This window comes from Schistocerca piceifrons, chromosome 7, assembly GCF_021461385.2.
Source record: "Schistocerca piceifrons isolate TAMUIC-IGC-003096 chromosome 7, iqSchPice1.1, whole genome shotgun sequence".
In the NCBI taxonomy this organism is placed as follows: domain Eukaryota; kingdom Metazoa; phylum Arthropoda; class Insecta; order Orthoptera; family Acrididae; genus Schistocerca; species Schistocerca piceifrons.
In genome coordinates this window covers 592145367-592217455 of record NC_060144.1, presented here as the reverse complement: position 1 = coordinate 592217455, position 72089 = coordinate 592145367, and positions in this window count along the sequence as shown.

Sequence of the window (72089 nt, the reverse complement as noted above, 5' to 3'; positions counted from 1 at the left end):
AAACTCACTTAAATCTTGATTACCTACCATTGTAGCAATAGTAACCGATCTAACAGCTGCGCCAGACACTTGTCTTATATAGGCGTTGCCGACCGCAGCGCCGTATTCTGCCTGTTTCCATATCTCTGTATTTGAATACGCAAGCCTAAACCAGTTTCTTTGGCGCTTCAGCTTATATCTCACAGAAGATTATCTCCGCGTCTCCCAGACACTCATTTTCTTTCGCCCCCCTGATGTACACGGGGAGTCAATAGCAACTAATATTTTTACTGTCTTAATTGTTAATACAACACATTCTAAAGATTCCTTGCCAAGCACTGAACTTGCGACCTCGCACTCAATGGGTTCCTTGTAGGTGTATCCCTCCAAGGCGATGGTCTAACTACCTCCCCTAGCGCCATCGTGCACGGCCTTTTGATTGGCCGCGTCAAAGTTCCTGTAGGTATCAAAGCTCCGAAACCAGGGCGAGACGTCGAACAAAGATACCTACAGACACTCAAGCAAGTATCCTAGAGGGACTGTTCAAAGCCGGCACTCTTTAGATATAACCCGGACGAGATCTATACATTGGCTCCCTCGCAGCCACTGTCTACGCTTCCGTCGTTCAGTGTTCTCGTTCGACATCCGCGATTCCAAAAGCTCCTTCGGCTAAGTATTCATCAATGGAAGTGTGCTATCTAAAAAACATGAAATATTCAGACATAGCAAGCCCTACTAAAGCAAGGAACAAGAGCAGTGAGATCGATTAATACCTCGTTGAACTGTGGAGTGTTTCCTACGTTCCTGCAGAAGATAGTCTTGGCCAAAACGGCGAAACATCTCCTATATGCAAGTCTTCATCGTTTCGTGGCCGTTTCCACTGAATGTGTGGGTTGTTAGGCCGCGTCATTTTCCTCTTGAATTTCTTGCACACTATCAGTGTTCGACCCGTCTGCTGGGATCGTCTTCAGGAATTTTTGGTATTTGCTCTTAGCTGAACGTTGTCAAAGACGTGTCACGTTAACTAAATAAAAAGAAGTTGGACAATAAGCACTCTTTCATGCAAGTGAACGTGAGACGTCTTTTGCAGGGTTAACACCAGAAAATCCTGAAGAAGATACCAGCAGAGGCTTCGAAACTTCCTGTAGAAGAAATAGAGGAGGCACTTGACGCAACCTAACAACCTATAAGATTGCAGCCGTTTGCAGTCCCGAAACCTCATCGAACATTCAGTATGCCAGGAAAACTTCAAGAATCATGTCGGTCGGTGTTGCTGTTGTCAGACGTAGCACATCGTTCTCCTATATTAATCATTTCGTACGTACCCTTTAGAGGTAGTGGTGGTACCTGAATCAGATTAGCGATTCCGTGCAGTGTGAACGACGTAAGCAGCAAAAAGTAGTCTTAATACTCCAAGCGGGAGTCCTCTGCTATGGTTTAGCCAGTGGTGTACGAAGAACGACATCATCGGCGCCCCATACCGTCTGAAAAAAAATTCAGCGGGTTATTCTAGCAACTTCCAGAAAGGAGGTCATTCGGGTCAAGGCAAAAGGACCACTGGAGACTTCTCAAAATTCACTAACCGGCTGGGAAGGAGCGAAGTTCGCGCTGAGTAGAAGGAGATCCTGGGACAAGTGTGTGAAGAATTCGTTATGCTGAAGGCACAAACCACACTCTAGCTTTGTCAGTTTCGTACGAGCAGTTACTGTGTCCGTGTCACTTACATCACGTGCTAGCTTCCACACCCACAAGACCGCCATGCCACATTACAGTTCTGACAATGCATCGTTAGATGTAGCATGAAGGTCTGCAGTTCACAGTTTTTATTTACGGACGAAGCGGGATGCACACGTGTGGGGAGAACTATGGTACCCATATGTAATCATATTCAAATCCTCGAGCGATTATGAATGTAAGACAGCAGATTCGTGCTAGTAATAGTGTGTGGACAAGAATTGTAGCTGACAGACTAATAGCGCCGAATATTTAAAAAAAATCTAGCTGACAAACCTGGCATCGTCCATGGACTCATTTTGCCAATTTTCTGTTACAAACGAAAACAAAAAATTAACTGTGTTTGTACTGAAGCATCGAAAAAATATCAGTGCCATGTATTTGTGAAAACACCTTTGAAATTATGAAACAGTCGCATAAAGGAATATCAATAATGTAGAAACGTATAGGTACAGTATCCAAAATGCTGCTTGGCGTGTCTACAACTTGATTTTGCAAACGTCTATACGGCAACGCAATAGACAAAAAGGTACGTGTGACCTGTGGGTGCTCTGCAATTTGGAGTCTTATTTAATTATTAATTACTCCGTGTTTGGAGAGCCCTGCTACCCCGTAGCTGCGTATTCAATTAATTAAAGGTCGCTCCAGTACTTGGTATATGCATTACTTAAGTCCAGGACCACATTTGGGCCATTTTCATGTGGATCTGAAACTCAGGTCGTTAATGTATTATATCATGATATAAATATTTTAAATTGTGTGAGATGGAAAACGAAGTGTACACATGTTCATTATAAGTAAAGAAAGAATAAATAACTGCACTACATAATTTTCTTTGTGTTGTTGAGAAGCAACGTCGAATGATATAAAATGTCTTATGTATTTAAAAGTTATGTGCTCAATGCTATCGTGAGAAAAACATAAGAACTGTAGAATTCTATAGACCAAAATTATTGACATGCATTTAACATATCTAATTCGGCCCCTATTCATGTTGTTCGTGTGGTCTTCGGTCCGAATACTGACTCCAAGCATGCTACTCTATCCTGTGGTAACGTCATCTCAGAATAACTGCTGCAACCTACATCTTTCTGAATCTGCTTCCTGTATTCGTCCTCTTGGCCTCCCCTTACAATTTTTATCCCTTCCCCCCCCCCCCCCCTCCCCAAACACAAAATAAATTTCTTTTCTCCTCATTTCTATTCAGTACCTCTTCGTTAGCTACATCGTCTACCCACCTAATCTTCAGCATTCTTTTGTAGCACCACATGTCGAAAGCCTCTCTTCTCTTTTCGTCTAAATTCTTTATCTTCCACGTTTCACTTACATACATAGCTACACTCCAAATAAACACTTTCAGAAAAAGGCTTCCTAACACTTAAATCTATATTCGATGTTAACAAATTTCCCTTCTTCAGAAATGCTTTTCTTGTCATTGCCAGTCTACACTTTATATCCTCTCTACTTCGGCCATCACCAGGTATCTTTCCATTACCTTTGTTTTGCTTTCCTTGATGTTCATCTTATTCCCTCCTTTTAGAACACTGTCCAATCCGTTCAACTGCTCTTCCAAGTCGTTTGCTGTCTGACAGAATTACACTGACATCAGCAAATGTCAAAGTTTTTATTTCTTGTCACTCAACTTTAACTCCAGTTCCAAATTTTTCTTTGGTCTTCGTTTCTATTTGTTCAATGTACAGACTGAATAACATCCGAAAAAGGCTACAACCCTGTCTCACTGGCTTTTGAGCCTCTGCTTCCTTTTCATATCCCTCGACTCTTATAACTGCCGTCTGGTTTCTATAAAAGTTGTAAATAGCCTTCTGCTCCCTATATTTTACCCCTTATACCTTCAGAATTTTAAAGTGTATTCCAGTCAACATACTCAAAAACTTTCTGTATGTCTACAAAACGTACGTTTGCCTTCCCTTAACCTATCTCCCAAAATAAGTCGTAGGATCAGTATTGCCTCGCGTGTTCCTACAATTTCCCGAAATCCAAACTGACCTTCTCTGAGGTCTGCATCTCCAATTTTTCCATTCTTCTGTAAGGAATTAGTATTTTGCAACCATGACTAATCTATGTGCACTTCCTGTTCTATATCGTTGATTTCGAGTATATCTTTTTTGTGTAGGCAGTCTATTCACTCCTTTCTCCTTTCAGCTTTCCCTTCTTTGTTTAGGACTGGTTTACCATCTGAGCTCTTGAAATACATTCATCTGCTTCTCTTTTCCCCAAAGGTCTCCCTGGTTTTCCCCCAGTGAAAATGCTCCTAAGTCCTTACATTTGCCATGTGCTTAGCAGTTTTTCACTTCCTGTGAATATTATTTCTTAAGCATTTGTATTCCCTTTCGCCTGACTCATGTGCTGCATTTTTAAATTTTCGCCTTTCATCAATATAATTCAATATCTCTTGTATTCTCCAATTATTTCTACTAGGCCTTGTCATTTTACCTATTTGGTACTCTGCTGCTTTCACTATTTCACCTCGTAAGGCTACTCATTCGTCTTCTACTGTTTGCTTTCCCCTGTTCTAGTCAACCGTTGCCCAATGCTTCCTGTGAAACACTCAACAACGTCTGGTTCTTTCAAATTACCAGGGTCCCATCTCCTCAATTTCCTATCTTTTTCAATTTCTTCCGTTTTAATTTACAGTTCGACATCATTAAATTGTGATAAGAGTCCACATCTGTCCCTGCCCCTTATAGCACCAATTCAGCACCATAATGTTTGTTTACGTACTGCCTTCTTTAGCAAACTTCTTGGTGCTGACGACAACACTTTTTCTTCCATATTTTTATTAGTTGTTCTGAACGTATCTGAAGTAAGTCACTGCCCACTGTCTGAGGCTAGTGTCATGCGCCATAAACGCGCGTTTTCTACTCTATTTTACCCTTGGCGGATTAGCCATCAGCGGATATGACATCAGAAGCAGTAATCGGCGATGATTTCACACAGCTGTACAGCGTACCATCGGCTGTAGCCATACGGGTAAAATGCAAGTTATCTGAACTCTTGCTGCTCTTTCTGTTAATTCGTACACTATGCTATTTTCAGACTCACTTCCCTAATTAATAAGACACTTTTTATACCTGTACAGTGCGTTAGATCTGAAGATGGCTAACGTGAAGGCCGAAACTGGCCACAGTTTTTAAATAAATGATTATTGTGATCTCGACTATTTTATTACTTGATAATTTACAATAGGTCTCTGTCACATCCAAACAATGTTATCTTAAGTTATGACGAATTGTGCGTAATGATTTTTGTGAAATATGAAAACTTACTTATTCTGAAGGCTTCAAGAACAAGCGTGAGAATTATAGCACAATCAGCTTAACAGCCTATGTATCCAAGCTGTCGGTAAGAATAATATACAGAAGAATGGAAAAGAAAATTGAGAATGTGTCGCATGACGATCAGTTCGGCTTTAGGGCTGTAGGAACGGTAAAAGCACCAGAGAGGCAATTCTGAAGTTGCGGTTGGCAATAGAAGCAAGACTAAAGAAAAATCAAGATACGTTCATAGGATTTGTCGACTTGGAGAAGGGCGTTCGACAATGACAAATGGTGGAAGATGTTCGAAACTGCGAGGAAAACAGCGGTAAGCTATAGGGAGAGACGATTAACACACAACACGTGCAAGAGCCAAGAGGGAAAAATTAGAGTGGAAGACCAAGAACGAAGCACTAGGATCAAAAAGTATGTAAGACAGGGATGTAGGCTTTCGCCCCTACTGTTCAAGCTGTACATCGAAGAAGCAACGATGGAAATAAAAGAGAGGTTGAAGAGTTGGTTTATAAGTCAAGGTGAAAGGATATTAATGACGCAACTCGCTGATGACGTTGCTGTTCTCAGTGGAAGAGAAGAAGAGCTGCAGGATCTTCTGAATGGAATGAACAGGCTAACCAGTACGGAATATGGACTGATAGTAAAGCGAAGAAAGACGAAAGTGGTGAGAAGTAGCAGAAATTAGAAGAACTAGAAACCTAACAGCAGGATTGACGTTCACAGAGTAGACATGTTTAAGGAATTCTGCTACCTAGGCAGTAAGATAACACATGATCGACGGAGAAAAGAGCACATCAAAATCAGAGTAGCAATGACAAGAAGGGCATTCCTGGCCAAGAAAAATCTAGTAGTATGAACCATTAGTCTTAATTTGGGGAAGAAATTTCTGAGAATGTACGTTTGGAGCACGGTAATGTATGGTAGTGAAACACTGACTGTTGGGAAACCTGAACAGAAGAAAATCGAACCATTTGACATGTGAGGTATAGGCGAGTGTTGAAAATTGGGTAGACTGATAAGGCAGGGAATGAGGAAGTTCTGCGGAGAATCGGAGAGGAAAGGAATATGTGGAAAACACTGACAGGAAGAAGTGATTGTGTGATAGAAGGCGTCAGGGAGTAACTTCCATGCTACAAGAGGGAGCTATAGAGAGAATACATCCAGAAAATAATTGCTATTCTGAGATGATGAGATTGTCACAGGAGGGGAATTCCTGGCAGGCAGCATCAAACCAATCAGGAGACTGATGACAAAAAAAGGAGATAACTGTTACTGGACGTCCCTCGTGTCTTCGCTGTCAGACGTTGCCCAGTACTAAAATGAAATGGAGGGAACTGAGTTACACTACTGACCATCAAAACTGTAACACCAAGAAGAAATACAGATGATAAACGGGTATTCGATGGACAGATGTATTACACTAGAACTGATATGTGATTACATTGTCACGCAATTTGGGTGCATAGATCCTGAGAAATCAGTACCCAGAACAACCACCTCTGGCCGTAATAACGGCCTTGATACGCCTGGGCACTGAGTCAAACAGAGCTGGGATGGCGTGTACAATTACAGCTACCCATGCAACGTCAACACAATACCACAGTTCATCAAGAGTAGTGACTGGCGTATTGTGACGAGCCAGTTGCTCGGCCACCATTGACCAGACGTTTTCAATTGGCGAGACATCTGGAGAATGTTCTGGCCAGGAGAGCAGTCGAACATTTTCTGTATCCAGAAAGGCCCGTACAGGACCTGCAACATGCGGTCGTGCATTATCCTGCTGAAATGTAGGGTTTCGCAGGGATCGAATGAAGGGTAGAGCCACGGGTCGTAACACATCTGAAATGTAACGTCCACTTTTCATAGTGACGCCAATGCGAACAAGAGGTGACCGAGACGTGTAACCAATGGCACCCCATACCATCACGCCGGGTGATACGCCACAATGGCGATGACTAATACACGCTTCCAATGTGCGTTCACCGCGATGTCGCCAAACACGGATACGACCATCATGATGCTGTAAACAGACCCTGGATTCATCCGAAAAAATGACGTTTTGCCATTCCTGGAGCCAGGTTCGTCGTTGAGTACACCATCGCAGTCGCTCCTGTCTGTGATGCAGCCTGAAGGGTAACCGCAGCCATGGTCTCCGAGCTGATTGTCCATGCTGCTGCGGACGTCGTCGAACTGTTAGTGCAGATGGTTGTTGTCTTGCAGACGTCCCCATCTGGTTACTCAGTGGTAATGACGTGGCTGCACGATCCGTTACAGCCATGCGGATGAGATGCCTGTCATCTCGACTGCTAGTGATACGAGGCCGTTGGGATCCAGCACGGCATTCCGTATTACCCTCCTGAACCCACCGATTCCATATTCTGCCAACAGTCATTGGATCTCGACCAACGCGAGCAGCAATGTCGCGATACGATAAACCGCAATCGCGATAGGCTACAATCCGACCTTTGTCAAAGTCGGAAACGTGTTGATACGCATTTCTCCTCCCTACACGAGGCATCACAACAAAGTTTCACCAGGCAACGCCGGTCAACTGCTGTTTGTGTATAAGAAATCTGTTGGAAACTTTCCTCATGTCAGCACGTTGTAGGTGTCGCCACCGGCGCCAACCTTGTGTGAATGCTCTGAAAAGCTAATCATTTGCATATCACAGCATCTTCCTCATCTCAGTTAAATTTCGCGTCTGTAGCACGTCATCTACGTGGTGTAGCAATTTTAATGGCCAGTAGTGCAGAAGACGTCATGGAGTAACTTCCATGCTACAAGAGGGAGCTGTAGAGAGTAAAACCTGAAGAGGAAGACAGAAATTGGAATACATCCAGAAAATAATTGAAACATAGGTTCTGAGATGAAGAGATCGTCACAGGAGAGGAATTTGTGGCGGCCAGCATCAAACCAATCAGAAGACTGATGACAAAAAAAAAGAGAAAAACGTTACTGGACGTCCCTCGTGTCTTCGCCGTCAGACGTAGCTCAGTATTAAAATGAAATGGAGGGAACAGAGTCACTTGCTGCTAGGTTTGTGCCTGCCTGTCACTCCTGCCCCCCCCCCCCCTCGGCCAGGCGGCGGCCAGCGCCGCCCCCCGGCCTCCACAGCGCCGCCCCCGGGCTCTCCGTAAACAACGGCCGCCGGAGCGCCAGCGCAGGCAGACGGAGTGCTCTCTGCGGTCCCAACCGCCGGCGCATGGTCGCATGCGCGCTCGCGGCTTCTGCCCGGACGGCCGCTGTTTCGCCCCAGGACAGGCCATTATCAGCTGTAACGAGCAGCGCGGCAGCGCCGGACTCCGCCATAATAGAAGGGCCCAGCCGTAAATCCTATCGGCGCGCAGCTTCACTCGCAGACCCTGCGCCGTTCCCTCCCCCGAGACCTCAGCGGCGATCCGAGACAAACTCAATTTATCCTCTTCCCGAGACGCGTAATTCGTGACCGGCTATAACCGTGAATGTATCGTTCCTCTAGAAATTGGCTGTTCGAATGAAAAAGAAAGAAAACGTAAGAAGGATTTAAATTCGGTGCAAAATAAAAAAAAAACTTCTTCTGCCCAGATCCGTAAAGATTCTTTCGTCTCAAATGTTCCTGTAACGTACAACTTGACGGAACGAGATGTAGTAACTGCCACGTGACTTTCGTACTGTTTTCAGAAAGATGAGGAAAACCTGTAACTTCTGTATTATTATACGAGGGCTGTCCAGAAAGTAAGTTCCGATTGATCGCGAAATGGAAACCACAATGAAAATCAGAAATGCTTTATTTCTAACAGTTAGCTACATCTTCCAGCTATTTCTCTATGTAGTCGCTCTTCTGACTTAGACATTTGTCGTAGCGTTGTACCAACTTTCCAATACCCTCGTCATAGAAGACAGCCGCCAGTGCATTCCGCCAATTCTCTACGCTGGCCTACAGCTCGTTTTCTGTGCCAAAATGTCGTCTTCATAGCCAGCTGTTCATGTGAGCAAAAATGATACCCAGAGCGAGTCAATTACGAGCTGTAATGTGGGTAATCAAACATTTCCAATTGAAAACGATGCAGGAGCATTTTCATTGCCCCTGCAGAATGCGGCTGAGAATTGTCTTGAAGAAGAAACCTCACGATAGTTATCTAATGTTGGCTGCATAGCTTCAGGCGAAATTTCTCACCAGGTCCTCGTACTTGGCGGGAGACACTAATTTCTAAACATCTTTACGCGCCCACTGTGAGCTCAGAAATGAAAAGAGCGACGTGATGCTATGTAGGGTCATACTAGAGACAGAGCCCAACACACCTGTGCAAAACTATATAGGATTTTCATAGTCATTTCCATTTCGCGACCGATCGGAAGCTACTTTCTGGACACCCCTCGTGCTTAAGAAGTTCATATTTGGTGAGTTAATTGCCGTTAGCGATCTCTGTAAGCATCGAGCCACTGTTGCTCAGTATTCCGTCTATACTGCACGATGTCAGTTGCGAAATTCAGATTGAAGGGAACAGTGAAAAAAAAGTGTTGCAGCATTCTTTAGAACGAGTACACCTATTGTAATTAATAACATAAGCCTGTGTTCTTTAACTGAACTCTTCAGGTTAGCCTTTACCGTGGCTGTTATTGACATCACATGAAACAAAAAAATTTACTGTTATCAGTCACTGCTTATTTACCTCCTCGACGCGTTTCATAGGTTTAAGCCTCCATCATCAGGTGCATTTACATTTGTTAGTATGAAATATGTGTGTGATGTGTTACGATTTTTGGAGGAACTTACGGCACAGTCTCCAATGGTCACAGGTTCCTTTCTCTGTCCTAACACATCACATGTATACTGTTATATTTTGTACACAATTATGGCGTATGGAAAAGTCATATTTGCTTACAAAAAATGGCAGTATACATGTGATGTGTTACGACAGTAAAAGGAACCTATGACCACTGGAGACCGAGCCACACGTTCCTCCAAAAATCGTAACACAACACACACAATTGTCATACTAACAAATGTAAACCAGCCTGATGATGGAGGTTTAAACGTTTGAAACGCATCGTGGAGATAAATGAACAGTGACTGGTAACAGTAAACTTGTTGTTTCATTTGATGCAGTCTTCCATCATCTGAATTACCAGTGTGGAACCGTAAGTCGTTATTCAAGTTTAAGCTTCAGAGCAGAGACGTTGTAAAATGTAGACTGGCAGTTGCAAGAAAAGCATTTCTGAAGAAGAGAAATTTGTTAAGGTCGAAAATATATATAGTGATTCTCACTGACGTTTAAAAACCCCCGAAGCAACCTAGATGACGCTGGGACGAGTAATTTAGCACAAGAAACATGGGGGCGCAAATACCGGGTAATACCCCAAAAGTGGACGCCTAATTTCAGACATGTGACGTCGCCAGATGATGCACCTCGCCGCTCGTCTGTCACAGCTGATCACACCAAAACAAGTATTCATGACGGTGTGCCTCCGGGCTTGCATGCACGACTTCAGCGCTTTGAGCTCGGGGTTTGAATCTTGCGTCTGACGGGCAGTGTTTGTGTATCTGATTTCCTTTTTTTTACATTTCGTTGGACAGTTATGTGTTTACATTGACATAAAATTTATTATTCTATTTACCGCTCTCGTAGTCACCGCTGGTTAAGGTTGCAAAGAACAGTTCAACAGAAACCTACCGTATTGCAACACAAGTAAATAAGTAGAAGTTTCCCAACTGCATCTCAGTTGGAAGGGTGACTGTGTGGAGAAGTAGCTGGCAGGTGTAGCTAAACAACGTCAAAAATAAATCATTTTTCATTTTGACTATGGTTTCCATTTCGTGAAAGACCGGACCTACTTTTTTTTAAAAAAAAAGGAAAAGAAAAAAAGAGAGGGAATCCTTGTACATTGTACTACAACAGACCTCGTGGTTGAAGTTCCAGCTAATGACGACGTCGATTATGGGATAATCGTGGACGTCATTGTGTGAATGCTCCCCCAGACTACAACTGCCGTGCTTTACGGACTATAAGGCGCTATGAACTATAAGACGCACGTTAATTTTTAAACATTTTTTTAGAATTACTTTTTTACCATTTTCATTATTATAGTGCAAATCCTGATAAAAAAAAATATTCTTAGTTTATAAAGCCGAACTGATCTTTAAAATCTCGGAAAATTGTCATCTGAACTTTTTCTTCTTCGTTGTTGTCGTCATCGTTGTCGTCTTCTTATGTAAGACGGTCTCCATATCCACCGGGGGCGTTACTTATGCCGCACTTCTTGCAAGACTTAGCAATAATGTCTTCTTTCACTCTAGACCACGACTGCTTTATCCTCTGACACATTTGTTTGACTGCAGGTCGTTTTACAGGTCCCTTCGGCGTGAATTCGTGTTGGATTTCATCCATCATGCATTTGTTCCATTCCTTTCTCATATACACTTTAAGTGGTTTATTTATCGAGACGTCAAGGGTTTCAATTGAGAAGTAAGTCCTCCCGGAATAACAGCAAGCTCTGTGTTTCACTGTCTCAATTGCTCTTTCAGAGAATTTTTCAAATGACTGGTAAACTAATTTAGAGCAAGAAGAGAGCTATTCTTCAATAGACCACATTTCCCTCTCTCACACACACTGTTAATCCATAATTTCATTTCAGCCTCGTCCATCCAACTCTTGTCATCCACGTGAAAAGATAACACCTCTCGATATTTCAGGTTTTGGCATTGTTTTGCGCATGCAAATGATAACTGGACTAAGTTTACTACCGTCAGCACGACATGAAAACACAACAGTGTAGTGCATTTCTTGATGTCCACTTGTTTTTATAGTTACAGTTTTAGCAACTTTCATGGGAACAGTTCTGTTACTCGGCACATCTAATGCCATATTCGCAGTTTGCCTAACTGGTAGTTGAACACTAGTTTTCTTTCGATGTTGAATAATAAATAGCTGATCCGAAACTTCAACTACTTTCTCTGATAATGAACTAATTTCCTCCATGTGTCTTTCTGAACCAATTTTCAGAGTATCTACTGTCTCCTTTAAGTTTTCCTGAGTTTTTGCAAGTTGTGTAACCGAATCGGTAGATGCAACTGAGTCAATTTTAGCTTGCAAGGTCTCATGATTTTCATGAACAATAGTTTGCAGTTCTTTTATGGCTGCTTCGTGATTCTGTAATGTATTTTCATGCCGCGAAAAAATAGGTTGAAAATGCTCACAAATTTGTGTTTTTACGTCATTACAGACTTTTTGACATTTCGATTCAATGTTATGTAACTCGCTAGTTAAATCTTCACGTGTTTGTTCAAGCGTGGCGTCTAACTTCCGAAGATTTTGTTCCATTGTGTCTAACTTTTGAAGTTTTTGCTGTGTTTGTCTCTGATTTTGTTCCACTGTGTCTAACTTTCGAAGATTTTGTTCCATTGTGTCTAACTTTTGAAGCTTTTGCTGTGTTTGTCCCATTTGTTGTATTAATTGTAATAACAATGCACTGGTGTCTGACACATGTTCCTCAGTGATTTTCAGCAGTGAATTTGCACCGGCAACATTCACATTTTGACAAGCAGAAAATGTGTCTTGACTTATTTGAGAAAACGGTGAGGACTCAAAACCTGAATCTACAGTATTTGTAAGATTGTGTCCTGTCATTTCGGATTCCTGAGGCGAGCTATTGCCGACCGATCGATCGATAATGCTTCCCTGTTCACTACCTGTTTCACTGTCTACACCATTATTTGACGCCCGCTCCATTTCCCTATGCACTATTACCAAATTACTACTTTGAATGCCTGTTAATTCATTACACAGCGGTGCTGGTAAGCTACGCTCGTCGTCACCATTATTTCTCAGTTTACTTTGGAGCCTAGTGTTACTTTTTCACACGCTATTATTGTCACAATATTTCACACGATAACACAGAAAAGCACAATTTGAAGAGCAAAAATAAGAAAACACATTAACATAGCGCTGAAAATAATATCTAGTTAATTGCAAGCGCAGTTGCGAAATACTTGGTGCAAATCTACATGCATGCCACAACTGTTTTACTATACAAGAATGAAAAACTACAACTACAAAGGAAATTCTCTCTACAATTACGCGCTAGCTATAAACAATAGCTACACTAATTACACAAATTACAAGAAAAAATCAGAAGTTTCCAGTGAGGTATCCTCGGCTAAGGGTCGACATATGAAACGTCCCCTTTGAAAAATTATACACGACTGTGCTTAACTGACACACAATATTTTTTAGCGCAACGTAATCTGACTTTCAATAATCCCTACAAGAGAATGGCCCTGACTAAATTAACCGATACGTTTCACAAATCACTTACCTCACAAAAATCTTCGTTACTCAAACTACTGCAATACAGCGAGCGCCACTACTGCCAGCTAAATAAAAGATTCAAACTACTGAAGGCACTAGCTAATGATAGGCATAGTTAGCAAAGGAAAGATTTTGATAAAGGACAAAGAATGTATTTACCTTAATAGTCATAATGTATATAGCAGTTCATGACATCCATTCTTACAAATGTACTGTTTCTAATGGACACACCTCCAGATTATCCATTCTCAAAAATCCGCCATCTCACTTCCCCACATCCACCACTGCTGGCGGCTCACCTCCAACTGCGCAACGCTACGCGCTGTTCACATCCAGCTGCCGCTGCCCAACACTACAATGGCAGACAACAATGCAAACTAGCCACAGACTGCACACAGCACAGCCAGTGATTTTCATACAGAGCGCTACGTAACGTTGCCAATAAGAAAACATAAACAGCCTACTTACAATAGGAACAAATAATTGTAACTCATCATCAATAGCCGGCCGCTGTGGCCTATCGGTTCTAGGCGCTTCAGTCCGGAACTGAGCTGCTGCTACGGTCGCAGGTTCGAATCCTGCCTCGAGCATGGATGTGTGTGATGTCCTTAGGTTAGTTAGGTTCAAGTATTTCTAAATCTAGCGGACTGATGACCTGAGATATTAAGGCCCATAGTGCTTAGAGCCATTTTTTTTTCATCATCAGTAAGTATAGCGTGTGTTGATGAACTACTTAGGATCCTCAATGGGCGGGATTTCATGTAATAACACATTTTGCTTGTGGGGTGGGTTGATTTTGGGGAAGGAAGTCGGACGCGCCCATTCAAAGGAACCATCTCGGCATTTGCCTGAAACGATTCAGGAAATCACGGAAAACCTAATAAAGGATTGAACCGTTGTCCTCCCGAATGCGAGTCCAGTGTGCCAAGCACAGCGCCACCTCACACCAGCTGTGCAGTACTTCTGCTTTTGCCAAAACTTGAACGTCATTTGTGTTACATTTACACAATACGTTTCACAATTCCAATTACAGGTTCCTAGGGCTTGTAGAGTGGCTTTAGCAGTTAACGTTTTGACAAGGAACTCAGATGTCCTGAAATGTAAACTATTGATATCAAATAAGTTTGGACATTGAATAACTTTCAAATCTTCCGATTTGTATTCGAAAGATTTTGGAGATTGACTCTGTCCATCATATCCCATTTTTGTCCAACTACAACAAAGGCCTATGTAAAACTGGTGCGTTCCCATCTAAGAGGGTTGAATGTGGTGCTCCGCGGATTTGTACCAGGGTTTGTGGACCGTGTGTATGCAAACATACCTTACAGTTACACCTTGTGCAGCGAACAGAGAGTCGCCACATGGATCAGCTACGGAACTGTCTCTGCTGTGCGCATCAGTCAAGCGGGAGATTGAGGGGTTCCGATCTTCAAATTAACTTTAAACCCAGATGGTACGTATATGTATGTATACAGGGTGGTCCATTGATAGTGACCGGACCAAATATCTCACGAAATAAGCGTCAAACGAAAAAACTACATAAAACGAAACTAGTATAGCTTAAGGGTGAAACCAGATGGCGCTATGGTTGGCCCGCTATATGGCGCTGCCATAGGTCAAACGGGTATCAACTGCGTTTTTTTTAAGTGGGAACCCCCATTTTTATTACATATTCGTGTAGTACGTAAAGATATATGAATGTTTTAGTTGGACCACTTTTTTCGCTTTGTGAGAGATGGCGCTGTAATAGTCACAAACGTATAAGTACGTGGTATCACGTAACATTCCACCAGTGCGGACGGTATTTGTTTCGTGATACATTACCCGTGTTAAAATGAACCGTCTACCAATTGTGTAAAAGGTCGATATTGTTTCGATGTATGGCTATTGAGATCAAAATGCTCAACAGGCGTGTGCTATGTATGCTGCTCGGTATCCTGGACGACACCATCCAAGTGTTCTGACCGTTCGCCGGATAGTTACGTTATTTAAGGAAACAGCAAGTGTTCAGCCACATGTGAAACGTCAACCACGACCTGCAACAAACGATGATGCCCAAGTAGGCGTTTTAGCTGCTGTCGCGGCTAATCCGCACATCAGTAGCACACAAATTTCGCGAGAATCGGGAATTTCAAAAACGTCGGTGTTGAGAATGCTACATCAACATCGATTGCACCCGTACCATATTTCTGTTAAGCAGAAATTGCATGGCGACGACTTTGAACGTCGTGTACAGTTCTGCCACTGGGCACAAGAGAAATTACGGGACGATGACAGATTTTTTGCACGCGTTCTATTCAGCGACGAAGCTTCATTCACCAACAGCGGTAACGTAAACCGGGATAATGTGCACTATTGGGCAACGGAAAATCCGCAATGGCTGCGACAAGTGGAACATCACGGATCTTGGTGGCTTAATGTATGGTGCGGCATTATGTGAGGATCGATAATTGGCCACAGTTTATCGATGGAAATCTAAATGGTACAATGCAAGCTGATTTCCTACGTAATGTTCTACCGACGTTACTACAAGATGTTTCACTGCATGACATAATGGCGATGTACTTCCAACATGATGGATGTCCGGCACATAGCTTGCTTGCGGTTGAAGCGGTATTGAATAGCATATTTCATGACAGGTGGATTGGTCGTCGAAGCGCCGTACCATGGCCCGCACGTTCACCGGATCTGACGTCCCCGGATTTCTTTCTGTGGGGAAAGTCGAAGGATATTTGCTATCGTGATCCACCGACAACGCCTGACAACATGCGCCAGCTCATTGTCAATGCATGTGCGAACATTACGGATCGCGAACTACTCGCATTTGAGAGGAATTTCGTTACACGTATTGCCAAATGCATTGAGGCTGACGGACATCATTTTGAGCATTTATTGCATTAATGTGGTATTTACAAGTAATCACGCTATAACAGCATGCGTTCTCAGAAATGATAAGTTCACAAAGATACATGTATCACATTGGAACAACCGAAATAAAATGTTCAAACGTACCTATGTTCTGTATTTTAATTTAAGAAACCTACTGTTACCAACTGTTCGTCTAAAATTGTTAGCCATATGTTTGAGACTATTACAGCGCCATCTGTCACAAAGCGAAAAAATTGGTCCAACTAAAACATTCATATTTCTTTACGTACTACACGAATATGTAATAAAAAATGGAGGTTCCTATTTTAAAAAACGCAGTTGATATCCGTTTGACCTATGGCAGCGCCATCTAGTAGGCCAACCATAGCGCCATCTGGTCTCCCCATTCAAGCTAGACGAGTTTCGTTGTTTGTAGTTTTTTCATTTGACGCTTATTTCGTGATATATATATATATATATATATATATATATATATATATATATATATGTATATACAGGGTGAGTTACCTCTGGATATATTTCGTAAACCACATCAAATACTGACGAACCGATTCCACAGACCGAACGTGAGGAGAGGGCCTAGTGTAATTGTTTAATACAAACCATACAAAACTGCACAGAAGTATGTTTTTTAACACAAACCTAAGTTTTTTTTAAATGGATCCACGTTAGTTTTGTTAGCACATCTGAACATATAAACAAATACGTAATCAGTGCCGTTTGTTGCATTGCAAAATGTGAATTACATCCGGAGATATTGACGTTTGAAACCTCCGACGTTCAGTTGCGTGTTGTAACAAACACGGGCCACGGTCGGCGTGGAGGACGCATAAATTGGCCAGCCCGTTCTCCTGATCTTACACCTCTGGACTTCTTTCTGTGGGCTACGTTAAAGGAGAATGTGTACCGTGATGTGCCTACAACCCCAGAGGATATGAAACAACGCATTGTGGCAGCCTGCGGCGACATTACACCAGATGTACTGCGGCGTGTACGACATTCATTACGCCAGAGAATGCAATTGTGTGCAGCAAATGATGGCCACCACATTGAACATCTATTGGCCTGACATGTCGGGACACACTCTATTCCACTCCGTAATTGGAAACGGAAACCACGTGTGTACGTGTACCTCACCCCTCATGGTAATGCACATGTGCGTCAGTGAAAAAGACCAATAAAAAGGTGTTAGCATGTGGACGTAATGTGCTGTTCCAGTCTCCTCTGTACTTAAGGTCCATCACCGTTCCCTTTGGATCCCTACGTAATTCGGTGCTCTCCGATACACACGATCTAACAGCGGAAGAGTGGTACTCAAGCGTCAACTTTAGGTTACAATATCTCCGGATGTAATTAACATTTTACAATGCAACAAACGGCACTGATTACGTATTTGTTTATATGTTCAGATGTGCTAACAAAACTAACGGGGTTACATTTAAAAAAACCTAGGTTTGTGTTAAATAACATACTTCCGTGCATTTTTTTATGGTTTGTATTGACCAGTTACACTAGCCCCTCTCCTCACGTTCGGTCTGTGGAATCGATTCGTCAGTATTTGATGTGGTTTACGAAATATATCCAGCGGTAATGTTAGGTGACTCACCCTATATATATATATATATATATATATATATATATATGTGTGTGTGTGTGTGTGTGTGTGTGTGTGTGTATTACCGTGAACGACCCGGAGGTGCGGTGTACTCGTGTTGGAAGGCGTTATCAGCACCTGACAGGATCTGAAAGGGGCCTTATTGCACGTTCTCCAGTATATGATGTAATGGCTGTAAGTGCAGATATTTTTGTATGTGGTACTGGGGCATGTACGCACATCAGTATGTTGGTTGATTTTGCTCTGCGTTGAACTGTGTTCCCGCAAAGAGATCACAAACCTTACGACCTGATGTTTTCTGCATGATCGTAACTGCACTACTAAGTGGCCTACACTTGTCAGTAAGGACTAACCGTTTTGCGTCCCGGCATCCTCACTTCAACACATGACCTGCAGCCCAGGGATAAAATAAGCACAAATGGCTTGCTTTTGCCACATGCACTTGAAGGTACTAACCAAGCTAAAAACATACGACTAGTAATAGCTATAATTATTAGTCTGCAAACGAAGTAAATACCGAAGTAATGATGAAACTTCCCGGCAGACTGAAACTGTGTGCTGTGTCTGGCATAGAAGTTTAGCCCGCCAGGAAGTTTCGTATCTGCGCACACTCCGCTGCAGAGTGAAAATTTCATTCTGATGTAATGTAGTTCGGTACACCGTCCTCGGTCACCAACAGAAATATCTGCACTAATACCCGTTACACCCTGTGTATTCGTAAGGATCCAAGAGACATGGTCCGATGTCAGTGCGTTTTGTACACAACCGTACCATCAGCGAGTGTGTAAATAATTAGAAATGCAGTTGTAAAGCAGAGTGCATTTGCGTTGTTTGTGTTCCCACCAGACCTGATAGGCGTCAGAGGTAGTGGTGCTGAGCACTAGTGTTACACAGCGCTGTCAGCAGCTGACAGAAGCTGAAAGAGGTCTTGTTGTGGGTCTCCATTTAGCTGCCTGACGAATCGTGCAGTATCCAGATTTGTGGACCATTCTTACGTGACAGTGGCGCGATGTTGGCCTGCATGGGCATGTTGGGGTAGGCGTGAATGTCGTGAGGGCTCCGGTAGACCCCGTGTGGTCGCTCAATGGAGGATCGCCGTATTTTGTACCAAGTACGCTGTAACCCCTTCGTATCTCTGCCTCCATCAGAGACAAGTAATGGATTCCCTGCAACATTGGTTGGCGACTAACAGCAGCGGGCTGGGGAATTACCTAACCTTGCACAGGCTGCCTTTAACCCTGCAACACGAACGGCTGCGTTACGAGTAGTGCTGTGACAGAATCACGCACTGCTGATCAACTGTGTCGCATTCCGCTCGGTGATGAAACGCTACTCTGACCTAACCCAGATGATCATCGTCGGCGAATATGGTGATGACCCAGTGAGAGGTCTGATTCTTCTAATGTTTTGGAGAGGCACAGCTGTGTTACTCTTGGTATCCTGGAGTGGGGAGCCAGCGTGTATGTCTTCACGTCAGAGCTAGTAATGAATGTGCGGACTCTTTCACGGCGCAGCGGTATGCATCGGGTATCCTGCGTCCTCATGTGTTACATTTAATGCGACAGTATTTTGGGGCCGTTTTCCAACAGGACAATGCTCTTCCTCAGGTGGCACCTCTCTCAATGAACCGTCTGCGTGATGTTGAGGTACTCCCATGGCCAGGTATGTTTCGGATAGCATACGTTGGGAAGCAGCTCGGATGTCAAATCCGTCCAGTGCCAGTATACAGATATCAGTGACCATTTACAACCGCTAGCTTGCCTCAAGAGAGCATACAATGGTTTTATGACACCCTTCTCAGCTGAATTAGTGCATACGACCAGGCCAGAGACGTTGCGACGTCTTACTGGCAAGTGAACTCATACGGCCCAGTTCTTTCTAAATTCCTCTGAAATAGCATCGAATACCTTCTCAATCCATGAAAGTTCATTTCCTTTAGTCCTCTATTGGGGATGGTTGACTTTTGTGTACATTTGTAGAACAATTCCAGATATCAAATGGTTCAAATGGTCCAAAAATGTTTCAAATGGCTCTGAGCACAATGGGGCTCAACTTCTGAGGTCATTAGTCCCCTAGAACTTAGAACTACTTAAACCAAACTAACCTAAGACATCACACACATCCATGCCCGAGGCAGAATTCGAACCTGCGACCGTAGCAGTCGCGCGGTTCCGGACTGAAGCGCCTAGAACCGTTCGGCCATCCAGACATCAGAATGAACTTCTCCGCAGTTGATACTATGCTGATGGTGCTCTGAACTCTGGTATCCATCGAGGTACTGAAACAAATAATTTTTCTGTATTTTTTGTTTTTTAATGGAATCGCATACTTTTCACGACCCCGTTCATTAGCCGTTGCGAAGAACGTTACAGTCATACAGAGCTCGTTAATGTAGACTTTGAAACCTTCCGCAAAAGGATACGAGAAACGTGCTAAAAGTTAAAATCAATGCGACCAGAGACGGCTACTGCGGTGTGAACACCAGCATGCCCGACTGCCCTGTCAGGCTTCGTCGTTACATGCAGCGAGACAGCCCTTAGCCGCTAAGATAAAACCTCGCTTCCTATACGACATGGATGCTGGGTTAGCTACGATTTTTGTATATGGAACCGCAGCATACGCTAGCTTCTGGCGCAACAGATGGATTTTAGGAACCCTATTTCCAGGTTTTTGTGGAAACAACTGCAGTTTCGTCAGCAGTTTTCCATTCAGACCTTCCTCGTTGCTGCTTACTTGTCAAACACTAAACAGAAACGTCGGTTGTTTAAACTTCATAATGATAAACAGCCCCATTCACGGAATAAATGAAACAACTGTATTAACATTCTCACACTTGAAAAAAAGTACAACTCGACAAACCTGTCTTCGCCCGGAGGTTTCTAAAAGCTTTATAAAGGTGAAACACCTACTATAGGATAAATGTGTCTATCGGTGCTACTCGAAATCGTAACTACACTGAATGCACTTAAAATGACTTAAACATTTATTCAGAAAAATTTACAACATGATGCCCAAAAAATAAATACATTTCTTAACGACAGTTGTTTTACACGTTACTGAATCATGTACTCAGATTGTTTAACATGGACTGCGAGGCACATCTGCAGTCCCCGTTCGAGAAATGGCTGAACAGTTGGAAGTACAATGGATTACATGTCGTAGGGTGCTGTGGCGATTCAGCGGCGCATGTAGTAGTTGGGGCTTCTTTTCAGAGCTGTCCATAGGAAGAAATCAAAAGGAGCCAAATCACGGGACCTGGCTGACCGCTGTAGTCTAGCACCCCTTGCTATCCAAGAGTCAGGAAACTTTTTATTCCACAATTGTGCTGCAATACGGAATGAGTGAGCTGGACTGCCGTCTCTTTCGAACTACATACACTGTCGCTTTCTAGTGGTGGGTGTTCTAGGAAAACAGGTAGAATCTTCGTAATAAAATGCGGTGAAGTAACTTCCCACAAATGAAATACCTATGATACCGCACCGTACGTTTACGTTCAAGGCAGTAGGTGTTGTGCCTGGAGAAGCCAGCGTCAATTTTCAGTTCTCCAGTAGCGCGTTTTACGTGAAATTATTGTACATTGCTGTGGAACATAAGCAATGCTTCGTCGCTAAAAGGAACACGCTGGAAAAATTTTGCGTCTTCTCTCCATCTCCCAGGAGCTCCAGAAAAACGAACAAAATTCTACACAACGTCGAAAGTATGACGTGGTTATAGATGATACGGGTGCAATTTACTTCGAAGCAAGAAGCGAATGACACTCGTCTGGCTGATCCCACATTCATTGCCAATGTGTCTCGTATCACCATGCGGACTGATAAGCGACGTAGCCGAAACAGCTTCTCCATTCGTCCTTGTCCTCTGTTTACATTGACTGATGCGCTGCTGGTGATATTAGGCTTGTTATCTCTAGACCTAGCAGTAAGAAACAGAGGGAAAATTCGTTCAAAAAGAGCGAACATGGTAAGGTAAACGTGATACTCTGCATAAGAGCCGTATCGAATAAGGAAATAAAACATGCATTGATAGAGAATGGCAAGAAATATGGGACAGGGCAGAAATAGGAAGGAGAACCTATCAGTTCCTTCCTTACACATGAGAACGAACAAGAATGATTCCTTCCTTACACATGAGAACGAACAAGAATGACCTACTTCCTTCCGACCAAGGCAGCTCGTAACACCGAAAATGCAGATAAAATACCTTCTGCACCATCCAAAATTTTCGCCGTTTAATATTCGTCGATAATTTGCACTGTCCCTTTGATTCTGAAGCTGTAAGCTGTCTTACAGAAACTACACTACAGGCCATTAAAATTGGTACACCATGAAGAAATGCAGATGATAAACGGGTATTCATTGGACAAATACATTATACTAGAACTGACATGTGATTACATTTTCACGCAATTTGGGTGCGTAGATCCTGAGAAATCAGTACCCAGAACAACCACCTCTGGCCGTAATAAACGCCTTGATACGCCTGGGCATTGAGTCAAACAGAGGTTGCATGGCGTGTACAGGTACAGCTGCCCATGCAGCTTCAACACGATACTACAGTTCATCAAGACTAGTGACTGGCGTATTGTGACGAGCCAGTTACTCGGCCACCATTGACCAGACGATTTCAGTTGGTGAGAGATCTGGAGAATGTTCTGGCCAGGAGAGCAGTCGAACATGTTCTGTATCCAGAAAGTCCCATACAGGACAGGACCTGCAACATGCGGTCGTGCATTGTCCTGCTGAAATGTAGGGTTTCGCAGGGATCGAATGAAAGGTAGAGCCACTGGTCGTAACACATCTGAAATCTAACGTCGACTGTTCAAAGTGCCGTCAATGCGAACAAGAGGTGACCGAGACGTGTAACCAATGGCACCCCATACCATCACACCGGGTGATACGCCAGTATGGCGATGACGACTACACGCTTCCAATATGCGTTCACCGCCATGTCGTCAAACACGGATGCGACCATCGTGATGCTGTAAACAGAACCTGGATTCATCCGAAAAAATGACGTTTTGCCATTCGTGCACCCAGTTTCATCGCTGAGTACACCATCTCAGGCGCTCCTGTCTGTGATGCAGCGTCCAGGGTAACCGCAGCCATGGTCTCCAAGCTGATAGTCCATGCTGCTGCAAACGTCGTCGGCCTATTAGTGCAGATGGTTGTTGTCTTGAAAACGTCCCCATCTGTTGACTCAGGGATCGAGACGTGGCTGCACGATCCGTTACAGCCATGTGGATAAGATGCCTGTCATCTCGACTGCTAGTGATACGAGGCCGTTGGGATCCAGCACGGCGTTCCCTATGACCCTCCTGAACCCATCGATTCCATATTCTGCTAACACTCATTGGATCTCGACCAACGCGAGCAGCAGTGTCGCGATACGATAAACCGCAATAGCGATAGGCTACAATCCGACCTTTATCAAAGTCGGAAACGTGATGGTATGCATTTCTCCTCCTTACACGAGGCATCACAACAACGTTTCACTAGGCAACGCCAGTCAACTGCTGTTTGTGTATGAGAAATCGGTTGGAAACTTTCTTCATGTCAGCACGTTGTAGGTGCCGCCACCGGCGCCAGCCTTGTGTGAATGCTCTGAAAAGCTAATTATTGGCATATCGCAGCATCTTCTTCCTGTCGGTTAAATTTCGCGTCTGTAGAACGTCATCTTCGTAGTGTAGCAATTTTAATGGCCAGTAGTGTACAATGAAGATATAGTAAATTTCTGGGTAATAGCCGAAGGAATTTTATTGAAATGTATAGATAGCAACGACGAAATGGCAGCAGCTGTGCCGTTGTTTATCTTTGCGTGTGTAGAGTGTCGCGTTGCGAGCAGACAGGAGGCAGAGCACCTTAAGCTAAGAAAGAGAGCGGAAGTGCTTGTTGGGCGCTTGCGCCGACGCGGAGTGCAGCTAAGCTCGCGCCAGTGTAGACGCGCCTGATTTGTTAAGCCGCGAGTGCTGAGCGCACGGTAGGAGTGGACAAGTGGAGGAAGCTGCAATTCCAACTGTTGTCCGTGGCTCTGGAGACGACCAGGGTTCTTCTCAGCGAGCAGCAGCAGCAGCAACAACAACAACGGCAGCTCAGCATTGTCGTCGGCTACATTCTTCATCGTTTGCGCAGCTACAACATCGTAAGACCGTTAAATGACAAACATAGTAATGTAGAGGCTTTGCCAAGCAATATTTCTTTCACACATTATGAACAACTTGAATTACAACTTGCAATAGTTAAAACTTGTAGCGTACCTGTGTTGTCATCATCCTCAGACATTATTACCAAGCAGGGTCCCTTTCCTTTCCATGCAATCACCAAGTATCGTAAGAATATGAAAAGTGATTAAATATTTACTGCCAGTTAGTGTGTTTAAAATACGGTTTCAGTCTAAATTTTCTGCCACAATAACTGTTCATTCTTATATTGCATTACAGAGGCTACTTAAAGTAAATTAAAACTTCACTGGCAATACTAATAAAAAAGATACAGCACAAATTAAGAGTGCTCAATTTCATTTGTTCTGTATTTAGCTTAGCGAGTGACTTTCGCTGGTTTGATATGCATTTTATCGTAGTTATTTTAGAGGTAAAACCAACTGCTCATTTGCTTAAAGTAAATTCAGTTCCATCATTCAACAATCAAAACTAAATTGCTTGCCTTTTTCTGAATTTTGCATTACGTCACACTGAGGTTACTGAGAGTTTTCTTTTTACATAACAAAGTTTAAGTTATCCTATAATTTTTATTTTTCCAGTAATTACATTTAACGTTACTCTCAAAATTTACTATTTCAGAGTGAGTAACTGCTAACTCAGTGCTTTCTGATACATTTATTTTCTCGTGAACTGTTGCGCTGTGGAAAAGCGTGGCAACCTTCTATTGCCACGCCAGTGATCGTTTTCTTAAAATTCTTTGCCATTGACTTTTCTCAAGATTCTAAAGATTCATTGCCCCATCGGTCTGACGACCGTTTAATTATCCTTTTTTTAGTTAATCATTGTTTTCTTTTTGTCATCAATTATTTCCGCAGTAAACATTACGTTGTACCCTTTTTCCCCCTGTGCGGTTCGTGAGCGATTGCACTATATTCCACACATTTCAAAATTGTCATCTAAATTTAGCTTAAATTTAGAATAGATTCTTACTTCAGAAGACTCTGTTGTATATTTTTCTCCAACTAACCGGCGTTATTTTCTTTCGGGAACGATATCCATACTAACTGTAAAATTTCATTAGACACATTCGATCCCGGTCAGTTATATCTCAATCCAGTAGGCCGATTAGGAAGGGGCAGGTTACAAGGTGTGCACTACTTATCCTGATGTGGTCAGTATCCTAGTTACTTGCTAAAGATACGATAGCGCTCCACAGACACATGGGAATGTGGAACATTCTGTACCCCGTATCACATGGTCTCGTTTTTCGAAATGTAACAGTTTATACTACATCTCCTTGAGTACCTCTATCGGTTCTCCCTTCTATTTCAGTCTCGTATTGTTCGTGGAAAGAAAGATTGTCGGTATGCCACTGTGTGGGCTCTAATCTCTCTCATTTTATCCTAATGGTCTCTTCGCGAGATATACGTAGGAGGGAGCAATATACTGCTCGACTCCTCGGTGAAGGTATCTTCTCGAAACTTCAACAAAAGCCTGTACCGAGCTACTGAGCGTCTCTCTTGCAGTCTTCCACTGGAGTCTATCTATCATCTCCGTAACGCTACCGTGTTTAGTAAGTGATCCTTCTATCAACCCTATCTGGTACGGATCCCACACCGGTGAGCAGTATTCATGCAGTGGGCAAACAAGTGTGCTGTAACCTACTTCCTTTGTTTTCAGACTGCATTTCCTTAGGATTCTTCCAATGAATCTCAGTCTGGCATCTGCTTTACCGACGATTAATTTTATATGGTCATTCCATTTTAAATCACTCCTAATGCTAACTCCCAGATACTTTATGGAATTAACTGCTTCCAGTTGTTAATCTGCTATATTGTAGCTAAATGATAAAGGATCTTTCTTTCTATGTAATCGCAGAACATTACACTTGTCTACATTGCGATTCAATTGCCATTCCCTGCACTATGCGTCAATTCGTTGCAGATCCTCCTGCATTTCAATACAATTTTCCATTGTTACAACCTCTCGATATACTACAGCACCATCCGCAAAAAGCCTCAGTGAACTTCCGCTGTTATCCACAAGGTCATTTATATATATTGTAAATAGCAACGGTCCTACGACACTCCCCTGCGGCACACCTGAAATCAGTCTTACTTCGGAAGACCTCTCTCCATTGAGAATGACATGCTGCGTTCTGTTATCTAGGAACTCTTCAATCCAATCACGAAATTGGTCTGCTAGTCCATATACCCTTACTTTGTTCATTAAACGACTGTGGGGAACTGTATCGAACGCCTTGCGGAAGTCAAGAAACACGGCATCTACCTGTGAACCCGTGTCTATGGCCCTCTGAGTCTCGTGGACGAATAGCGCGAGCTGGGTTTCACACGATCGTCTTTTTCGAAACCCATGCGACGGTCGCCACTGACTCCAGTATGAAATATTGTCCTGGTTAGTACAAACGCATTATGAATGTAAACTTTTCGATTAAGTCCTCCATTTAATTGGCCTCAAGTTTCATATACGGCCACTGGTTGTGGAATGTGATGCATGCATGATTGGGCATCGCCATGGTTTGCTGCTGACGTAAGACGGACACCTATGGTGTCATTGCGATCCAAGATGTGTAGGTCGAGCAAGCCTGTAACTCTTCCCTGAGTACCACTTCGCCTACGTCAGCACTCTAGACTTCTTGTCTGGGGTCACCTCACAGCCGAATCGTACATCACGTCCATTGATACGGTTGAAGAATTGGAACAGTAAATGATAGAGTCTTGTTAAGTTTACAGTGAGCGCCAAATTATAACAAACGGCTTGTAACTGAGATGCACTGGTCCCACAGACAAAAGGAACCGCTATGTATTTGTTGTTGGTCCGTGGAAATCCTTCCTTGAAACGCAATTAATGGACTCCGTGGTCATGCTAGGAGAACCCTGTTTGCCACCGTACTGCCGAAGAGTTATGGCTGACAAAGAGGACTCGCCGCCAGCCGAAGTTCTGCGTTAGGAAAACAAAATGGTTCGCTAAACCTGTGTCTCTGTGAGATGTGTAACGAGGTAAGAGGTGTGCTACCACCATCAGGTAACCCGAAGGTTCTTTGAAGGGGTAAGTTCGTCTGTGACATGCCTCGGATTGTCATCCTACCGGTCGAGGCCGCGAGGACGCTTGTTGGAGGCGTGTGTGACCACAACTGGCCCCAAATGAAATATTTTAGGGACTTTTGGCAGTTTTCAGCACGCGGTTGGCAACCAGGAATCAGGGCTCAAGAGGAGGAAAATACACAAAAGGAATCGTCCATTGGCTGGGACTGACATATCGTCAGCCAGTGATAAGATGTTGATAATACCATTCAGAACTCTGGAAGCACAAGAGGCTGAAGATGAGTATCAATACCTGAGGCATCTTCCGGTTTGGTAATGAGATTCAGTGATCACATTCTGTGGACTTTTTCGACGTAGACACTCCATGTCGACTGAGACTTTGTGATTACTCTTTCGTGTTGGATCTTCATTTCAAGGCTTGGTAGTCAGGACTGCATTGCCCTTGGTGCAGATCGGATCCAGTAATGATTTCAGTCTACACCATATTGTTCTGATTCCTACTCCGATCTTTGTCGGATTTCTCATCCCAGTATTGACCCTGCTGCCAACGACTCATTGTCATGAGCACCACCATCCGGTTCAGATTCAGTTCCTAGGGTTCCACCTCTGTAACTCGGTCACATGTGAAACTTCGCCGCAGGCGGTAATGCGATTACCTGAACAACGAACACCACCCGTGTAGAGCTGGCTAGCGGACGGCACCGCTGATCCTCTTGGCATGGGAACAAAGGCCACTTATTCTCCGACAGCTGTAAATCATCCGCGACGCAGCGCGGTCTCTCAGGCCTGAAGGACAGTACAACAGCCGGAGACACCTGTAGCCGCTGATCGACGCCTGCTGACAGTCAGCTCCGCACAGCCGGCGCCCGATTCGAGACATCGGTGAGATGTAGTTGACAACCCAGGCCCTCAGAGAACCTTTTTGTCCCCTCTGTGTCCGTCGCCGATTTACAGCTGTCAGCAAGAGTGCATGGACCAGTCGTCTGCTGCAGAGGGCCAACGGTCGTTGAGGAAACACTGTTTGTAGCTCCTTGGTTCATCTCGGCAGTCAGTTGCTACGCTGTTGCACGTCTGTTTCCCCACACACATCTCCGCAGCCGTCGTTCGCCCCTCGGCGCCAGTTTTGGAGTGAGCCGTTATGCCATGCACAGACTACTGTAATCAAGGCGGCAAGAGAACAAATTGTAACGTGCGCGTGGGGCACACAATACTCGCTAAAGCCTGCACTATGGTAAGTGAGCGGAATTCACCTTATGAGAAAGGATTTTCTTATAGATATCGACCGCGTGTACCTGAATGGTAGCAAATCAGACATACACCCACTCTGTAATAACAATGATCCGTCAAGTAAGTTCAAAATGCAATTACACGTCAAGATGGACCAAAAGCAACACTGAAGATGCTACCAATTTGATAATAATACGGTCGCCAGCCCAATAAGGCATTAACTGAGTTTCTCCCCTGTACAAGTTGGTGTATATTCATGCAAAGCAACACGTAGTAACACTGCATAATATAGTAAAATTTTAGAGCCTGAAAATCTATTGAACTGATAGTTTTACGTTATGTACTGATATGGAAAACCCATGAATACATAACACTACACTATAGTGTATACTACAAAACTTTAAACTGTCTATTAATCTGATTAAAATCGGGCATAGGTTACCCTAGAAATAGCACTTTCGAGACACACACAAAATGTCAATTTTGATAAAGATAAAACACTAATAAATTTTGGCTTTTATATTGACTTTAACTTTTACGGGTCAAACCAATTTAGAACACTTCAGAATTCAAATGCATAAAAAGAAAGGGGGGGGGGGACCCTGAAACTGTTATGGTCGATGTATTAACAAAATTGATTACTGAATTTATTATGCGTTCAAGATTTCCAGTATATGAGTTACTACCGTTTTTATCTTATTTACTTCTCATTTAAATAACTTTATATCTCTCTCGAAATAATTAAACTTCATTACTATATCAATATTAAAGTTATCTTTCCACTTCGTTAGACCTTCGATATTCTTTTACTGGTTCATTAACAAAACAGTTCTTTAAACACCATTCTAACATAGTTACGTCTGCAAGTAACTATTATTAACACAAATTTTAATTTTTCATTTTGGGACACTCGGATTGCACAACATTTGGAAAGGACCCTGTCTAGTTAGTTGTGAGGATAATTAAATGAGGGGAAAGTTCTGGTAAAATTTAGTTTATTATTAAACAGTTCACTCTATGGTCCATACGAATACAGCACTAAAAGTTTCAACCTGCTTGTATCGATGCGGCGGTTGGCGGGCGGCGAGATGGCGAGGCACAGAGCACAAATACAACCACAGCTATGGCTCTTAACGTATCGGCACTTTAATTCTTCATAGCGTCGCTATACTTTTCCATTTAGTGCCTATAGAATTTTGCCATGCTGTGCGGGGCTCAGTGAAACTACGTCTTCCAGGAGAGCCTCCTCGCTCCAGAAGGTGTTGCTCAAACCACTGGCAAACTCCAACTACTACTGCTGAGGCCGTTGTGCCGTGCAGCGCCCGCGCGCATTTTCCCGCGCTCGCCTGCCATCCACCTTTTACCGCTCCCTTACAGACAGGGTATTCACCCGAGGTTTTGCATTCTACATATCCTAACACATTGCCTACGTATGGACCACACGCACAGTTACAATTTTAAACATCTTACAACAGTCTCAACATTTGTTACATTTCAATTCTATTGCAATATTGCTTGACATTTAACATAAACATTACTATTCACATTGAAACTTGTTTACAGTTTTCTTAACACAATGACATGAAACAAAAAAGAAATGAAATCAGAACATCAATTACACTAGTTTATCGAAAAATCAGATGGAAAAAAAATTTACTTATATGTACAATAGTACAACGTCGTTGTTGTTAAAAGTTTACGAACTAAGCGGTTCGCAAATGCTTCCAATCTTGGCCTGACAGGCAATCGTCATGCCAGTCTGGAAGTCAGATAAAATAACCGCTCAGTTTCCCCATTACGACAACGACTGCACTGTTATCCGCATTCCTCCGACACGCTTTATATACCATCGATTGTTAGTGCTGCCACCGGCCGTCTTTGAATGGTTACTGCACGTCGACGTCGAACATAGGCGGTGGTCGTTGGTAGACTAATATGACTGGAGCGTGTGGCATTTTATATGTTGATAAGGTGGTTGGTTGGTTGATTTGGGGGAGAGGACCAAACAGCGAAGTCATCGGTCCCATTGGGTTAGGGAAAGATGGAGAAGATGGGCCATGGTAGAAAATTTAGCCCAACCACGCATGGACTTCATTGACAAGTTTACATTTGAAATGTATTTACTAGAATGTTTTGGTTTTTACTATCGTACAGTTCTACCTGTGTTCATTTTCACTCTTCATTGTGATACACTGTGTATATATATATATATATATATATATATATATATATATATATATATATATATATATATATATATATATATATATATGTGTGTGTGTGTGTGTGTGTGTGTGTGTGTGTGTGTGTGTGTGTGTGTAAAGATATTCTGTATGTAATTATCCTATTGACAGATATTAAAAAGGTAGTAATTCGACAAACTTCGAAGTATAAGTTGTTCACGTGAGTCCAGTCCATGATCCTAGGAAGCTCTTGTTGGACGAGTATGCTCCACCAAACGAAGATATTTTTTGGGCTTAGAATGTTACCTTTTGCTACTGTCTTCCTTTTGCTCTGACTGTAATCACAACGAATTTCACTTTTCCTATGACTGAATATTCCTCAATAGCACACTATTTATTGACAAGAATGTTATCCCTTATACTACTAAGCGCCGGCTGCTGTGACCGAGCGGTTCTAGGCACTTCAGTCTGGAACCGCGCTGCTGCTACACTCGTAGTTTCGAATCCTGCCTCGGGCATGGATGTGTGTGATGTCCTTAGGTTGCTTAGGTTTAAGTAGTTCTAAGTCTAGGGGACCGGTGACCTCAGCAGTTAAGTCCCATAATGCTTAGAGCCAACTGAACCATTTTACTACTAAGCGAGAAATTCGCACTATGTGAATCCCCAGTGAGACTGTTTTCGATTTGAAAATGTACAGGGCATTAAGACAAGGTGGAAGATCAGTCGCATTACTTCACCTGCAAGGTACACCGCAGAAGTGAAGCACTTAGAAGAAGTTGTCAGACGTCAGTGTGAGTCCATACGCTTACACACCATCCGCCATATTTAAGTGTTTAGAGTAGGAATTCTCTGTGACAGGTCGAACGACGATCGAAGTGCATTAGCGATGTTCGTTGTTAGTGTTGTTGTGATGCCTGGCAGGGTATATAAGAGGCATGAATTGCTTCAGATAAGTTATCACTAAAAAGGACACAGAGAGACCACGTACTCGTCTCAGACCGCGCTGTGAGCAGGTGACAGTTTGAAAAGGGTCTCATTTCAGGCCTCCATTTGCCCGGCTGGTCGCACCGTGGATATCGAGACTTGTGGGGCGTTCGGGTGTGACAGTGGTCCAATGTCGGAGTGCCTGGAAAGTGAAGTCAGGCATGTCCGCATGTCGTGGTCGTGCGGTAGCGTTCTCGCTTCCCACGTCCGGGTTCCCGGGTTCGATTCCCGGCGGGGTCAGGGATTTTCTCTGCCTCGTGATGACTGGGTGTTGTGTGCTGTCCTTAGGTTAGTTAGGTTTAAGTAGTTCTAAGTTCTAGGGGACTGATGACCATAGATGTTAAGTCACATAGTGCTCAGAGCCATTTGAACCAATTTTTGAAGTCAGGCATACTCGTCGTCAAGCTTGCAGTCGTCCACATGTGACCACCACAAGGTAGCATCGCGTTATTGTGCAGCAAGCACATCGTAACACCTTCACATCTGCGCCGGCTATCAAAGAACATGCAATGAACGTCCTGTAACGTTCGGCATTATCCCACAACCTTTGACTGGAGACTAGCAGCAACCGGACCGAGAAATTACCGTCCGGAGCACAGACTGCTCCTTACACTAGAACAGCGGTGGCATGACCGAAAATTAAGGACTGCTCATGAATGGCATCGCACTGTGTCCAGCTATGAGCCACAGTTTGGCACTACCCCGATGTTCACCGGCGAATACGGCGGCGACCTGGCAAGAGGTCCTATTCTTCGAATGTAGTGAGGAGGTCAGTGGTGTTGCCCTTGCTGGTATGGGAAGCCAACGGCTGAGGCCTTACTGTGACGGTAGTAGCCGTCAGCACGCACGCGACCATTTGGAACTCTCGTTACTGGTCGCAGAAGAAACACGTGGGCCGCCGTGACGAGTAACGCAGCTGGCGCGCCGACTATAGCCCGTTGGTGCGTCAGTGTTGGAAGTGCGTTGTGGCTCTCAGTAGTCAGCGAGCGAAGTGTCGGCATCGCCTGCAGGAACCGAGCTCGCGCGGGACAGCGTGGCGTGGGATGAGACTGCGCCGTGTGGATTTCAACGGCTGGATTCTCGGTCATCGGGCGTTATTTGCTCGATACCAGTCCGAGCGAGTTTCTACGAGGGAAAATACCGAATAACAGGAGCACATCCGTATATCCTCTGGTCCTAGGTCTCGATGGTTCATTCTGTGATCAGAGTGGGTGTCGTGTGGACATCGGTTCAGTCGCAAACTATTGGTGCCTTGACCTGCTGTGAACCTTGTAGAGCTGTTAACCTGTGAGACGTGCTTTTAGCTGAGTTTCGCAGCCAAGGGGCAGTTTCCATGAAAGGGTTCTTGTTCTTGTGATTGATTAAATACGCAAAGTATGTCTTGTGCACAAAGGGCAGTCCAATAGAGGGTTTTAGTTCCTTGTTCATGTGTGGCACTGCTTCTTAATTGCAGGGGAGTAGATTCTGTGAATTGCTTATTGCATTGTTGAATAGCATAACTTAACGTCATTTATGTACCGCAAGTCCTTGTGGTCTCCCCTTTGGCAGTAAATGATCATTTGTGTTATCTGTTGTGGGCCGTTGATATTTTATGTTGGCTATTATTAACACAAACGTCATTCCGGCGTACTTGTAAGTGTAGCAAAAATAAAAAATAGTTCAAATGGCTCTGAGCACAATTGGACTTAACATCTGAGGTCATCAGTCCCCTAGAACTTAGAACTACTTAAAGCTAGCTAATCTAAGGACATCATCCATGCCCGAGGCAGGATTCGAACCTGCGACCCTAGCGGTCGCGCGGTTCCAGACTGTAGCGCCTAGAACCGCTCGGCCACCTCGGCCGGCTGTAAGTGTAGCCTTTGTTCTTAAAACTGTGGTTAAGCGCAGGTTAACTTTTGATATGAATATTTAAGTTTATTTTAATTGTACCTGAAGCTGGAGCTCGACCAGCGCTTGTGTCTTGGAACTGTACCTTACGTAGGTCGATAAACTTGGCCGGATATGTTGTTTTATCATTCAAAGACATTAACTTCAGAGTGCTATAGCTGGAGATTGACCAACCTGAAACTGTGTGACTTGTGTTACGAAAATTCTAAATTTGTAACGCTAATATCCTATTTTCATATTTGCCATTCTTTACTTTTGTTAAGAGAATGTTCTGATATTTTGTGGGATAACTGAATAGGAACTGAATAGACGCCCTCTTGAATGGTGATTTCGGTTACTTGGAGAAATAAATGGTTTCGAACAGTGCATGCGGGTATAAATGCACCTCTACCACTCACCAATCGCAGTTCTCACTATACGTGTGTCACAGTTGGTAGCGATTCAGGGAACTCTGATGCCAAAACGGCACGTCACTGACAACCAGCATATCGATGTGTTGTCACGCGACACTTTCGTGGAACAATCTTCCAAGACATTGCTCGTCTACACTCACGGCACCTGTCGCTGTGAACAGTCAGAATATCGTTGAGACACTTCCGTGGTCAGCAAAATCCACAGATCTGGCTCCGCTAGAACGTGTGTGGGACCAGCTCGGATATCAAGTGCGTCCCAGCGACAGTGTCCAGGATATAGTGGAGTAATTACAGTAGTTGTGTACTAGCTTGTCTCGGGAGAGGATGACACCCTTTCTAAACGGAACAATGCATGTATCCAGGCCAGAGGGGCTGCAACCTCATAATCGTAAGTGGGGTCTTACTGCCAAGTGCTTTGTAAATTTAACTCGATTTTATAATCACTGAAACAACATCTTGCACCCGCTCAACCCGAGAACTTTCATTTCATTTTCTCCTCACCATCTCGATGCTTCACTTTTTTGGTCAGAACTTGTACGTCATCCTTAGCTCTTACTCATTCGTCAACGTAAGATGAACTACACAGCTAGTAAATGCACCCCGCAGCACGATGAAGACACCATTTCCAGACTCGAGGAGAGGGGAGGGTTGCAAAGACGCTCGTCCCCGGCCATATGACTGAGTTACAGCGACCAGGAACAGTGAATTTTCCCTCGCATAGACATGACAGGAAAACCTCATCCAGGGCTGGCAGAAAAAAATAGAAGCCGCGATTGGTGCATCGTCACGATCACCTGATACGCAGAGGTAAAGGATGCGTAATCGAGTCAAACACTCGGCTGACAAAAGTCACGGGATGCCTCCTAACATCGGGGCGCGCCTCCTTTTGGCCGGCGTAGCGCAGCAGCTCGACGTGGCGTGGACTCAACAAGTGCGTTGCAGAAATATTAAGCCATGCTTTCCCTATAGCCGTCAGAAACAGTGAAAGTGTTGCAGTGGAGGATCTTGTGCACAAAATGACCTCTCCATTATGTCACATAAATGTTCTATGGCATTCATGCTGGACAGTCTGGGTGGCCATTTAATTCGCTCGAATTGTCCAGAATGTTCTTCAAAACCAATCACAAACAATTGTGGCCCGGTCATACGGCGCATTGTCATACATAAAATTCCATCGTTGTTTGGCAACACGAAGTCAACGAATGGCTGAAAATGGTCTCCAAGTAGGCGTAGATAACCAGAGGACCCTGCGTATTCCATGTAAACACTGCCGACACCACCACCTCGCACAGTGCCTTGTTGACAACTTCAGTCCGTGGCTTCGTGGGGTCTGCGCCACACTCGAACCCTAACATCAGCTCTTGAGCGAGGTTTCTGCGGCTGCCACCTCATCCCAGTCTCCATCATTCACGGTAATTCCTGTCTCTTTCATTAAGACCTCTCGCTGCCATTGCTTCGTTGACGTCGTCTTTCCAGCATCTCGCAGGTCTATTGCGCTTTCTTCTTTGATGTGGAGTCCATTGCCACACACGTTTTGGCCGTCTTGTGTCTGTCAAACGCTCTAAGTGACCATACCAGAGTAAGCGCTTCCTTTCTAAGTAGTCTAGGATTGTGCTTTCCACATTCATAACGTCTCTGATACTTTCTAATATGATCAAGCCCGGAATATATACAACTCCGTCTCCAGAAATCCATCTCGACAGCCAGCAGGCGCTCTTTCTGCCTCTGAGTTAGTTCGCACAACTCTGCGCCATATGTTGTGATAGTTTCAATTATTGTGTGGTAGGTGGTATGTTTTTATTCCAGAGAATACCATTTAGTTGTTTTATGTCTCGTTTTCCCTGGCCAATTTTATTGTTTGTATCACCCATACTTCTACCATTGCACGACGGTATCACTCCCAGGTACTTAAAATTATGACACCCTTTAACAGGATCAGCACCGAGTTATAAGTTCTTAACAGTATTTTCTCCCACCGTCAGATATTGTGTTTTAGACACGTTTATGACAAGACCCAATTTTTCATATTCTTCTTTCAATTTGCAGAGCACGTAATTTGGATCTTTCTCATCTCCAGCTACTAACACTTGGTCGTCAGCAAAAAATAAAGCGAACGAGATCTCATCGTCTATACGGATACCCATTCCTCCGCATGTTCTTTTCCAGGACTTTAGTGCCTCCTCCAGGTAGAGTGTAGGGGCAAGTGTGCGTCCCTGGCGTAGTCCCTCTGCCACCTCAAACTCTTGAGATAGTCGATTTCTCACTTTAACCATTGTCGTACATCCTCGGTAGAGAAATCTGACAGCTTTCACATAGTTCGCTGGCACGCCATTATCAATTAGACTTGTCCATAGCTTTTTCTGTGGAAATGTGTCATAAGCTTTCTGGAGATCTACAAAGACAAAGTGGGCCATAAGGCCCCTTTCCGTCCTTCTCTCCACTAGGTTTTTGAGGGTAAATGCTATATCTGTACAGGGGCGACCAGATCTGAATCCATTTTCTTCTTCATATTGGGTTATTTCTTCTTCTATCCTCTTCTTTAGGATACGGCCATGTACTCTCGCCATGGATGGCATCACACTAATACTACGATAGTTCGCACAATTTCTTCTGTTGCCCTTCTTAAATATTGATGAAACTGTTGCCTCTTTCCGCTCTTTTGGGGCTTCTCCATCTACATACATACTCCGCAATCCACCATACGGTGCGTGGCGAAGGGTATCTCGTACCACAACTAGCATCTTCTCTCCCTGTTCCACTCCCAAACAGAACGAGGGAACAATGACTGCCTATATGCCTCTATACGAGCCCTAATCTCTCTTATCTTTGTGGTCTTTCCGTGAAATATAAGTTGGAGGCAGTAAAATTGTATTGCAGTCAGCCTCAAGTGCTGGTTCTCTAAATTTACTTAGTAGCGATTCACGAAAAGAACGCCTCCTTTCCTGAAGCATTTCCGTAACACTCGCGTGGTTATCAAACCTACCAGTAACAAATCTAGCAGCCCGCCTCTTAATTGCTTCTATGTCCTCCCTCAATCCGACCTGATAGGGATCCCAAATACTTGAGCAGTACTCAAGAATAGGTCGTTTTAGTGTTTTACAAGCGGTCTCCTTTACATATGAACCACATCTTCCCAAAATTCTACCAATGAACCGAAGACGACTATCCGCTTTCCTCGCAACTGCCATTACATGCTTGTCCCGCTTCATATCGCTCTGCAATGTTACGCCCAAATATTTAATCGACGTGACTGCGTCAAGCGCTGCACTACTAATGGAGTATTCAAACATTACGGGATTCTTTTTCCTATTCATCTGCATTAATTTACATTTATCTATATTTAGAGTTAGCTGCCATTCTGTACACCAATCACAAATCCTGTCCAAGTCATCTTGTATCCTCCTACAGTCACTCAACGACGACACCTTCCCGTACACCACAGCATCATCAGCAAACAGCCGCACATTGCTACGCACCCTATCTAGAAGATCATTTATGTAGATAGAAAACAACAGCGGACCTACCACACTTCCCTGGGTCACTCCACATGATACCCTCACCTCCGATGAACACTCACCATCGGGGACAACGTACTGGGCTCTATTACTTAAGAAGTCTTCGAGACACTCACATATTTGGGAACCAATCCCATATGCTCGTACCTTTGTTAGGAGTCTGCAGTGGGGCACAGAGTCAAACGCTTTCCGGAAGTCAAGGAATATGGGATCCGTCTGGTACCCTTCATCCATGGTTCGCAATATATCATGTGAAAAAAGGGCGAGTTGCGTTTCTCAGGAGCGATGCTTTCTAAAGCCGTGCTGGTGCATGGACAGCAACTTCTCTGTCGCAAGGAAATTCATTACATTCGAACTGAGAATATGTTCGCGAATCCTGCAACAAACCGATGTTAAGGATATTGGTCTGTAATTTTGAGGATCCATCCTTCTACCCTTCTTATATACAGGCGTCACCTGCGCTTTTTTCCAGTCACTCGGGACTTTACGTTGGGCAAGAGATTCGCGATAAATGCAAGCTAAGTAAGGAGCCAATGCAGTAGAGTACTCTCTGTAAAACCGAATTGGAATCCCATCAGGACCTGGCGATTTATTTATTTCGAACCCATTCAGTTGCTTCAGAACCCCAGGGTTGTCTATCACTATGTCATCCATACGGGAATCTGTACGAGACTCAAACGGGGTATGTTTGTACGATCCTCCTGCGGGAAAGATTTCTCAAATGCTAAATTTAAAATTTCAGCTCTCGTTTCGCTGTCTTCCGTTGCCAGGCCAGACTGATCAGTGAGCGACTGGATGGAAGCCTTCGACCCGCTTACCGATTTTACGTAAGACCAGAATTTCCTTGGGTTTTCAGTAAGATCTTTTGCTAAGGCATGACGGTGGTAGTGGTTGTATTCTTCGCGCATCGCTCTTTTTACAGCAGCACGAATCTCTACTAACTTTTGCCTGTCCTCATTCTCCCGATCTTTCTTGTACCGCGAGTGCAACTGTCTTCGTCTCCTCTAAGGCATTTGTCAAAAATCATTGCCAATATCTCAAAGAGTTTTGATTGTGCTGCTTTAACCAGTTTTATATAAATTAATACTGGACCTGGCGACTTTCTGTTTCTCATGGCATTAATTGCATTTTGGACTTTCTTCGGGGTTATCGGTGGTATATTATCATTACTGATTCCAGTGTCTGGTGGGTTCTCAGTGTACGCCACTCTGTTCTGAATTAGTTGTCCTTGGTAGTGTTCTACCCATTCCTGCATGCTAATGAGATTTATATCTGTTTTATCATTATTCTGTGTTCTCATTGTTTTAATACCTTCCAGGTATTCTCCACGCTTTTTCCTATCTCTTCACCGGTTTTCTACCAGACTTCGTTTTTTGCCTTAATTATTGTTTTCTGAGCATCTTTCCTCATCTCTCTCTGTATTATCACCAATTATTGTCTGATCTTGAGTTCAACAATTTATTATAAATTTTCTTCTTACTCTCTATCATCTCTTGCATCGAGCGGTTCCACGATTCATCACATATTCTATTACTCTTTTGGATTTCTTCTTCTTCCAGTGCTTCATAAGCTGCGTTATTCATGGCTTCTTTAACCATCTCATACATCTTATCTGCAGAGGTCTCTTCAACGGCAGCAAGTTTTTCTGCTGGCCTTTGCTGGGCCAAGAAATGGGTAGGACTATGATCAAGGCTTTGTACATTATATTGAATATTATTGTCTTCCTCTGTCTCGGTTTCCACTTGAACTTCTGTGTCTTTGATAAACTTGAATACTATCTTAGACATCATCAAAAAATGTTATGGTCCGCACTCTGCACCTCTCATAGCCCTCACGCCTTGCACTGCTAGCTCTGTTGTTTGCTTTATTGTGACATAGTCTACAACGGACTTGAGGTCAACGCTTGGTTTCTGAGTGGAACACGCACATTAACCCGGTCCAGGGTGCTGAGAGCCCCCTTCTCCAAGCGCACTTGGGTAATTATCAGCAGGCACGTCCACGTCGCGGGGGTGGGTCCGGCTTTCGAGCTGGTGGCAAAGTTCTGTTGGGGACCCAGTATCGCGGGGTATAACACGTTACCCATGCCCAGGGCTACGAATGAAGACCACATCGCCAAGGAAGGCGAAGAAGATGGACTTGGCGTAAGTGGCACCTCATTCCCAGAGGAACTCAAGGGAGGGATAGACAGAGACCCCGAGCCCAGAAAGGCAATCGTCAAGTGGAAGAAAAGCACTATGAAAAATCACCTGGTCTTCCAAGTAGGGGGCTTAGGCGTTGGACCTGCACTCCAGCCTAGCGAAAGAAATCACATGCAAAACCTTTCAGTTTAGCCTCGGAACGGAATGGATCAGCTCTTACCAAATTAAATTGGGACTCATTTGATCCAGTCGTCCTGGGTCGAACCGACATGGTAGCCAGCCCAGGAGAGTTGCTGCCGAAGATATCGTACTGTCAGCAAAGACACTCGCGTCCATCATTTACTGCCGTAGTCCACTAACACCAAATTTCGCTGCACTGCTCTCCCGGAAAACTTCGTCGTACGTTCCACACTGGTTTCTGCGGTTATTTCACGCAGTGTTGCTTGTCTGTAAGCACTGACAAATCTAAACAGACGCACCTTCTATCAGCCGTTATGTGAAGGTCGTCGGCCACTGCGTTGACATGGTGAGACGTAATGTGGTATCTTCGGCACACTCTTGAAACTGTGGATCTCGGAACACTGAATTTCCTAACGATTTCGGAAATGGAATGTCCCGTGCGTCTAGCTCCAACTATCATTCTGCGTTCACTGTCAGTTAATCCCAGTCGTGCGGGTATAATCTGTTCTGGCGTAACCGCAAACGCCGGAACGAAGACGCGAAACGATAGACCAGAGAAGGGAGTGAAGAATCGGCGGCCAGTGGTCGCGGAATCGTACCGCGCCCCGCCAGGACCAACCCCCTACAACAGCTGCATATAAACGCAGCTCCTGCTAGTCTCTGCTGCACATGATCTGCCCGAGTCTGCAACGTGATTAGTGCTACGCTGTCAGTATCAAGCGTTTCCTTGGACTCTGTGTACATCAAGAACGGCATTGTTTTTAAGTCAACTCTCGCTTTTGCTGTAAAAGAAGTTAAGTATTGTTAGTTTGCTTTCTGGAAATAAAACTACTAAAGCTAATTGTTTGAAATGGTTTCTTAATTCCCCTGATTTCTCCCGAGCAATTAATTTTTTTTTTCAAAATTACACCTCATTCTGGCCTATTTGACGTCCCTTTTGTCCATTTCCCTTTCTTCGTTTTTCTGTAAAAATTCGGACAAAATCCCACTACGTAGTTTATACGTAGTTACACTTCAACATCTGGCGAAAACAGTGCCAAGTGTGTATGTCACCTTTGAGTGTGGCGAAACTTTCAAAAAGTTACTTGGCCTCTATAACAACGTGTAACTTATATTCTGAAGTCCCCTCTTAGTCAGAGGCAGACTGGTATTGTCAACAAAAATTATCGTTATTGGGGAACTACATAATTTCTATGTAAACGCAGAGTAGGTTGCCTGAAAACCTAATGTTGAACAATTTTTGCAAGTTCATCGGCACTCGATTCACCGAGCAGTAGCGTGGGCGAATTTCTTGTAGTTATGTTGGGCATCACAGGACGTCGTGCCTAGATTTTACCCCTGGTGATTGGGCCAGGTGTGCGATAACTTCGAGGAGCGACTGTATCCTAGATTTTAAAGTTGTAAGTAGACTGTTTAGGTTTTTATGTTGGTAACGCCACGTAGCGCTCTATATGAAAATCACTGACTGTACTAAGTGAAGTCTGTGGCTGGTTTGCATCGTTGGAATATTTGCTACTGTAGTGTTGGGCAGTTGGATGTGAACACCGCGCAGCGTTGCGCAGTTAGAGGTGAGCCGCCAGCAGTGGTGGATGTGGGGAGAGAGATGGCGGAGTTTTGAGAACGGATGATCTGGACGTGTGTCCATCAGAGACAGTAAATTTGTACTATTGGATATCATGAACTGTTCATGATATCCAATAGAACAAATTTACTATACATATATATATATATATATATATATATATATGATGACTTTTGAACATTATTAAGGTAAATACACTGTTTGTTCTCTATCAAAATCTTTCATTTGCTAACTATGCCTATCAGTAGTTAGAATATTTTAGTCAGCTGGCAGTATTGGCGCACGCTGTATTGCAGTAATTTGAGTAACGAAGATTTTTGTGAGGTAAATGATTCATGAAAGGTATAGGTTATTGTTAGTCAGGGCCACTCTTTTGTAGGGATTATTGAAAGTCAGATTGCGTTGCGCTAAAAAAATATTGTGTGTCAGTTTAGTGATGATCAGAATAAGTAAAGAGCGAAATGTTTGAGTACGTTCAGTTTTGCTCAGCTGTTTGGAAATCAAATAACGTAAGAGGTTTATCAGCACAGTAATTCATTAATTTTTCAAAGGGGATGTTTCAAAGTTAACAGCATTCTGGAAATGATTTTGTTTCGACATCTCATTAAAGCGATGGTTTAAGATTTTGTGCCATGTAAATGCCGACTTAACGAATTTGTATATCGTAGAACGACATTAAATTGTCGATAACTCAACTCGTGTCGTGCGACATTTGGTGTCTGGAACAAGGACGTGACGTAGATTAATAATTTTACACCAGCCAAAAACCTCGCTCTGTCAGACAACTATCGACCCTTTCATATGTCCTCCACAAATCCATATAATTTCCATTACTATCACAACTAAGTTTTCAATTTCAGCCTGCCGCCAGATTCACTGATTTCTTTTACTGTTTGCGTTAGTAATACCCAACACCCACGTTCCCATTGCTTGATGACTTACCACCAATTCTGAATGTATCACAGGTACAAACTCATTATCTCACTGTCAGTCTAATAATTCACACATTGTAAACATTGTGCTCCAGAGAGATTGATAAATTAGTTTGTAGAACTTGTTCTCCACTATCCTCACGCAGAGTTAGAGGAAGAGTAGCCCCGATACATATCTTATTCAGTTCACTAACATAGTTTGAAACAATTTCTTGTTTCCTAGTGCATATTTTTTATGTACCGTAGGGATTGACAAATTCTTTCTCGAAATTTATGAAACCCAGACAAAGTCGTAATTAATTCAGGAACTGTGCTCAATGAATTAGGGAAAACGGCGACAGTCTTGTAAACATTCTAGTTCATGTTTCAGATTCTGATTCCTGCCTAGCAAAACCTTTGATACGGCATATAGTTTCCTGAAACTGGAACCAACAAAAATCATCTAAAGATCACTTGCTAAGAAGTCTAAGCCGGTAATAATAACGCAGACATCAAAAATACTACAGTAAGTCAATGACTGCATATTGGCGAAGAAATGAAATTTTAAGTGTGCTTGTAAGCACCACGTTTTATTCCGCTGTGCACGATTCCTAAATTTTTAGCTGTTGAACTGACAATGACCGCTGATGCTCAGCGACCAAGAATACCCTCTTCCAACCCCATAACGGAACTCGAATGCGAGACCTCCACGTAACTAGGCAGCGATATTTCGGTATTCTTTGCAATCTGCAGGGACAGTAACACATCCATCGATGTATGCAGCATAGTTGTAATGACAGTGAAACAGCAGCACTGGTGCCATTTGCCTCATCCTTCTCTGTCACATGTCTCAAGCTGTTTTTAACGGAAACGAGCGAGTGTGCTTCGAGGGCTAAATAGACTGGAGGGTATCTCAACCCAGAACAGCAGGCAGCGATCTCGGGCAGATTTTTTTTCCCCCTCCGCCGCACGTCTGTTTGTTGCTGCAGAAGGTTAGGCTAGACTAATGTCAGCGAGGTGGCGGGAAGCTAAACAAGCAGCGCACGAGAACGGCGACTGCTTGCTCTAAAAGCAAAGCGAGAGAGCGCTTTAAGCACCGTCCCCCACCCTCCAGACACAGCCTGCGCAAAGACCACAGTCCTCCTCCCGGCCCTCGATTAGAGCTCTCGATTTGAGCCTTTAAGTGACACTGGTGATTATAGGTATTACTGGTCTTAAATGCTGTTTATTACTTTATTCGCTATAAACAATCGATTGTATTGGACTTAGTACTAGGTGGTTATATCTGTAGTGCATCTACTGGCGGAGGTCCATTGTGGGCTGTAATTATCGTATGGCAGCGAAACTTGGTAAAAACGCTAATACCTTAATGTGAAATCGATTCGTGCAAGAAAAAAGTAGTTCCATTTGTGGCCAACAGGTGCAAATCTGGCGTTGTACACCGTTTGTACAATGGTATGGCAGCCAGGTTCTCATTTGACAGGAGTGACCGTGCACTGTTAGTGACACCGTTGCATATGGACGGCCGCCATTACAGCGTAGCACTGAGAGAGTGATGCCGATGAAAGGCCTCAAGACGGGTCCGATGTGATTAAATGGTTTAAACGAGACCGTAATGAATTTAGAGAACACGGGTGAGCTCGGCGTGCCACCGGAAAGAGGAAGGCGTGCTGTCCTGATTTACGTTACTGAAGTGGTCTCTGCTGCTGTAACTGACCATGCAGCACGTCCCCCGAGTAGTGCTAGTGCTTGCACAGTGTCACCAGAATTGTCCATAAAATGCTCAACACTACCGAAACTTTACACTGGTACCTGCACAAGATCTACACGGTGCAACAACTGAAAACCTCGCGATCCGCAGCAACGATCTGAATGTGGTCTTAGGTTTCTAGTACGGATTGAAGTTAAGACATGTGGCCGGGCAGCACTCTATGGAGTGACGAGGCACATTTTACAATACATGCCGTAGGGAATACACAGAACTACCGAATTTGGGTTGTACACGAAGAGCCATTGCACTTGACGTATGTGACTGTATGTCGTCATTTCACAAGCAACTCTACTCTCGGTTCGCCATTCTTTGGAGAGAATACACTCAATGGGCCATTCAGGTGTACCGTGACATCTACATTCTATCGAGACCTCCTTGTACAGCATGCGACTCCTGCTTTGGAAGAGCGCAACAGGGTGGAAAACATTGTTACCATACAAGTGGGGCAACACCACATGTCGCTCGCTCAGTGAAAGATCTGCTTAATGCTACATTCCACGTACGTGTTGCCTCCAGAGGTTTGCCAGACACATTGCATGCGAGATCACCTGATTTGAATCGCCGGCCGCAGTGGCTGTGCGGTTCAAGGCACTTCAGTCCGGAACCGCGTGACTGCTACGGTAGCAGGTTCGAATCCTGCCTCGGGCATGGATGTGTGTGCTGTCCTTAGGTTTAAGTAGTTCTAAGTTCTAGGGGACTGATGACCTCAGATGTTAAGTCCCATAGTGCTCAGAGCCATTTGAACCATTTTTGATTTGAATCCTTGTTACGTTCGGCTGTCAGTGTTTAACAAAAACACGTTCGGTCTCTACCTATTTGAAGACCACTGTACAGGAACACACTGCTCAGATTCGACCGGAACTGCTGCCAGCAACTGATTATCGAGTTGTTTTGCGGATACAGCATCTCGTCGATGTCTCCGGTACTCATACTCAACAAACTGCGCAAGAGGCGATTGAAATAAAGACAACATTATGCCTTTCTCACTTGTTTGACCTTTTCTGCCTATATGCAGTTCCTAATCCATCGCATACGAAAACATTTCTATACGTTTTCCTTGCATTGACAGCGCCGGATTTCGACCTGGAGGCCAAAATTTGAACCAATCTTTTCCAGGGTAAATCGATCTCGCATTAACGCATTAGTATCTACGAAGTTTCGCTGCCATGCGATATTTACAGCACACACTGGACCTCCGTGTGTAGCTGCACGTTAACGACTGGAATATTCACGATAGTTTCTTTCATAGGTATGAATGCCATTTTTATGTTTCTAAGTCGGTAGGCTTGAAAGATAGGCGAACAACTGAGCAGTTGCATTAACATTTACTGATGGTCTTTGAGACAGTCTGCTACAGGGCTAGTCTTGTATTGAGCTAGCATTTTTCACCTATGGATTTACTCTTCTGATAAAAACGATTTGAAGTTCAATACACAGTAACATTTCCTACATTTTAAAGCATAAAATCAATACCAGAGTCGTTTCTACGTATATTTACAACTACTTTTCTTACGAGCCGTACATATAAGCAAACAGATTGTCGGGGATCCACTTCGTAGTTAAATACAGTTTCACTGATTCTATACTGTAAAATGCTTCTTCTAACAAAATATGAAAATAAGAGATAATAACGTTTCAGAAATTATCTCTAAAATACACTCTAAGACAGAAAAAAATTTCCCACCACGAAGGAATTATCCCAATGACAAGAAAACCGGTTCATGCGACGTAAATGTACTGACAAAGAAATGATTACAATTTCTGAAAAATTGGACTATTTATTCAAGACAAAGAACTTCACAAATTGAGCATGTCAGTAACTCGCTGGTCCTCCACTGGTCCTTTTGTAGGTACTTATTCGGCTTGGCAATGATTGATAGATTTATTGGATGTCCTTCTGGGGGATATCGGGCCAAATTCTGTCCAACAGGCGCGATAGATTCTCAAAATCCAAAGATAATGGGAGTAGCCTGCCCATAATGCTCCAAGCGTTCTCAGATGAGGAGAGGTCCCGTGACCCTGCTGGCCAAAGGGCAACAAAAAGAGGCGTAGAATATCGCCGACGTATCGGTGTGCTGTAAGGGTCCTGCTGATGGCAACCAAATGCGTCGTGCTGTGAAATGAAATGGGACCCCAGTCCATCATTCCTCGTTGTCGGGCCGTACCGTGGGCGTCAGGTTGGTATCCCTCCGATGTCCAGGGCGTCTCCAGACATGTCTTCACTGGCTCAGTTCGAGGTGAGACTCATCACTCAAGATAATTCTACTCCGGGCAACGAGATTCCAGCACTGCAAACGGATTTGTTGTCTCAATCAATAAGCGCCAGGGACCCCTTGAGCTCAGCCTCCTTTTTGTGAACCGCCCATTAATGGTCGCGCTGACTAAAGAAACAGTTGCGTGTCGTATCGATGATAATGATGACTCTGGAGCCCTTGGTGCCCCTCTCGTGTTCTGCCGTGTCTCTAGAATTTTCGCCTTCTTCTTGACGCTTCCCATGCCCGGGTTCCCGGGTTCGATTCCCGGCGGGGTCAGGGATTTTCTCTGCCTCGTGATGACTGGGTGTTGTGTGATGTCCTTAGGTTAGTTAGGTTTAAGTAGCTCTAAGTTCTAGGGGACTGATGACCATAGCTGTTAAGTCCCATAGTGCTCAGAGCCATTTGAACCATTTTTTTCTTGACGCTGTTTTCGACCGACATCAACCCATTCCTGTCAACATTGCCGAATAGTGGTATCGCTCCTGTTAAAATGTCGGATGATTCAACAATTACCCCACCCGGCTTCTTTGAGCCCACGTACATGTCCTGTCTCAATTTTGGACACCTGTGTATATTGTTCACGCGCTTATCTGCGAGGCAGAGATACTGCCCAACTCAATACAAAAATGGCTCTGAGCAATATGGGACTTAACATCTGTGGTCATTAGTCCCCTAGAACTTAGAACTACTTAAACCTAACTAACCTAAGGACATCACACACATCCATGCCCGAGGCAGGATTCGAACCTGCGACCGTAGCAGTCGCGCGGTTCCGGACTGAAGTGCCTTGAACCGCTAGACCACCGCGGACGGCAACTCAATACAGGGAATGAAATTTGCAAAGACTTTATGCCCTGGTAACGACGTGTCCCTTGTTGACTATCCCTGCCAGCTGCGGTAAAATTGCGTTGCAGCGCCGCACATTGATCCATCCGCCGCCGAGGTTCACAATTTCGTGGCTTCCGCCGACACCTGTATGAATAACGATTTGTCACTAATTTGTATAAGTCCTTCCTGATGTGTCTTTCCTTCTCTTATAGTGTATTAGCTGCAGAGATAACATAAATTATTTCCGTTGATAGTCACATGTAAGGCAATTACTGAAAATATTCAACGTGACGAAAAAAGTTCAAGCTAACGTCTGAATTATTTACTCAGTTCTAGTTGCTTCTGATAGAGAGATCAGACTGACATTCATGAATATTTCTTTTAGAGCCCTAAGAATGACTTCATGGCGCTCGCGTCCAGAAAGACGACGATTCAAACCCGTGTCCGACCGACGCGATTTAGAGTTTCTGTCGTTTCCCAAAATCGCTTCAGGCAAATGCCGGGATGGTTCATTTGAAAGGGCACGGCCCGTTTCCGTCCCCATCCCTGCCTAATCCGGTGGGACCGATGACACCGCTGTTTGGTCCCCTCTATCAAATCAAGCAACCAACCAACTTCATGGCAGAGGATGTTCAGTGGTCGTGCAATGAAGTATTGGGAACGGAACACAGAAGAACACGCAGAAGATTCAGAACTTGGATAACACTGTGATACAGGTGATGTAGCTACTATTTCTACGGTTTCAAATATTGTTCAAGGAAATGATAGTACTCTGGATAACAAAGTGCGTCGTGAACTAGTGGGTGAAACGTGCAGTAGAGATGCAGCAGGTAGGGTAGACTATTAGCGTGTGCATCAAGAAGCGTACCAATGAAAGTTGTGGAACTACCTCTGATACTGACGCGGCAAGGAATGAGGAATTATGTACATGGTCTCAAGTTGATTGTGAACCTCAGTCCTTTGGAAAACGTCTTACTCCTAAGGGCATAAGTTTAATAACAGATAAGATTGCTTGCCTCCTGCAGATTTTTCCCTAATTTTCAACATTCGACTGTAGGGGATCACAGCTCAAATGCTTCCATTCTCTTCTTTGCCGGTTTTCCCACAGTCCATGTCCCCTACACCATCTACATCATACTCCGCAAGCCATCTAATGCGGTGTTCCAAACGTAAATTCTCAATAATTTTTTCCTCAGATATGTTTGATACTGGTAGACTACTCTTGGCCAGGAGTGCCCTTTTTGCCGTTGCTACTCTGCTTTGGTGTCCTCCTTGCCCCGCCCATCACTGTTAATTTTGCTCCTTATTGATCAACAATCCCGATGTTAAGTTCTCATTTTGCTACTTCTCATTACTTTCGTCGTTCTTCGATTTACTACCGATTGGACTGTTCATTCCATTCAGCAGATCATGTAATTATCCCTAACATTCACTGAGGATAGCAATATCACCACCGAACCGTATCACTGATATCCTTTCACGATAAATTTTAATCCCACTCTTTAACCTTTATTTTATTTCCAGCATTGGTTCTTCGGTGTAGAGATTGAACAGTAGGATCGACAGATTACATCGCTGTTTTATACCCTTTTTAATCCGGGCACTGCGTTTTAGGTTTTCCACTCTCTTCTACGGATCGGAGCGTGGAATGTCAGATCCCTTAATCGGGCAGGTAGGTTAGAAAATTTAAAAAGGGAAATGGATAGGTTGAAGTTAGATATAGTGGGAATTAGTGAAGTTCGGTGGCAGGAGGAACAAGACTTCTGGTCAGGTGACTACAGGGTTATAAACACAAACTCAAATAGGGGTAATGCAGGAGTAGGTTTAATAATGAATAGGAAAATAGGAATGCGGGTAAGCTACTACAAACAGCATAGTGAACGCATTATTGTGGCCAAGATAGATACGAAGCCCACGCCTACTACAGTAGTACAAGTTTATATGCCAACTAGCTCTGCAGATGACGAAGAAATTGAAGAAATGTATGATGAAATAAAAGAAATTATTCAGATTGTGAAGGGAAACGAAAATTTAATAGTCATGGGTGACTGGAATTCGAGTGTAGGAAAAGGGAGAGAAGGAAACATAGTAGGTGAATATGGATTGGGGGACAGAAATGAAAGAGGAAGCCGCCTGGTCGAATTTTGCACAGAGCACAACATAATCATAACTAACACTTGGTTTAAGAATCATGAAAGAAGGTTGTATACATGGAAGAACCCTGGAGATACTAAAAGGTATCAGATAGATTATATAATGGTAAGACAGAGATTTAGGAACCAGGTTTTAAATTGTAAGACATTTCCAGGGGCAGATGTGGACTCTGACCACAATGTATTGGTTATGACCTGTAGATTAAAACTGAAGAAACTGCAAAAAGGTGGGAATTTAAGGAGATGGGACCTGGATAAACTGAAAGAACCAGAGGTTGTACAGAGATTCAGGGAGACCATAAGGGAGCAATTGACAGGAATGGGGGAAATAAATACAGTAGAAGAAGAATGGGTAGCTTTGAGGGATGAAGTAGTGAAGGCAGCAGAGGATCAAGTAGGTAAAAAGACGAGAGCTAGTAGAAATCCTTGGGTAACAGAAGAAATATTGAATTTAATTGATGAAAGGAGAAAATATAAAAATGCAGTAAGTGAAACAGGCAAAAAGGAATACAAACGTCTCAAAAATGAGATCGACAGGAAGTGCAAAATGGCTAAGCAGGGATGGCTAGAGGACAAATGTAAGGATGGAGAGGCCTATCTCACTAGGGGTAAGATAGATACCGCCTACAGGAAAATTAAAGAGACCTTTGGAGATAAGAGAACGACTTGTATGAATATCAAGAGCTCAGATGGAAACCCAATTCTAAGCAAAGAAGGGAAGGCAGAAAGGTGGAAGGAGTATATAGAGGGTCTATACAAGGGCGATGTACTTGAGGACAATATTATGGAAATGGAAGAGGATGTAGATGAAGATGAAATGGGAGATATGATACTGCGTGAAGAGTTTGACAGAGCACTGAAAGACCTGAGTCGAAACAAGGCCCCCGGAGTAGACAATATTCCATTGGAACTACTGACGGCCGTGGGAGAGCCAGTCCTGACAAAACTCTACCATCTGGTGAGCAAGATGTATGAAACAGGCGAAATACCCTCAGACTTCAAGAAGAATATAATAATTCCAATCCCAAAGAAAGCAGGTGTTGACAGATGTGAAAATTACCGAACTATCAGCTTAATAAGTCACAGCTGCAAAATACTAACACGAATTCTTTACAGACGAATGGAAAAACTAGTAGATGCCAACCTCGGGGAAGATCAGTTTGGATTCTGTAGAAACACTGGAACACGTGAGGCAATACTGACCTTACGACTTATCTTAGAAGAAAGATTAAGGAAAGGCAAACCTACGTTTCTAGCATTTGTAGACTTAGAGAAAGCTTTTGACAATGTTGACTGGAATACTCTCTTTCAAATTCTAAAGGTGGCAGGGGTAAAATACAGGGAGCGAAAGGCTATTTACAATTTGTACAGAAACCAGATGGCAGTTATAAGAGTCGAGGGACATGAAAGGGAAGCAGTGGTTGGGAAGGGAGTAAGACAGGGTTGTAGCCTGTCCCCGATGTTGTTCAATCTGTATATTGAGCAAGCAGTAAAGGAAACAAAAGAAAAATTCGGAGTAGGTATTAAAATTCATGGAGAAGAAATAAAAACTTTGAGGTTCGCCGATGACATTGTAATTCTGTCAGAGACAGCAAAGGACTAGGAAGAGCAGTTGAATGGAATGGACAGTGTCTTGAAAGGAGGATATAAGATGAACATCAACAAAAGCAAAACAAGGATAATGGAATGTAGTCTAATTAAGTCGGGTGATGCTGAGGGAATTAGATTAGGAAATGAGGCACTTAAAGTAGTAAAGGAGTTTTGCTATTTGGGGAGCAAAATAACTGATGATGGTCGAAGTAGAGAGGATATAAAATGTAGGCTGGCAATGGCAAGGAAAGCGTTTCTGAAGAAGAGAAATTTGTTAACATCCAGTATTGATTTAAGTGTCAGGAAGTCATTTCTGAAAGTATTCGTATGGAGTGTAGCCATGTATGGAAGTGAAACATGGACGATAAATAGTTTGGACAAGAAGAGAATAGAAGCTTTCGAAATGTGGTGCTACAGAAGAATGCTGAAGATTAGATGGGTAGATCACATAACTAATGAGGAAGTATTGAATAGGATTGGGGAGAAGAGAAGTTTGTGGCACAACTTGACCAGAAGAAGGGATCGGTTGGTAGGACATGTTCTGAGGCATCAAGGGATCACCAATTTAGTATTGGAGGGCAGCGTGGAGGGTAAAAATCGTAGAGGGAGACCAAGAGATGAATACACTAAGCAGATTCAGAAGGATGTAGGTTGCAGTAGGTACTGGGAGATGAAAAAGCTTGCACAGGATAGAGTAGCATGGAGAGCTGCATCAAACCAGTCTCAGGACTGAAGACCACAACAACAACAACAACTCTCTTTATTCCCGCTTGGCTCTTGATTCTTTTTGGTCTTGCTTTCATTATCAACAACTGTTACTATGTCTTAACAGAGTCAACAACAAGGCAACTTGGCACCAGCCTGACACCTGCGGGTCCAGTGTTCTCAAACACAAAAGCGCGAGGTGGTCTCCCGACTCATCCCACTTCAGAGATTTCTATCTTTGTACTGCTTCGGGCCTAGCGTTTCTCAGAATACTGGTTTCCTGCAGAGGACAGGGCGGTGCGATGCTGCTGTCCCTTATTATCTGTTTGTAGCGTCAGTGAAAGGCCCACGAAACAATGGCTCTCCAGCGTTCAGGAAACAACAAAGGTGGAGCCATTTTGGCAGAGTTTCGCCCACACGCCACATACTCTGCTGAACTTTCTGTTAACACTGCTCGTTCCTCTGTCGGCGTTTGTCCTTTGAAGAGGCCTGCGATCCCTCCTAATGGCCTGATGCTGGCTGTCTCTTAGACTACACTTAGACTATCTCCAGAAGAGGAATTTGACACAGAAACACAGCAGTTAAATGTTCAGATAGTGACGTTGACTTAAATCTCGTGTCTCAATTGTGGTTAATTTCGATTCATCGGAATTGAATTACGATAGGTGACAGTTTTGACAAAACGGTCGCGTAACACATTGGAATAGTGTGTATGTGCCAATCGGTTGTGTCGAATCATGACAGTAGCATGAGCGGACGTGTGTTTGTGATAGAATTGCGGAAAGGAGCTACCATGCTGCGACGTGCTCGTAACGACCTCGAGAATGAAATTGCCCGTTTTATAGTTTCACCTATATAGACTGTGCAAGGAGTCTACAAGGAAAGATGTACTACTCGCAGACCTCTAACGTGGGGTAAGAACAGTGGTCGAACAAATATGTTATGCTACATGGGAATGAGACGAGTGTGACCTCTTGTCAACGACTATCGGTTTCAAACATGACAGGAATTGCTGCTGTCAGTGAATGCGGGTCCATCTCAACCAAATTCCAAGCGGACATTTCGAAGGGAACTGCACGATATGGAGCACACTGCAAAAAAACAATACACACACCGGCATTTAAGTCTGCACGTCTTCAGTGGACATATCAACCTGAAACTGTTCGGTAGTGACTATGGGTGTGCAGTATGGTCTGACGAGTAGCGAGTAGGCCTCATTTCAAATAGTACGGGGTATCGAATGCACAGACTCAGCAATGAGTTGCTTATCCATCAGTGTGTGGATAGAACAGTACCATTAGTAGGTGGTTCTCTGGTGTTATGAGGTTTTCTCGCGTATCTCGAGCCTACTCATTCAGATTACCGTTAACGTGAACCAGGATGCTTCTTTCCACACTGTCGGTGACACACTTATTGCCCGATATAGTTAATCTTCATGACGAGTTTACTCTGGAAATTCCCGTCTTCCTATATGACAAGAGTCGCACCCACCTTATGACGCTTCGGGTGCTCCGCGAAAATATCAAATCTTACTCTATATGCTACTATATAGACACAAGTTATTACTATGTTGTTAGGAAGAATCTCGAGAAGTTCTTGATCGATTTACTTCAAATTTTTACACGATACTCTGATGAATATTCGGACTGACATAGGATACATATTTTTAATATAAATCGAAGTGTATATGTACTGTAAAAAGAGGAAACGTTGCCAAGAGAAACCTCTCAAAGTCCTTGGCTGATTTAATTCAAATTTTTACACAAAACGCTATATGTGTGTGTGTGTGTGTGTGTGAGTGTGTGTGTGTGTGTGTGTGTGTGTGTGTGTGTAGGGAAAACGTTGCTTATAAAAGTATGGAAATATTCTTGAACGAATTGTTTCAAATTTTTACATCATAGTCTAATTCAGATACGGACAGGTATATATTCTTTTAAACAATATTATACAGGATTTCTTTTATAACGGACTGCGAAAAAGAAAATGCGGCGCTGAAAAAAAGTGTGGTTTTCTTTTCTATTTCGCATTCAGTTTCAACTACGATAGTAGAACATTTAAACATCAGACAAATTGAAACTTCCTGGCAGATTAAAACTGTGTGCCGGACCGAGACTCGAACTCGGCATCTCTGCCTTTTGCGGACAAGTGCTGTACCATCATTTTTTATTAAATCTCATTTTCTTCTGTATTTTTTGTTCTTTATGTTCGGGCTGGACGTCTCATGACACCCGTTCAGTTTGATCGTTGATCCGTTCACTCAGTTTTTTAATTACAGAGGGTAGCTAACCCTCTGATCGAACATACTCAACTACCGTTCCGGCATCATCTGAGCTACCTAAGCACCATTCACGACCTGTCCTCACAGTGTTAATTCCACCAGTACCCCGTACCCTACCTCCCCGAGTTCGAGTCTCGGTCCGGCACACAATTTTAATCTGCCAGGAAGTTTGATATCAGCGCACACTCCGCTGCAGAGTGAACAATTTCGTTAGACAAATTGTTTCTCTCAAATATATTCTTTCAGCTTATATACAGCCTGAAACGGGCGTAAGTTCAAATATTTTTCATACGTGGTACATTAATACGTACACACATCAGTGTGTAGGTTGATTTTTTCTGGGTCCACTGGTCTTCCCACAAACACATTACGAACTTTACGACCTGATGTTTTCTGCATGGCCGTAATGCACCCTGAAGTGGACTACTCATGTCAGTACAGACTAATAACTTTGCGTTCAGACCTCCACACTTTAGCACCTGACTTGGGTTTTGCAGAGGGAAATGAGCATTAATGGACTGCTTCTGACACATGCACTTCTAGGTACTACCAAACGAAAAACATATGGCTTGTAACAGGTCTAATTATTGGTCTTCAAATGACGTAAATATATTCGGTACACTGTCCTCGGTCTGCAGTAGAAATACCTGCACTTGTACCTTTTACACTCTATATAATTTAACAAAAATTGTGTATACAACTACGTACTGTTTTGCTTTCTTTCTTGCAATCTGTTTTAACAGAAAACAGGGGAAGTTGTATTTATGGTTTACTGGCTTATAATTAGAATACTACTACGGAATCTGAAATCCGATCCATTTGTCGATCAAAACTCTGCTAAATGCTGTCATTGAAGTTACTATCCTCACAGACCAGCAGCAAGAGAGCTTCCTCATATCCCGTACACCAGAGATCCCAACCAGTTTACCCAAATCATTTTAAGTGACCTCCATTCACAGTCATTGTTTCGTAGGCAGTAATAATGAACAAGGCTCAAGATAGGAGGAGGAGAAGACGAGGAGATTGATGAACATAAAGAGGGGAGGGAGGAAATGGACAGTAAGAGGGGGGGGGGGGACGAGAAGGAGATGTAGGGGTGAATAGGAAGAGGATATGCACGATGGGAGGGTTAGGAAGAAGAACATTAGGACGTATATCCGACTGCCATATATATTTATCAATGACGAAGCATACAGTTATTTATTGCACAATACCTAAACATTGTACAGATGTCATAGATGTTGCATTTTGAAGAGAATCTCTGAAAGTTTTTTTATTTTTTTTTTTTACAAACATTCGATATGCGAACCATGAGTGACCCGGCAGACGTCAATACAGTAATCTAATTCTTGCCATACCCATCCCAACATGGCATCGTCCACTGTGGCAGTCGCTTGCCGTACTCTCTCCCGCAGCTCAGCTACATAACGTGGTAGAGGCGGTACATACACCAGATCTTCGATGTGTCCCCATAGAAAAAAATCACACGGAGTGAGATCTGGTAAGCGGGGAGACCATTTCATGAAACAGCTGTCCCCTTCTGTAGGACGGCCGACCCATCGATGCGGCAGCTCCGTGTTCAGGTACACACGAACTTCACGATGGAAATGAGGTGGAGCCCCATCCCGCTGAAAGATGAACGGAGAGTCCGATTGCATTTGAGGCATCAGCCATTGCTGCAATATGTGCAAGTAGGAACATCCAATGACAGTACTCTCGGCGAAGAAGAATGGCCCGTACGGTTTTCGACGTGACAAGACACAGAAAACATTTACCTTTGGGAAATAACGCTCAAATTCAGTGCATTCGTGTGGATGCGTTGTACTCCAGGTTCGACAGTTATGCCTCTTCCCCTGCCCATTAGGGTGAAAAGTGGCTTCGTCAGCTAAAAATTAAGCTATTAACAATGCCATCCCCATCTTCATTCAATTGTTGCAACTGCGAAAAAACTCGAAACGCTTGTCTTTGTCGTCGATATTGAGCTCCTGCACTAGCTCCAATTTGAATGATTTCACAGACAGATTATATCGCAGTACGTTCCACACTGTCATTGGAGCCATTTCGAGTTCACGGGATGCTCGACGCACCGATGTCTTTGGACTCCTTTTGAATGTCTCTCGTACGCGCTCCACATTCACTTCACTCAGACTGCGAAGTCCGCATCTCTTTACGGGGCACAGGCAACCCGTCGTAACGAATTTGTTGTGCCAGTGGTAAATGGCACTACTTGTTAGTGGCTTCTTACCGTACTTGGTTCTGAACATCCGTTGAACAGCTTGTTTTTGTCGAACTCCAACACACACAAAGCTCACTGCGCACCTGAATTCGCCGTGTTTGCGACTAGCGCTGACGATCGGCTAATTATGAAATTACGCTGTGGCGGTACACATGAAAAAAAAATTCTGGGTATCTCTTCAAAATGACAAATGTACGATACCTGTAAAATGTTTGGTTCTTGTGCAATAAATGACTGAAAGTATTCCCGGACTTCATGTACACCCTGTATAAAATATTTGGGACTAAATGGAATAGCAGGGGACACGTAGTAAGCAGCATATTTGCAACTGGATGGCTCTCCTGGACGTAATTATCAACGAGTAGCTACAGCATACCCGAAGAATCTTGTAGACTTTCTTCTTCGTAAAAATTTATGCAAATCATCACGATAGCAGTTGTTTCAGTGGGCTGCGGCTCGAGTGATAACACCAGTAACATAAAACAATTTAGAACTGATGTTTGTACTCTCACATATCGGGAAGAGTGTGAGGTCTTACATTGTAACGAACCCAAGAACGTGAGTTTCAGTTGTCGGCAAAGAGTAACTGCATCGTTTTATGCGTCTCATATTCTGCATTACTCCCCGTGCTTTGGAAGGATAAAAAATTGCTTCAACGGCGTGGCATCTTTCGGGCGGTACTGAAAGTCACGTGTTTAGCCAAAACCATGACACCTGCTGAACTCAGAGACTATAGGCGGCGAATTAGCAAATAAGTAATATTTAGTATGTAAAAACGCTGGGTGTGAAGCTGCACAGGGCATGTTTACGTGGTGGTAGCGGTAATTACGTGTCCAGCCGCTCATATCCAGCAATTTGCTTCTCGTTCCGTTTGTTACCGCAACTACCTTTGAAACTGTTTGCCGGAATATGCGACGTATTTGCAAACAAAACGTATCTATTTAGCCACAGTAATCGCTGTTGACCACAAAGTTCATTGCTTTCCTCCTCTCTCCCATGGCTTATACCTGTAGAGTGTTCCAAAAGAAATTTCCCAATTTCGCATCATCATATATTTTCCGTGATTGAATGTGGAAGACTGTGGTACATTTTAACCCACGTGTCGAAACTGATACCTTGCGTTTGCACCAGTTCTAAGTTGCTGGTTCACGTGGTTTCTGGTGCAGGTCTACCTGGAGCAGGTGCCTAGCTCAATCTCTGTGCAGTCGAGGCAGCGATAACAAAGTGGCTGGAAGTTTTTATCGTACCTGTTTCAACAGATGCCAGTCAGTTACAATGGCCTGGGACGATTTTTGTCGATACTAGTGCACCACATCTCCAACAACGTAAGGAGCGTATGAGCAACGTACTGCTCCACTGCCTTACAAAATCGCATCCACATTATCAATTGGCAGCACAGTGTTTTGTTAAGCTTATTCAAAAGCCAATGTCGCATAGATATTTCTTTATTTAAAACAACCGGTTTCGACAGACAGGAAATGAACCGTCACATACTCCCTATCCTCAAACTAAAAGGTTCATAAATGGTTCAACTGGCTCTGAGCACTATTGGGCTTAACACCTGAGGTCTTCAGTCCCCTAGAACTGAAAACTACAGGGTTAGAACCTGCGACCGTAGCAGTCGCGCGGTTCCAGACTGAAGCGCCTAGAACCGCTCGGCCACTCCAGGCGACAAACCAAAAGACCTGGGAGAAAGGGAAGTCACTCTCAAACTTGCGCAAGATATATCAGTCTTTGGATTAGAGCACTGCGTCATTTTATGAAGACTATCACAATCGAGATCCAAGTGCAGTTTTTTACTCTCTCCGGTGCTTAGAAGAGCACCATAGTCTGATTACTTGGCTAATGGCAGGATTAAAATTACCTAACAGACTAGTTCGCTAATCTTTACCCAAAACGATTTATAAGTAAGCACTTATTCAACGGACTGAAGCAATTTATGTTCATTGGGAAGTAATTCACTTCTGAAAGGTTTTGTTTGTGAATTTTGTACCCTACATATTCGCTTGATCTGTGGGTTTGTGACTAGCGTCAAAAAACGCAGGATCTGAAGTGGGCCAACAAGTCTGGGCAAGAGTTTTTCCATCACCTTATCCCACGCACCGGTTTACTGCTGTAAAATTTGTAATCCATACACACTACCACCTGGCGTCGTAAAGATCGGCTTCATCCCAGAATTGTACTGGCGCTCTGTTTTCTCAAGCCGGCAGGGTGGCCGAGCGGTTCTAGGCGCTACAGTCTGGAACCGCGCGACCGCTACGGTCGCAGGTTCGAATCCTGCCTCGGACATGGATGTGTGTGCTGTCCTTAGGTTAGTTAGGTTTAACTAGTTCTAAGTTCTAGGGGACTGATGACCTCAGCACTGAAGTCCCATAGTGCTCAGAGCCATTTGATCCTTTTTTTTTTGTTTTCTCAAGAACGAGTTTAAGTCTGTCCTGTGCGTGGTTCCAGTTATCCCAAATTTGCATGGCATCAACTTTCTTGGTAAGCAAATTATTCAACATCCAAAAACTGGATAATGGAGAATTAGTTCTACAGGCAAATATTAAAGCGGCCGGAGTTTGTCTCTGGGCCTCATGCTTGGCGGTGTTAAAAACATCCCACCCACGGCAGGAAGCGGTCCCAGCGAGCGTGGTACGCAGTATGGAAGGAAGTGAACGCTGGATGCAGGTTCCTGTTCACTCGCTCAGCGAAATACGGTTTAAGATAATACGCCACAGTCGTGACATCGAAACAGAAGTTACAGAAGGACGCCAAGGTGAAGATCGGGGCATTATCCATAACTAACACCCTACAGGGGCCAAACGTGCCAAATACTGACTGATGGTAATGCTCAAGACAGTGCCTCGTGTTGCGGTTAACCAGGGAAAACGCGCTAATACGTCCATGCACACAAACGCGTATCAGTTCTCCTCTCACGAACGTGGAAAAGGCCCTACGTAATCAAAGTACATTTTTTTCATAGACTCATTAACTATGTCAGATGACAAATATCCCTGTCGAGTGTTAAATCCTTGTTTGTTTTCAGCAGATATCTTACAGCTTTGAACTAATTCCGTAATTTGTTTTCCCTTCCGTCTCACATTCAGTGTTCGCTGATCTTCATTCTGGTCTTAAAGGCGCCAAGATGGCCACCTATTGTCATGACAATATTTGAAACCAGAGGTACCAGATATTTAGGTAAAACTGTTTTATCCCTACGACTATCCTGTGCGGTAAGACGCAGGACGTTACCTTTTTGAAAATATGGCTCATGAACTTCCTCTTTCTTGATTTTCTCTTTCAGGTGACCCAACTCGGAGCAGAATTCTGCTGTCCGATACTACCTTTAAGAAGAAGCCGACACCCACTCAGAGCAGGACAAGCTGTAGGATATTTCCAGCTCCTTAGGTTCACGCACTTCTGCATGGAACATCCTTCTTAATCCTCCGACCACGAGGTGATCACTGCCTCGAATATGGTTAATCTTAAACTGGCTCGCTGAAATTCTAACCACCCAACTTGCAAGAAGTCCGGTACACATTGCTCTCCCAAAACCCAGCTAAGGGCCTGGATATCTATTTCTAACACGAAAGGCGAGGTTCCAAATACACTACTGGCCATTAAAATTGCTACACAACGAAGATTACGTGCTACAGACGCGAAATTTAACCTACACGAAGAAGATGTTGTGATATGCAAATGATTAGCTTTTCAGAGCATTCACACAAGGTTGGCGCCGGTGGCGACACCTACAACGTGCTGACATGAGGAAAGTTTTTATCCGATTTCTCGTACACAAACGGCAGTTGACCGGCGTTATCTGGTGAAACGTTGTTGTGATGCCTCGTGTAAGGAGGAGAAATGCATACCATCACGTTTCCGACTTCGATAAAGGTCGGACTGTAGCCTATCGCGGTTGCGGTTTATCCTATCGCGACATAGCTGCTCGCGTTGGTCGAGATCCAATGACTGTTAACAAAATATGGAATTGGTGGCTTCTGGAGGGTAATACGGAACGCCGTGCTGGATCCCAACGGCCTCACATCACTAGCAGTCGAGATTACAGGCATCTTATCCGCATGGCTGTAACGGATCGTGCAGCCACGTCTCGATCCCTGAGTCAAAGGGTGGGGTCGTTTGCAAGACAACAACCATCTGCACCAACAGCTCGACGACGTTTGCAGCAGCATGGACTACCAGCTCGAAGACCATGGCTGCGGTGACCCTTGACGCTGCATCACAGACAGGAGCGCCTGCGATGGTGTACTCAACGACGAACCTGGGTGCACGAATGGCAAAACGTCATTTTTTCGGATGAATCCAGGTTCTGTTTACAGCATCATGATGCTCGCACCCGTGCTTGGCGACATCGCGGTGAACGCACATTGGAAGCGTGTATTCGTCATCGCCATACTGGCGTATCACGAGGCGAGATGGAATGGGGTGCCATTGGTCACACGTCTCGGTCACCCCTTCTTCGCATTGACGGCACTTTGAACAGTGGACGTTACGCCCCTTGGCTCCACCCTTCATTTCGATCCCTGCGAAACGCTACATTTCAGTACGATAATGCACGACCGCATGTTGTAGGTCCCGTACGGGCCTTTCTGGAAACAGAAAATGTTCGACTGCTGCCCTGGCCAGCACATTTTCCAGATCTCTCGCCAACTGAAAACGTCTGGTCAATGGTGGCCGAGCAACTGGCTCGTCACAATACGTCAGTCACTACTCTTGATGAACTGTGGTATCGTGTTGAAGCTGCATGGGCAGCTGTATCTGTACACACCATCCAAGCTCTGTTTGACTCAATGCCCAAGCGTATCAAGGCCGTTATTACGGCCAGAGATTGTTGTTCTGGGTACTGATTTCTCAGGATCTATGCACCCAAATTGCATGAAAATATCCTAGTATAATTTATTTGTCCAATGAATACGGGTTTATCATCTGCATTTCTTCTTGGTGTAGCACTTTTAATGGACAGTAGGGTACATCGTAAACTTTTCAATAGCGAATACAACAGCCAAGGCCTCTAATTCACATTATGGAGTTCTTCGCTTCAAGGGTGCAAGATGGTCCGCGTCGCCTAAGCAGTAGGACGCCTTCCACTATTATCCTGCCAAAAGCCGCGACCCCTTCCATCGATCCGTCTGTTAATACGACGAACTCGTCACTGAATTCAGGCATTGCCAGCAATGAGGCACTAGCCAATGCAGCGTTCAGAGTTTGGAAGGTGGCTTCTTGCGATGTACAACCACTCGAATTCCTTCCGTTTGGGCACCAGAATGCCTCAGAGTGTTTCGCGCTGCTCCTCCCGTCGGAGGTTGGAGTCCTCCCTCGGGCATGGGTGTGTGTGTTGTCGTTCAATTAGATTAAGTAGTGTGTAAGCTTAGGAACCGATGACCTGAGCAGTTTGGTCCTATAAGATCTTACCACAAATTTACAAATTTCCTTCCGTTTCTTCTGAGATTATATAATAGCGCCGCCAGCTAGGTAAAATCACAACAAAGTTTTCTGAAAAAATGGATTATACCTACAAATCGTTGGAATGGAAATGAGTGAAAAGCTTTAGTATGGTCCAGATCTACGCTGGCTGTATTAGCGGGAACTAACTGGCCCAAAAAAGAAATTTCGGTTTGCGCGAACTTCACCTTCGATGTTAGACAGCGAACCCAGTCTTGTGAAAACTTCTAGTACATCCCTAATATGATCCACAAGTTAAAGAAACTTTCGCTGAAAATTACCAGGTCGTCCGTGTTGTGGTACACACTAAGAAGCACAAATTCAGAAAGAAATCTTTATAAAATCCTTGACAGCATTGTAGATCATGTCGACAGCCCAGATGGAACCCTGTTATATTCATAGAGGTTCCAGTCGGCGGTGACAGCCGTTATAAGTTTCGATTCTTCAGCCAGAAGTATCTTATAAGAAGAGTGATTCAGATCGAGAGTAGTAGAAACCTTTGCTTTCTGATACCATCCAACACAGGTGCACAGATCGGGTAGTGGTATCGACTGATGATCTACCTTTTTATTTAATGCGCAGTAGTCCTCCATAGGATATGCGCCGCATTGGGCCTTGACCACAAAAATGGGAGAACATTAGGGTGGCCTAGAAGTTTGAGTGTCACTATCACCACAGTCACAGAGTGTCTGGATATACGGCTTCGATTCTTCTACTAATTTTAACATCAGATCTGAACTACTTCGTATTTTTTGCAAAGTCTGTATACAGAATTTTACTTTCGAATTGGCTGAACGCTTCACGTGTTGCTCTCCTTAGGCGTATTTTAACATCTTTCAGTTGAAACTTCCCCTTTTTAACAATTATACATGACTGTCCTTAAACTGACACACAATATTTTTTTAGCGCAACGCAATCTGACTTTCAATAATTCGTACAAAAGAATGGGCCCTGACTAACATTAAACTATACCTTTCACAAATCACTTACCTCACAAAAATCTTCGCTACTCAAGCTACTGCAATACAGCGAGCGCCACTACTGCCAGCTAAATAAAAGATTCAAACTACTGAAGGCACTAACTAATGATAGGGATAGTTAGCAAATGAAAGATATTAATAGAGAACAAACAATGTATTTACCTTAATATCATCACAAGTCATAATTTATATATCAGTTCATGACAAATTACAAACCTCCGCCATCTCTCTCCCCACATCCACCACTGCTGGCGGCTCACCTCCAACTGCGCAACGCTACGCGCTGTTCACAGCCAGCTGCCTAACACTACAATGGCGAGTATTACAACAATGCAAAGCAGCCACAGACCGCACACAGCACAGCCAGTGATTTTCACATTGAGCGCTACGTAACATTGCCAATAAGAAAACATAAACAGCCTACTTACATAGAGAAAACATAAACAGCCTACTTACATAGAGAAAACATAAACAGCCTACTTAACTTCCCCTTTTTACATTTATACATGACTGTGCTTAAACTGACATAAAATATTTTTTTAGCGCAACGCAATCTGACTTTTAAAATTCCCTACAAAAGAATGGCCCTGACTAATATTAACCTATACCTTTCACAAATCACTTACCTCACAAAAATCTTCGCTGCTCAAGCTACTGCAATACAGCGAGCGCCACTACTGCCAGCTAAATAAAAGATTCAAACTATGGAAGGCACTAACTACTGATAGGGATAGTTAGCAAATGAAAGATATTAATAGAGAACAAACAATGTATTTGCCTTGATATCATCATATATAAATATAGCAGTTCATGACAAATTTCAAAACTCCGCCATCTCTCTCCCCACATCCATCACTGCTGGTGGCTCACCTCCAACTGCACAACGCTACGCGCTGTTAACAGCCCAGCTGCCCAACACTACAATGGCGAGTATTGCAACAATGCAAAGCAGCCACAGACTGCACACAGCACAGCCAGTGATTTTCATACAGAGGTGGCGTTACCAATAAAAAACCTAAACAGCCTACTTACATAGCCCCCATGCTCCCGACAAAAAATTTTACAAATTGGATTGGGCAGTGGCCAATACAGATTTGAAAAAATTTTTCATAATTACAATAACAAAGAAATCAAATGCACACACTTATTGATACAACGTTGGTCAAAAGCTAAAATTTTCTCACAGTCCATAAAGATAGTCCTGATCATTCATCGAAATAGTAATAACAGTTTTTTTTTACAAAGGCCCATTAGTAAAAGAAATTGCACACAGAAGTAGTGGATTTCCATACAGTCTTGAAGAAGTAGTGTTGTCCTTCCAACGGAAAGACAGTGCTGACTCTTGACATGCTGACAGGTAATGGGCCACAATGGAGCAAACCCACAGCAGAGTCAGTCGACGTTTTGAAGAATATTGGTAGTTAGGTCATCACAGAGCAGACCCACTGTAGTCCTGGTAGAGATTACGGTATTGGTGGGCCACCAGAGGTGCAGACCCACTGCAGTCCTAGTAGAAATAATGGTATTGATGGATCATCAAAGATGTAGACCCACTGTAGTCCTTGTAGAGATAATGGTACTGGTGGGTCATCAAAGATGCAGACCCACTGTAGTTCTTGTAGAGATAGCCAGCAGCCATCTGTTGTGACTGTGCAGGTGCACAATCACCACTGAAGAGTCTTGCGGATAATATAGCAAGTCCATAAACCACCACTTGTGCACTCACAAAGTTTTTGGAATTGTCCTTAGAACCAGCAATGCTGTTATCCAGTCCCTTGCTGAATTAGTAACACACGTGCAAACACTAACAGTCCCTACTTCTCACATATTGTCCATATACTATGACCAACAGAAACGTGTGCAGTGAAATGTAACTTACAAGTTAATAATATGATGAACTGGTGTCAATTACAATTATAAATTTACAACATGAAAATACAATTACAAAGGTACAAAATACATCATTAAAGAACATAATAGTACAAATAACATTTGTAGTAATATGGGCTTTACAAAAGAATCGAACTAACATATACATCAGTGTTACAGGAATTATGACATAAGTAAATACATAAAAGATCAGAATAACTTTTGAAACATCAACTTTACACATGAGCATTGAAACAGAACAGAATAAATAATGTCTAAGCATATTTACAAGGTAAATAACATATTATTAAGGCAAATTATATTTGAGGATAACAGTATTCCTCATCATAGTGAATGTAGCTGAGTATTAGAAAAAGTCTACAACCTAAATCATATCAGATAAACACATAAAGACAGGATGAACACAAATACACAAGGGTACACAAACATATAGCGGAATAATACAAAAGGAAAGGACAGGGTTCGTTTTCAGTGTAACTTTTGGTACTGCAGTATTTTGCGAACAAAACCTTTTTTGTTCTTGGAGATCTCCCTTCGTTCATCATTATTCCCAAAAAGTCCTATCTGTACCTCTTTTCTGTATTGTAACCATATTTCTTTCAAAAGAAATATGGCTCATTGTACAATACTCATTTAGGCCCAAATCGTTTTCATATAACTTTCAAAGCATTCTTTCCCTATTCTGCATAGTTAGGTTCTTATATAGTCTACCCCCTCTTAAGCTAACTTAAATCTACTGAGCTCAGATGCTAAACTAAGGGACGAGGCAATGCAGCAGCACATAAAACAATTAATATAAACAGCAATGAAAAAAATGGAAAATCGCAAAGCAAGCTACAGTAAATCTAAATTACCAAGCAATTCAACATTACAACTAATATGAGCCAATGTGCAGCAACAACAAAAATAAATGAGTAGTAAAACTGGCTTAGCAGAGTAACACAAAGTCAAATTCAGTAACACTATGCCTGGCAAACAGCAGCTTATATCTAAACATGACATAGCTCAAGCAGAAAAAGTAGTACACTAAAGATAACAATGCAGATAAGGGAAATGTATAATCACATCTTAATGTCTAAGTAATTAAAGTGGTGCACCACAACAACTTATTGTAAAAAAAATATTACCATGTACTTGAAAAGAAAATTATGTGTCCAGTTACTGTTACTAGTCCCTTCTTATTGTTTTTTCCTTTATAAGTGCTCCTTTTTTTAAAGAATGTGGATTACAAAATTATCATTTAATAGATCTGTTGACAGAAAGTGTTCACATTAGCAAATGCATCTAAGTTTATTTTATAAAACTAATGCTGTAACACAGCTGGAAAACAGGTATCAAATGAAATAAGCAATTACGCAAACCAAAGCATAAAAACATCATTCAATAGTCATGTGACATTTCATAAGTTAGTAGAAACTCTCTCAACTCTCGTAGAAAGACACTTGTCGTAATCAGGTGTGCAGATGTAAAAATATTTCTCGTCATGTCATTAGGCATTTCAGTAAACATTGTAAATTAAGAGCTAGTGTAATCATATGTTTTCAAGTTCGACCGTGTCGTTTTTGCGATGCTTTCTACAAAGGAATGTCAGAAGCAAGGTTAATGGCGTCCCTTTTTTTTTTTTTTTTTTTTTCTCCACCTGCGCCGCTGAAAGGCTAATGGCTTCTTTTTTCGGGCGGCCGTCGCCCAGGTGGGTGCCCACGATGCATTATGTGCAGGTGGTCACTTAACTTTCTTACGGAAATATTTACGACAGCAGTTTCCGCTACAGTGACAGTCTCACATAAAAATATTTCACAGGTCAAGAATTAGCGTTGCAAATCTGTAGAAACAAAATGCTATTGAATATAACAGTGTTCAATAGTTTTCATCGGCATTGTGATACATTCGCGCATTTACACACATGTCATAACTCTTAAAGTACAATTCTTGGTTTCCAACATCCTTTTTCACAAGTCAAGAGTCCCTAACTTCTATTCATTACTCCTTACTTTATTACACATATACGTATCCATCGACACTCGTCAATATTTCGTCATTATAAATATGAAACATAATCAAATAACTCATGTAGCCTCAGCCTATTAATCATAAACATACCTCAGCAGCATAATACACATCGTCGTCATAAAAATAACATCATAACACCTCAGTCAAATCTCAAAATCGTCGTAGCTTCCTCCAATAATTAAAAAAATTCTCTGCTCATGTCAAAAGTGTCATCTGCCTCAAACGTACTTTAAAAATCATGAATCCATACCAAATACATCATTCAAAGCTCTCATAGTATCACAATGATTCCGAAAAAATATGAAGAGTTCACACAGTACAGACAAAATACAATTTCGTAAGTGTGAAGTTATCCAACGGTGTAATTACGTAAACATGTGTCACTGACGTAGTAAAAAACATGTTTATCTCTCAGTTAAATGATCAGATAGCTGTGTAATTTGTGTGTTAGAGAAATATGGTACCGATGTGTAAAGTTGTATAAGCAAATACCATATTAGCTAGGGTTCCTTGTGGTTGCCACACACATGGTACACAAAGTAAGCGTGTACCCCCCTGAGGATTAATGTAATTATACCCTCAGGTGTTACAGATTACAGCAATGGAATGAAATGTATCACGGAAAACTTTCTTTGTAATTCAAAAAATCTTTAAAAATAAATGTTTTACGTACAAAATTAATCACTCAAATGCGTGTACTGTAGCGCTAAACTGTGGATCTTGTCGCAACATAATCTCTGTGGAAGTGTCGTAGTTATCGTCCTCCGAAAGCTAAGTTCTGCAGAAGCCAATGTACTTACCACATGATAAACAAAAGTGAAATGCTTTGCGTATAGATATCGTAGTTATTATGCTTATTGGAGTGATGAAGAAAGTACTGTACAGTAACGTATTGTTATGCCACGAAAAAGGCTGTCTCATTGTTGCTATACCACAAAAGTTACTACTAAAACATGTTCTTCTTCCTAGAAGAATTCAGAAAACTGTGCAGATATAAAACAGATACACTGCAAAAGCAACATTGTAAATTTTCACTCATTAGTAGCGTCGTGATAAAACCGTGTAGTTGTCACATAAACTAACCACTGTGTCGTCTGGTATCTCACAGAAAGTACTTTAAACCCAGAATGTATTTTCAAGTAAACCAAAATGTTGCATTAAAATCTCATTAGCAGTACTGGTAAATGTTCTAAGTATGTGAGCCTTATAGTTGTTACGTAATCGTGCAACTAACAAGCAAGAATGTACAAATACAACACTGTGTCGTCTGTTCACTATAACAATGCATTCGTAATTTCTGTTTAAAAATGTTCCCTAGGTTCTAGACTGGATATTTAACTTCAAACATAGTTGTATGTTAACAGTTTCTTATGTCTGACACAGCATACTAGTAATGTAAAGTGAAAAGTTATATGGCAAAGACAAAGTTAAAAAGCAGATTATCTTTCAATAAATGGTTTTACATGTGAAATGTGGTGTAAACCTTTACTCTTCCTAGTACGCAGAGTTTCAACTTCAACGCAATTATCATGTTGTATACATCGGTAAAGAATGCTAAAATTTTTCTCCAGGCTAGCGTCTTATGTTATTTTTCTCGGAGCCAGCGGGCGCACGCGGCTGCCTGCTGTGCGAGTCATTGTCTGTCTCTTTGTTGGCGCGCGCCGTTATTGGGATTAGGAGGCCTAACTTCTACAAATTCACCGTGACGAGAGGGCCCTGCTCTGTTCGAATCCCGCCAGTTCTGATGCAATTCAGGTCTGTCGTTACGATCATATCGTCTGTCGTCATGTCGGTAGATTCCATAGTTTCTTTCTTGTCGGTCACATGGTGGAGAATTTCTCCCTGAATCGTAACTGCGCGCTGGTCCGTTGCGTCTAAAGTTATTCTGTCTCCCTTGATAGTATTTATTTTGGTTCCCATATTGTCTGTTTCTCTGATTGTCTCTGTGATAGTCATTACCACGGAGAGGTGATCTTTCCCTGTAGTTATTACTACTCTGCCAACGGTTGTCATACTGGTGGTGTCTGTTTTGGTCACGATTTGTGTTGTGAGAATAGCCTTGTCGTGTCCAGTTATTACTTCTTTCATCGCGGATTTGCGACGGATGTGACCTGTAATTGTTGTGTTCCTGGTTTCGCGTTCCGCGATTGTCAGTGTCAATTTCTAATTCTTGTAAGAGTCCCTGAAATGCTTCAATGTCGTCTTTGCAACGTCCTGCCAAAATAATATGTCGTAAATGTTCAGGCAGTTTGATTAAGCAAATGCGTATGAGTTCTGAGGGGCTGTATGGGTTTGAAAGATACTGATTCTTATGTAACATGTCTTCAAAATATTTGACAAGACTGGAAAATTCAGATTGTTCGAAATGTTTCATCATTATGATGCTATGTTTTACTCGGTCTTGTGTGGCTTGAGACCAGTATGCTGAGAGGAAGGCATAATAAAATTCTCTTTCACTGTGACAATCGTGAATGACCGATCGCATTCTTACAGCTGGTTCATTCTCTAAGTAGCCACACATAAATTCTAATCTGTGTTCTAATGACCAGTTGGGAGGAAAACAATGAGAGAATTGATGGAGCCATGCTTGTGGATGAATGTCGTTGCCAGAATTCTTAAATGTTTTGAATTTACGTGTAGTAATAAACAGCTTATAGTCAAAATCGTCATGTCGGCGAGTCGCATGTCGGTCATTGTTACTTAGTTTCGGCGGTTCCATCTCAAAATCCAATGCGCCTTGCCAATTTCTTTCATAATTTCCGAAGTGTCCTGTGTTATTATTTTGTGGTTGTTCCGTATTTCTATGTCCCTCTTCCCGTATTGGAGCGCGAGTGTCCTCTGAAATACGTAATTCTTGTATTACCTGCGTCAGCTGATCTTGTACTTCCCGGATTTCTCTTTTGTACTGTGTATTGATTGATTTTGATTTTGTTTGAATTTTCTTATTTGTTCATACTCTTCTGTGTCAGTGAAGGCTAAAGGTGTTGTGTTATTCAGATCATCATCTACCTTTGTAGATAAGTTAGTGAACTGATCTGAAAGTTCGGCTACTTTATCCGATAGTGAAATTATTTCCTCTGTATGTTTTTCTGAACCAAGTTTCAGAGTATCTACTGTGTCCTTTAAGTTTTCCTGAGTTTTTGCAAGTTGCGTAACCGAATCGGTAGATGCAACTGAGTAAATTTTAGCTTGCAAGGTGTCGTGATTTTCATGAACAATGGTTTGCAGTTCTTTTATGGCTGCTTCGTGATTCTGTAATACATTTTCATGCCGCGAAAAAATAGGTTGAAAATGCTCACAAATTTGAGTTTTTACATCATTACAGACTTTTTGACATTTCGATTCAATGTTATGTAACTCAGTAGTTAAATCTTCACGTGTTTTTTCAAGTGTGGTGTCTAACTTTTGAAGCTTTTGCTGTGTTTGTCTCTGATTTTGTTCCATTGTGTCTAACTTTTGAAGATTTTGTCCCATTTGTTTCTGATTTTGTTCAAGTGTTGTGTCTAACTTTTGTAGCTTTTGTCCCATTTGTTGCATTAACTGTAATAACAATGCACTGGTGTCTGAAACATCTTCCTCAGTGCTTTTCGGCAGTGAATTTGCACCGGCAACATTCACATTTTGACAAGCGGAAAACGTGTCTTGACTCATTTGGGAAAACGGTGAGGACGCAAAACCTGAATCTACAGTATTTGCAAAATTGTGTCCTGTCATTTCGGATTCCTGAGGCGAGCTGTTGCCGACCGATCGATCGATAATGCTTCCCTCTTCACTAATTGTTTCACTGTCCACGCCATTGTTTGCCGCCCGCTCCATTTCCCTATGCACAATTACCAAATTACTACTTTGAACATCAGTTAATTCATTGCTCGGTGGCGCTAACACACTGCTTTCATTTTCACTGTCATTTCTCAGTTTACTTTGGAGCCTAGTATTACGTTTTTCACACGCCATTATTGTCACAGTATTTCACACGACAACACAGAAAAACACAATTTGAAGATCAAAAATAAGAGAACACATTAACATAGCACTGAAAATAATATCTAGTTAATTGCAGCTGCGAAATACTTGGTGCAAATCTACATGCATGCCACAACTGTTTTACTGTACAACAATGAAAGTCTGCAACTACAAAGGAGATTTTCTCTACAATTACGCGCTAGCAATAAACAAAATCTACACTAATTACACAAACTACAACAAAAAATCAGAAGATTCCAGTGAGGTATCCTTGGCTAAGGGTCGACATATGAAACTTCCCCTTTTTAACAATTATACATGACTGTCCTTAAACTGACATAAAATATTTTTTTAGTGCAACGCAATCTGACTTTTAAAATTCCCTACAAAAGAATGGCCCTGACTAACATTAACCTATACCTTTCACAAATCACTTACCTCACAAAAATCTTCGCTGCTCAAGCTACTGCAATACAGCGAGCGCCACTACTGCCAGCTAAATAAAAGATTCAAACTACTGAAGGCACTAACTACTGATAGGGATAGTTAGCAAATGAAAGATATTAATAGAGAACAAACAATGTATTTACCTTGATATCATCATATATAAATATAGCAGTTCATGACAAACTTCAAAACTCCGCCATCTCTCTCCCCACATCCATCACTGCTGGCGGCTCACCTCCAACTGCGGAACGCTACGCGCTGTTAACAGCCCAGCTGCCCAACACTACAATGGCGAGTATTACAACAATGCAAAGCAGCCACAGACTGCACACAGCACAGCCAGTGATTTTCATACAGAGGTGGCGTTATCAATAAAAAACCTAAACAGCCTACTTACATAGTTTTTGTTTGTCTGTGATGCCTGGCTACGATTAAATCTGCAGTTAGCTTTCCTAGCAGTTTCCTAACATGACTGTCGAACCGTGGTGGGTATTTCATAACCCCCACGATTATGTTCAGCAAATACCTGTCGAAGACTAATATGTAATACTCTTTAACTTTGTCCATTGATGCTCTAGATTGTCAGTGCTGGAGATGAAATTTTCATGTTGACGACTAAGCTAATGTGAAAGCTAAATCTCGATGTCGACAGGACGTAAAACCCTGTGTTGTCTTTAATCAGTTTTCCACAGACTTCATGTCGATTGTGGAACGAAGAATGTTTTGCGAAACTGCGAATACATCCCCCAGATGGAATACGTATTTAAGGTACAGAATGGTTCAAATGGCTCAAAGCACTATGGGACTTAACATCTGAGGTCATCAGTCCCCTAGACTTAGAACTACTTAAACCTAACTAACCTAAAGATATCACACACATCCATGCTCGAGGCAGGATTCGAACCTGCGACCGTAGCGGTCGCGCGGTTTCAAACTGAAGCGCCTAGAACCACTCTATGTATTTAAGGATTCTTTTGTCTGTATTGCTTCTGAACAGTCTGCAATTTTTAAAATCCCTTTTATTGTCATCTTCTTTCAGTAAATGTGTCGTCGGAGAGGTGCCAACTTGACGTTAACCGTATGTCTCTGCCGTCAACATACTTCTTCATTTGCTGTCAACTTTTTCCTCTCTTCACATTTGTTACTATTTGAAAGCTACTTCTTCTTCTCCCGCTTTCTCCTTCTACTTTTCCATCCATGATTCACTGCAGTAGACAATTCCTGCTTAATATATGTTCCATTCAAGATGCTTTCCTCCTCTTTACCATGCTCATGAAGTTCCTGTCTTCTTCTAATCTGCTCAGCACCTCCTTATTTTTCATTGTGTTGATCCACGTGCCTCCATCCTCCTCCACAACCATTTTCGTCTAGGAACCATGTTTCTTGCATGCCTAAAATTTCGATTTTTTGTTCTGTGAGAGTTTCTCCTAATTTGTTGCGATTTACTGCCTTAAGGAGTGAATTTATGTTGATCGTACCTAAGAAAGTTTTGCGCTTGAATTGG